Raw genomic sequence first — 72,089 nt, 5'->3', positions numbered from 1 at the left:
TACTTACTATATAAACCTACCACTAATCTGAGTCCTTTTGCATACAGCCGAGTTTCTCTGGGATGCCTGGGCAGATCCGTGGTCTATTGTCTTAAACTTAAGTTTCCAATTCACTGAGTGATTGCAAAATCACAATAACAGTAGTAATATTAGCTATATATTGGTAGAATTCTTTAGAGTATTTCAAAACAATTCCACACATATGAGTGACCTGAGCTGGGCCTCAGAAAACAGAGGACTTTAGTTGTGCATAACTTAGGAGATGACCAGGTACAACTCCCCTATATTAAAATTATAGAAAATGAAAGAAAAAAATTAAATGATTTTCTTTACTTCATGTCCACAGGTCTTTTTATCACACCAGATTTTACCTTAAAAAGACTACTAGTAAATATGTAAAATACTCAACAGTGATAAATTAATAGATTATAGTGTGCACACAGAATGGAATTCTCTTTTTTAAAAATTAAATTGTAAATATGATGGATGATAGAATACATAGATACATGGACAGATAGGATAGAAAATATCTATATTATAGTAGGTGAAGGAAAAGCAAGTTACTTTGCAAAAGTAAGCAGGATTATGATCACTTTTTTGTAAAATCAAAAATAATTACATGTGGGGTGTACATGAAAAGACAAAAGAGAGAGAAGTACAAAAGTTTAAAGTTTATTTGCTATAGCAGAAGCACAGGTATGCAATCATAAAGGTCATACAAAATGTTTTTAGCTATATGTTTAAAAAACATTACAGCCAGAATGGAGATCTATCTTATAGACTTACGTCTATATAAAAACTAATTTTTAATAATGATTATTTCAGAGTTGGGACCAGCATAATGAGGGAATTAATTATTACCTTATATATTTCTGAAATGTTTGAACAAAACCCATTACATACATACATACATACATACATACACACACTTACCTCCCCCCCCACACACACACACAATGGTTAAAGTGCAACTCTCTCTAAAAGAAAATTTTCAGATTTGCCTCAAAGAGAAAATTAGTGACATTTTTTTGAATTTATACAACAAAAATATTAAGGATTAAAATTAAGAACAATAGACTCTTTTTTCTTTATGACTACTCTTAATCTTTTCAATTGTGTTCAAAATGAGTCCATCTTTTACGCATATCTATTTCAATTTTTTTTATTGATTTATTTGTCATAATGTCCAACCTATAAACATATATCAGATTTTCTGGGATCTATGACACTACCCAACATATTTAAATTCCAGCTTGTCAATATTCTCCTTTACATAATTCAATAATAATCTGATTTGAGATGACATCAATGATGTGAGCATTTGATATAAGAAAGAAAGAAATATCCTTGGGTCAAAATACTAAATAGGACAAAACTTACACTCTGAAATAACTTTGTATCTAATTTATCATTAGTATACATTATAAACTTTTTTGTTACTAGTTTATACTCTATCCACATAAGAATGCAAACAGAAGAGAAGAAAGGAAGTTCATCTCTTATTGGATTAGTTTTGAGGTGATTATGGAACATCGAAGTGAAAAATATGGATAGGTATCTGCCAGGAGAAAGCTCTAGTTCAAAGGTTTAAGTTTGGGACCTGAAGATACTTGTGAAGATGGCAGAGTAGGACTCCAATCTCACCTTGTCCCATGTTTATAAATAGATGTCACTCACACCTGAGTAAACAAACTGGAGAGTGATCTGAAGACTGATAGAACAAACTCCACAACTAAATGTAAAGAAGAAGCTGCCTCAGAGAGGTTAGGATGGGCAGAAACAGTGGGTGGGAGCTGCCTAAAGGAGGGCGAGAACTGCAGTCACAAAGAGAGGAAAGCACCAGGGAGCCCACATTGGGAAAAATGAGTCTCCATAATGCCTGGCCTTGAAAACCACAGGGGCTGAATTCTGTGAGTTCATATAACCAGCTGGACTTGGAGCTTGGAGCTTTAAAAGTCAGCTGACTCAGCGCTGGGTGAACCTGGAGGACAAATGATAGCTGGGTCCCCACCCTTAAAGAGACAACAGCCCAAGGAGAGGCAACATAGAAGTGACAACTTGCACAACAGAAGGGAGATCTGTTTACACTGACTTCAGAGCACACTGGGGAATTCTCCAGGAACAAAGGAGTTGGCAGGTGCCATTTTCCTCCCCCTACCCCAAGCATAAACACAGGGCCACCTTCTGAGAGGCATCACTGCACAGATACTTGCTAACTGACCCATTAGCAGTGCGCCCCACCCAGGAGTTCTTCTACTGGCCCTGGGCTCAGCATACATTTTGTTAACTCTGTACACACACCCTGTACCCACCATGATTCAGGGGATCCTGCCAAGGACTAGTGGCTCAGTGCAAATTTGGCTAATACCACTATCCCACTCATGAGTTCTCCTTCAGTCATGTCCCCTCAGAGCCAGCTGGCCTGGGTCTCACTAACATCACAGAGAGCAAACACAGCCCACAACAGGCAGAAAGTCCATGCAAGTGTCTAGACTAAAAGGAAAAGTGACTCAGACATAATAGCAAATGAAAACAACACACATAGGAGACTTCCCTAAAGTGCCAGGTTCTGATGAACAGGGGACACTGCACTGCAGAGCACTACAGAACATCTTCTTTATAATGCCATTATGTTAAAGAGCAGAAGATGTAATTGACTTCCTTAACACACAAATAGACACAGAGAGGTAGAAAAAAATGAGAAGACAGAGATATATGTCCCAAATGAAAGAACAAGAAAAAATCACAGCAGGAGATCTAAGTGAAACAGAAATGAGTAATATACCTGATAGAGGTTTAAAGTAATGATCATAAAAATACTCACTGGACTTCAGAAAAGGTTGGAGGGCATCAGTGAGATCCTTGACAAAGAGATAAAAAATAACATATCAGAGATGCAGAACTTGATAAATGAAATTAAAAATACAATGGATGGAATAAAGAGTAGGCTACAGGAATCAGAGGAACATATCAGTGACCTGAAGGATAAAGTAATGGAAAGAAATTAAGTTGAACAGGTGAGAAACAAATACTGCATAAGGAGAATAGACATGGAGAACTCAGTGACTCCATCAAGCACAATAACATTCACATTATAGGGATCCCAGAAGGAGAAAAGAGAGAAATAGGGGCAGAAAATATATTTTAAGAAATAATAGCTGAAAGCTTCTTGAATCTGGAGAGGGAAACAGAGATCCAGATTTATGAGGCACAGAGATCCCCCAACAAATTCAACCCAAGGAGGTCCACACCAAGACACATAGTAATTATAATAGCAAAAATAAATAAATAAATAAATAAATAAAATAACAACAAATAGTGATTTTAAAAATTTATAAATAAAATCTTTAAAAAAAAGGGGAGGGCGCCTGGGTGGCTCAGTCATTAAGCATCTGCCTTCGGCTCAGGTCACGATCCCAGGGTTCTGGGATCAAGCCTCGCATCAGGCTCCCTGCTCTGCGGGAAGCCTGCTTCTCCCTCTCCCACTCCCCCTGCTTGTGTTCCCTCTCTCGCTGTGTCTCTCTCTGTTAAATAAATAAATAAAATCTTTAAAAATAAATAAATAAATAAATAAATAAATAAAAATTTAAAAATAAAAAAAATATAAAGGTTACAAGAGAAAAAAAGACAGATACATAAAGGAAACCCCAAAAGGCTATCAACTAATTTTTCAGCAGAAACTTTGTAGGCCAGAAGGGAGTGCCACAATATATTCAAAGTGGTGAAAGGGAAAAATCTGTAGCCAAGAATACTCTATCCAGCAAGGCTATTATTCAGAATAGAAGGGGAGTAAGAGTCCCCAGGCAAACAGATGTTAAAAGAATTCATGACCACTAAACCAGATCTACAAGAAATGTTAAGGGGGACTCTGTGAGTGAAAAACAGAAACCATAAGTAGAAGTAAGAAAAATAGGAAGCATGAAAGCAAAACAAAATTAAGTATATCTATAAAAATCAGTCCAAAGAAGCACAAAATAAAAGGATGTAAAATAGAATAACCAAATATCTGAAACATGGAGGGGTGAAGAGTAAAGAATGAGTTCAAAATTAAGTGACCATCAGCTTAATATAGACTGCTATATGCATAAGATGTTATATATAAACTCAATAGTAACCACAAATCAAAAAACAGTAATAAATATGCAAAAAATAAAGAGTAAGGATCCAAGTATATCACTAAAGAAAACCAGGAAACCATGAAAGAGAGAAAGAAAAGAGAGGATCAGAGAAAAACTACAAAAACAACTACAAAACAAGTAACAAAATGGCAATAAATAAATATCTATCAATAATTACCTTGAATGTAAATGGACTAAATGCTCAATCAAAAGACATAGGGTGACAGAGTGTATAAAAAAAAAATAAGACGCGGGGCACCTGGGTGGCTCAGTTGGTTAAGTGTCTTGACTTTGGCTCAGGTCATGATCTCGGGGTCCTGAGATTGAGCCCCATGTCAGGCTCTGCACTCAGTGGGAAATCTGCTTCTCCCTCTTCTTTCTGCCCCTTCCTCTGTTCATGCTCTCTCTCTCTCTCTCTCTGTCAAATAAACAAAATCTTTAAAGAGAAAAGACCCATGTATATGCTGTCTATAAGAGACCCATTTCAGACCTAAAAATACATTCAGCTTGAAAGTGAAAAGATGGAGAAACATTTATCATGCAAATGTATGTTAAAAGAAAGCCAGAGTAGCAATACTTATATTGGACAAAATAGACTTTGAAACAAAGTCTGTGAAACAAGACAAAGAAGGACACTATATAATAATAAAGGGAACAATCAAACAAGAAGATATACTGTTGTAAATATATATGCACCCCACATGGGAGCACCAAAATACGTAAAACAGTTAATAACAAATATAAAGGAACTAAGTGATAGTAATACAATAATAGTAGGGGTCTTTACATTGATGGACAGATCATCCAAACAGAAAATCAAGAAAACAGTGGCTTTGAATGACACACTGGGCCAGATGTACTTAACATATATTCAGAACATTCTATCCTAAAACAGCAGAATACACATTAATTTCAAGTGTACATGGAACATTTTACAGAATAGATCACATATTAGGTCACAAAATAAGCCTCAACAAATTCAAAAAAAGCAGTCATGTCATGTATATTTTCTGACCACAACGCTATGAAACTAGAAATCAACCACAAGAAAAAAATCTGGAAAGACCACAAAAAATGAAAGATAACAACATGCTACTCAACAATGGATGGGTCAACCAATAAGTCAAAGAAAAAATCAAAAGTACATGGAAACAAACAAAAATGAAAACGCAACAGTTTAAAACCTTTGGGATGCAGCAAAAGTGGTTCAAAGAGGGAAGTTAATAGCAATACAGGCCTATCTCAAGAAGCAAGAAAAATATCAAATAAATATCCTAATCATACACCTAAAGGAGCTAGAGAAAGAACAACAAGCAAAACCCCAAACCAGCAGAAGAAAGGAAATAATCAGGATTAGAACAGAAATAAATGACATAGAAACCTTCTAAAACTGAAGCAGGAAGAAATAGAAAATCTGAACAGACCGATGACCGTCAAGGAGATTGTAACAGTAATCAAAGAACTCCCAACAAACACAAGTCTAGGACCAGATGACTTCACAGGCAAATTCTACCAAACATTTAAAGAAGAGTTAATACCTATTCTTCTCAAACTATTCCAAAAATAGAAGAAGGAAAACTTCCAAATTTGTTCTATGAGGTCAGTATCACCCTGATACCAAAACAAATAAAGACATCACACACAAAAAAAGAGAACTACAGGCCAATATCTCTGAGGAACATATATGCATAAATTTTCAACAAAATACTAACAAACAGAACTCAACAATACATTTAAGAAATCATTCATCATGACTGGGTGGGATTTACTCCTGGGATGCAAGAGTGGTTAGCTATATGCAAATCAATCAAAATGATATATCACATCAATGGAAAAAAAATAAAAACTATAAAATCATTTCAATAGATGCAGAAAAAGCATTTGTCAAATTATTCATTCATGATAAAAGCCCTCATCAAAGTAGATTTAAAGGGAGTGTACCTCAACATAATAAAGGCCATTATGAAAAACCCACAGTGGGACATCATACTCAATGGGAAAAAATTGAGAGCTTTCCCCTAAGATCAGGAACAAGAAAAGGATATTCACTCTCACCACTTTTATTCAACATCATACTGGAAGTCCTAGCCATGGCAATTAGAAAAGAAAAAGAAATAAAAGGTATCCAAATTGGTAAGGAAGAAGTAATACTGGCACTATTTGTAGATGACATGATACTATATATAGAAAACTCAAAAGGCTCCACCAAAAAAACTCTAGAACTGATGAATGAATATACTACTAGAGTCATAATATACAAAATCAACACACAGAAATCTGTTGTATTTCTATACACCAATAGTGAAGTAGTAGAAAGAGAATTAAGGAATCAACCCCATTTACAATTGTACCAAAAACCATAAGATACCCAGGAATAAACTTAACCAAAGAGATGTATGACCTGTACTCTAAAAACTATAAAACACTGATGAAAGAAACTGAAGACAACACAAAGAAATGGAAACACATTCCATGCTCATGGATTAGAAGAACAAATATTGTTAAAATGTCCATACTACCCAAGGCAATCTACATGTTTAATGAAATACCTATCAAAATACCAACAGCAATTTTCACAGAGCTAGAACAAAAAATCCTAAAATTTATGGGGAACTACAAAAGACCCCAAATAGCCAAAGCAATATTGAAAAAGAAAAGTAAAGCCAGAGGTATCATAATTCCAGACTTCAAGTTCTATTACAAAGCTGTAGTCATGAAGACAGTATGGTACTGGCACAAAAATAGACACATGGATCAATGGAACAGAATAGAAAACCCAGAAATAAATCCAAGTATATGGGCAATTAATTTTTAACAAAGCAGGAAGGAATATTAAATGGGAAAAGATAGTCTCTTCAACAAATGGTGTTGGGAAAACTGGTCAGCTATATGCAAAAGAATGAAACTGGACCACTTTCTTACACCATGCAAAAAAATAAACTCAAAATGGATTAAAGACCTAAATGCGAGACCTGAAACCATAAAACTCCTAGAAGAGAGAACAGGCAGTAATCTCTCTGACATCAGCTATAGCAACATTATTCCAGATATGTCTCCTGAAGCAAGGGAAATAAAAGCAAAAATAAACTATTGGGACTACATCAAAATAAAAAGCTTCTGCATAGTGATGGAAATAATCAACAAAACTAAAAGAGAACCTACAGAATGGGAGAAGATTTTTGCAAATGACATATCTAATAAAGGGTTAGTATCCAAAATACATAAAGAGCTTATACAACTCAACACCCCAAAAACAAATAATCCAGTTAAAAAATGGCAGAAGACATTAAAACACATTTCTCCAAAGAAGACCCACAGATTCCTTCCAAATTTTTTCTTGTGATTGAGTTCCAGTTTCAAAGCATTGTGTTCTGAAAATATGCAGGGAATAATCTCAATCTTTTGGTATCGGTTGAGACCTGACTTGTGACCCAGTATGTGGTCTATCTGGAGAAAGTTCCATGTGCACTCGAGAAGAATGAGTATTCTGTTGTTTTAGGGTGGAATGTTCTGTATATATCTACTAAGTTCATCTGGTCCAATGTGTCATTCAAAGCTCTTGTTTCTTTGTTAATCTTCTGCTTAGATTATCTGTACATTGCTGAGAGTGGAGAGTTGAGATCTAACATAACATAATAAAAAAAGAAGAAGAAGACACACAGATGGCCAACAGACATGAAAGATGTTCAACATCACTCATCATCAGGGAAATGCAAATCAAAACTACAATGAGATACTACCTCACACCTGTCAAAATGGCTAAAATCATAAACACAAGAAACAACAAGTGTTGGTGAGGATGTGGAGAGAAAAGGAACTCTCTTGCACAGTTGGTGGGAATGCAAACTGGTGCAACTACTATGGAAAACAGTATGAAGTTTCCTCAAAAATTTAAAAATAGAACTACCCTATGATCCAGCAATTGCACTACAGGGTATCCACCCAAAAAATACAAAAACATTAATTTAAAGGAATACATGCACCCCTATGTTTGTAGCAGCATTATTTACAATAGCCAACTGTTCTTTTGGAAAAATGTCTATTCATGTCTTCTGCCCATTGCAAACTGGTGCAGCAACTCTGGAAAATAGTATGGAGGTTCCTCAAAAAGTTAAAAATAGAACTACCCTGCAATCCAGCAATTGTACTACTAGGTATTTACCCAAAGGATACAAAAATATTGATTCAAAGGGATACATGCACCCCAATGTTTATAGCAGCATTATCTACAATAGCCAAATTATGGAAACAGCCAAAGGGTCTATTGACTGATGAATGGATAAAGAAGATGTGGTATATATACAATGGAATATTACTCAGCCATCAAAAAGAATGAAATCTTGCCATTTGCAACAACATGGATGAGCTAGAGAGTGTTATGCTAAGCAAAATCAGTCAGAGAAAGACAAATACTATATGACTTCACTCCTGTATGGAATTTAAGAAACAAATGAATGGGGGGGAAGAGGCAAACAAAGAAATAGACTCATAACTATTGAGAACAAACTGATGGTTGCTGGAGGAGAGGTGGGAGGAGGGATGGGTTAAATAGGTGATGGGTATTAAGAAGGGCACTTGTGATGAGCCCTGGATATTGTATGTAAGTGATGAAATCATTAATTTCTACACCTGAAACTAATATTGTACGGTATGCTAACTAGAATTTAAAAACTTGGGGAAAAAATGCAAGAGCCAAATTATGAAAGCAGCCCAAGTGTCCACTGATAAATGAATGGATAAAAAGGATGTGGTATGTGTATCTAATGGAATATTATTCAGCCATAAAAAGGAATCAAATCTTGCCATTTGCAAAGACATGGATGAAGCTAGAGTATAATGCTAAGTGAAATCAGCCAGTCAGAGAAAGACAAATACCGTATGATTTCACTCTTATGTGGAATTTAAGAAAAAAACAAACAAGCAAAGGGGGAAAAAAGAGAGAGACAAACCAACAAGCCAACTCTTAATGACAGAGAACAAACTGATGGTTACGAGTGGAGGTGGGTGGGAGAATAGGTGAAATAAGTGATGGGGATTAAGGAGGGCACTTGTGATGAGCACTGGATGATGTATGAAAGTGTTGAATCACTATATTGTACATATAAAATTAATGTAACACTGTATGTTAACCATACTGGAATTAAAACAAAATAAAATAAAATAAAATAAAATAAAATAAAATAGAAACATTATATAATATGCACAGTCTAAGATTAAACCTCCAATGTTTAACTCTTAAAAAAGTAAATAAATAAATTTGGGGACTGAAGCCATGAGTGCATGACTTAACCCATGGAAACTCTATTGCATAAAGAGAAGAGTGTTAAAAGTGGAAGAAAGCACACTACATCTAAAACTAATGATGTAATGTATGGGGATTAACATAAGAATAAAAAAATTTTAAAAAAATGAATAAAACAAACATTGAAAAGTCAAAAAAAAAAAAAAGTGGAAGAAAGCCTTGGGACGCCATACTTCAAAACTGCAAAGAGAAAGAAGGGTCCACAATGGACAGAGTGGAACTGCCTAGAGAGCAGCAGGAAAAAAGAGTGTGATGCTATAAAAATTAAGAGAAAAAAAGATTCCTATGAGGTGAGTAGTGATTGAGCATGCTCGATGCTATAGTGAGTTACCAAAAAAAAAACCCCAAAAAAAACAAAACAAAAAAACCCCCACATGTTTAGTTATTTTCTTTGAATCTAGTTCTTCAAATATTATCAGCTCTTAAAGTAGGTAGTATTAAATGAATTTTGTTAAGGGTCCTAAATTAGTGCATTTGGGCATAATGAAAATAAAGGAAACAGAGAAAATAAATGAAGAATTTTTTAATGCAACAGAGGTAACTTGGAAATAATACAGAGAGCAAATATCAGCAACCATGAGGATCTGGAAGAGGGTGACAATGTCAGGTCTGTTAGGGAGGTCTTATTATCCTGCAGAAGCATTATGGAAAGTAACAATGTAAGCAAAGCCCATAGAATAATACACCAAAAATAATACACCAAAAACAGGGGGATAAACTTCTTATTCTGAAAAGAGTGAGGTAGTTCTTCCAGAATCAAAACCATAAATGTTTGATTAATATGAGTTAAAAGGTTGAGCCCCAGATATTATTTTATAAAATTATAGAAAGAAGATGAGGAACAGTGAAAAATTAGAAGAGGACTTCCTGCTTTTCAATGAATTGCTCCATACCCTTTACATGTAAATCCAAACATCTTGGCTCCATATTAGATTACAGAAAATATAATGTATCAATTAAAGTCAGTAGATCAAGTTTTAATTACTTAGAATCTAATTTTGTATACAGTTAGAAAATAATTCTGGAGAGACATGTAGCCTGGAGATCTACATACCATTTTTATTTGAAAATTATGTCTACTGGTCATGCAAAAGGAAGAAATTATTTTTCCGGTGTATTCACAATAGCCAGTGACAAGCTGAAATGCAATGCTACAAATTCTATCTTCTTTTTACCTCTTCCTTCTCTTCATCTCCATTTCTATTGTCACTATGTTTTTTCTGAACCCACTTATGTCCTTGGCATCAGCCTTTCCTTCCTACAATCCATTCTCCATATTATGGATACAATGATTTTTTTTTTTTTTAAGTGTCTCAAAATGTCTCTTCCAGTTCAAAATAATTAAAAATAAGAACTTATTTCCTCTTTCTCCTAAGTGTCTCATAAAATTACAGCAAATGAAGATATTGGTTGAAAATAGAATAAACAAAAGGCATGAACAGTCTATAATGGAGAAAAGGCCATATCCCATGGAGGTACCTGGCTCAAAGAGCAGTGTCATGCAAGGTGGAAGTAGAAACCCCTTAAAAACAGAGTTAATTGAAAGTCTACTGAAATATTACACTAGTCAGGTGCCCCACGCTCACTTCACTTCTAACCCATCCCTTTCCCCTATGCTTACTGAGCATGCAGCCCAGTATCATATTTTCAGGTGTCCAAAAATAGCACTTGAATAATTTTAATTAATGCATAACATAAGCATATGATTTCTAATATTTCTGAGATGGCTTCTAGTGCCACAAAGTAAACCTTTCCTCATTTTAGCACTCAAAGTAGTTTCCCCATCAGCTCACTCTAAGGGTGACGGCATTATCTAGTTCTGAGCTTCTTTTCTTTTTTTTTTTTTAAGATTTTATTTATTTATTTGAGAGAGAGAGTATGAGAGAGAGCAAGCACATGAGAGGGGGAGGGTCAGAGGCAGAAGCAGGCTCCCTGCCGAGCAGGGAGCCCGATGCAAGACTTGATCCAGGGACTCCAGGATCATGACCTGAGCCGAAGGCAGTTGCTTAACCAACTGAGCCACCCAGGCGCCCTAGTTCTGAGCTTCTAATCCTAGTCCTACAGGTGGGAGAGAGCTAGCAGAGAAATAAGCATACAAGAGAAGGGGAAAATGAAAACAGTTAGCCATCTTCCTTTCTTAAATATGAATAAACTCAGACTACCAGATATATGACAAAACAGAAGACTAAGATATATAAAAATTGCTGAACAAAGAAGAAACAAATATATGCCAGAAAACAAAAGAGAATTCTAAAACAAAACACCAGTGTATATTGAGGAATTGGAAAAAATAATATATCCACTAAAGAATAGCAGGCTATGAAAACAAATGAATGTTTAGAATTATTGGAAAGTAACATTACTATATTCCTGGGACCCCTGTGATTTAGTATCATAATCTAAAGAAAATCTGAATTTTTCTATTTGAACTAAGAGTTTTAGCTCCTTTTCCAGAAAATATTTACTATAAGTTTTAATTAGGAGCATAATTAGCAAATTTTAAATATTAACTCTTAACTCTCAGATAAAGGTAAATAACAGCAATAAATATATCATTAGCCAAAAGGAGAAAAGGTAAGCAAAACCATATAATAACTTGTTGAATTTTTGGTTTACATATACTTAATAAATGTACCATTCACTGTGCACTTTGCCACAAGACTTAGGAGCCACATTTGTGTATTTACAAAAGAAAGAAAGGCTTAATTCTTTTTCTGTATTATTTCATAGTATTAGAAAAGAAGAAAATTATAAATATAATATGAATTATCCATATAAATAATTAACAATCTGCTAGTTCTTTTCTTAGATTTTAGCATTTCTATTTCTGAAAAAAAGAAAAATTCTAACAAATATATTATAAATTTTTTTTGCCTACAGAAAAATAATAATTTCTCTCTTTACCTACTTTTAATAACCATTATGAATGAACTAACTATGCAACTATTACATAAGTCAAATGTGTAAAAACATTATTATATTGCCTTTTATTATAATTAACATACATTTTTACAACAATGAATACCAGGAATAAAGTATAATGGATCAAAATTGTGCATTAAATAATTTTAAAAAAGGGATATGGTGATTGACTCTCAAAGTAATACTACAAAGTCTTATGACTCTATTGTGGGAAGTAAAACATATTTTTATTCTTAATATATATGTTATAGTTCTATCCCCTTATTCTAATAAAATAGGTTTACTATGTGCATTTATGAATGCAGAAACCATCTGCATGCATGCATCACTCACTGGTTTATGCCTAGTTGTAGCTTCCAGGGGATGCCAAAATGTTGATCCTTTTGCAGAATGGAATATTTTATTTCAATTTCTCAAACAGCAAATGGGACAGTAGTGAAGGCAGGGAAGGCATCAAGAGTCACCACATTGGTGGCAGACTTTGATTCCTGCACTTGATATGATTGTGGACAATTACAAAAACAAAAACAAACTTACACATCTATTAGCTTCACAAGGGAGGAAGGCAGTGAAATCTCACTGTTAAGAAGTTAAAATACCATTATGAAATTTTTCAAATTTAATTTTAAAGCAAAAAGAATGAAAATATCTAGATTTTACATAATCTTAGGCTGATGTCCTTTATTCAAATTTAGCTATGCCTGAGGCACTTCTATTTCCCTACATTTATTTATACTTTTCCCTCACCATGGCGCATTTTTGTATTTCTCTGTCTGTCCAGTTGCTCTTCATTTTTGAATGCCAAAATCATTTCTGTCTCAAAATAGCTGTCTAATTTTTGTTCAGTCTGATTTACTTTCTCCATTCTCTTCATGTCAAGATATAATGGTAATATTATTATGCAAATTAGCACATTGTACTATACATATTAGGTATTTGTCTTCCGTTTATGATTCATATTATTTACTAGACTATAAGCTCCTTCATGGCAGGCTCTGCCTTTGAACCATTTTTTGTATCTATCTTCAATGACACAAAAAACACTGTGCCTTGTATATAATTAATTTCAATAAATATTTTCTTATTGTGGGATAAGTGAAAATTTTGAACAGATACATGTAACGTGTCAGATTGACTAAAAATTATCTTCAAGAATTCAAAGTGGAGGTTGTGTTAACATTTCATATAATAGAATAATAAGGATCTTATTTAAATATAAGCTCAAGTAACTATCAAAAAACCAAAGTTTTATTAAGGTGAATTGATAGAAATATAATGTCCATAACAAAAGTGGTAGCTATGGCATTATGTGGGTCATAATCCTCTATCCTGGGTTCTATAAACATTATACTAACAGTTTCCAAACTTTAAGAACACTGGCAATTTGGAGGACATCTGGAGAAGAATGATTATAAAGATTAAGATTGAGGGGTTATGGTTCAAGACGACCACATAGGAGGCTCCTAAATTCACTTCTGCCTACAAACGCCAAATCTACAATTATATAAGAATCCAGAAGATCACTGAGTGACTCCTACACATGAGGTGAATGAGAAACACACACACACACACACACACACTGAAACAGGTAAGAGAGGCTGAGACACAATCTTACCGTAAATCCCATTCCTAGTGCAGGGACAAAAAACCAAGAGAGAACTCACAACTCCCAGCTTTTCCCTGAGGAGTGAAGAGTTTGGACCCTACATCTAGCACCAAAACTTTTAATACTCCTACCTGAGAGATGGACTCCCAAAACATCCAGCTTTAACAGCCAGTAGGAGGGGCTCCAGGTGGTGTAGTGAGTTAAGCGTCCAAGTCTTGGTTTTAGCTGAGGTCATGATCTCAGGGTTGTGAGGTCAAGCCCAGCGTCTGGCTCTGTGCTCAGCACAGAGTCTGCTTAAGACTCTCTCTCCCTCTCCCTCTGCTTCTCTTTCTCTCTGAAATAATCTTTAAAAAAATAAAAATAAAAGCCAGTAGGGCTTGTAGCCATGAGACACACAAGGCTATACTGAACTCAGAGACAGTTGTTAAAGGGCTCATGTGACTCACCGTGGCTAACTCCCAGGGTACAATGAAGAAAAAACAGACTGAAACTTGCCCAGTCTTTCCATGAAAGAGGACTATTAGTTTAACATAATAGCTGGGACCTGAGGAGTAGGCTTCTATTTTAACACACATCAAGAGGCAAACTGCAATACTTTCCAGAGACAGGCAGCAGGCACCTCTTTAGGCTCTCCCTCTGCCTCACTCCAAGTCACCAGCATCGCAGAAAGGAGTTTGTATACATGTCTGGCACCCCAGTTTTTGCCAATGCCCACATCAGACAAAATAGACTCTAAGACAAAGACTGCAATAAGAGACAAAAAAAAAGTTATTATAAAATGACAAAGGAGTCAATCCAACAAAATAAAAAATTTGGAAATATTTATGCATCCAACAAAGAAGCAACTAAATATAGAAAGCAATGTTAATAGACATAAAGGGAAAAACAACAACATAATAATAGTGGGGGACTTCAATACCCCACTTTCATCAATGGATAGACCATCAAGACAGAAAATCAATGAGGAAATGTTGGACTGAAATTTTACATTAAACAAGATTAATAGACCTTTACAGAATATTCCATCCAAAAGCAGCAGAATAAACATTCTTCTCAAGGGCAAGTGGAATATTCTCCAGGACAGAGTATACATTAGACCACAAAACAACCATTAATGAATTTAAGAAAGCAGAAATCATACCAAGCATCTTTTCAGACCACAGTGGCATGAAATAGAAATCAATTACAAGAAGAAAATTGGAAAATTCACAAATATGTAAACATTAAACAATATGCTACTGAACAACCAATGGATTAAAGAAGAAATCAAAAGAGAAATTAAAAAAAAAAAAACGTGAAACAAATGAAAATAGAAATACAACAGATCTTATACATCGTGAAAGAAAAAACATACCAAAACTTATTGGATGCAGCAAAACAGTTCAAAGAGGAAATGTCATAGCAACAAATGCCTACACTCAGAAATAAGAAAGAACTCAAACAACCTAAGTTTACATCTCAAGGAACTGGAAAAAGAAAAATAAATTCATCCCAATGTTGTTAGTATAAGGAAAGAAATAACAAAGATCAGTGTGGAAATAAATGAAACAGGAACTACAAAAACAATAGAAAAGATCAATGAAACTAAGAGCTGGTTCTTTGAAAATATAAACGAAATTGACAAGTCTTTAGCTAAACTCACCAAGAAAAAAAGAGAGAGGACTTAAATAAAATCGGAAATGAAAGATGAGACATTACAACTGACAGCACAGAAATACAAAGGGTCATAAGAGACTACTGTGAACAATTATATGCCAACAAGTTAAACAACCTAGAAGAAATGGATAAATACCTAGAAAGATACAACCTACCAATATTGAATCATGATGAAATAGGAAATCTAAATGGACCAATTACTAGTAAGGAGATTGAATCAGTACGCAAAACCTCCCAAAAAACAAAAGCCCAGGATAGGATGGCTTCTCTGGTAAATTCTACGAAACATCAATCAATCAATCAATCAATCAATCAATGGATAAAGAAATTGTGCTATATATATATATATATGTACAAGGCAATATTATTCAGCCATAAAAAGAATGAAACCCTGACATGTACAGCAACATGGACAGACCTCAAAGGGATTATGGTAAGTGAAATAAGTCAGATATAGAAAGACAAATCACAGAGGAACAGAGAGGTTGAGTAACCTCCTTAATGTCACATGACAGAGCCAGGTAGCCTGGATCCGGAATGGAGGCTCTTAGGCACCTCAATATGTAGGTATCTGTTATATTATTCTCTGTACTTTTCCTATGTTTGAAATAGTTTATAATTGTTTTTTGAAGGGTCTGAAGTAAATATGGCAAAATGTTTTAAAAAAAAGATTATCAAAGTATAATTGCTCACAAATGTTAAATATTTAACATATCTGTACCTGTAATTAATCCTGATTAAATACATTACATGATGCATGATTCATAATGCTCATATATATGAACATATACAATACGCAGTATATCATAAAAAGAATAGAATTTAAAAAAGACTACAAAGATTCCAGATCCAGGTAATATGGATTAAGTACAATGCATCCCGTCTTTCCCATTTAATATCGCTATAAAACCTGGATTGGACATAGAGCAGCTATTTAAGGCCTCTGAAAAACGTAACAGTAGAAGCCAGATTCATTGAAGATCTCAAAGAGCTCCTGATTACATGGGTTTTATCTAGTGACATTTACCAGAATTAGAACTTAAAACAGAAACTGTTAAAGAAAAAAAAAATACAAGTTCACATTCCATTAGCTGTCAGAGTGTTGATGTTATCACCACATATCATAAACCTCTGGAAATTTCCACTGTATAATCATATGGGAGTGGAAGAGGCAAATAACATCTTTGTGATGGAGGAAACAGTTTTGATCACATTTTGAGAACTGCTGCCCAAGTGCAAAGAAAAAAAGAATAAATATTGTTTTGAAGCGCACATGAAATATTCACCAAATTATAACAAAGAGAATGAATCTTTGGACAAATATTTTAAAGACTAATTTCATACTGAACATAACATAAAAACGGGGGGTGGGGGATGGGAATACTCTAACAAAAAGTTAGAAAAAATGTTTAGAATTGAAAAAGACATTTCTAGGTAATAGAGACACATGATTTTTAATGTCTCTTCCCCAGTCCTGGTTCCCAGCATTTACTTGCTTAAGGTTCTCCATTCACATAGAATCATGGCAGAGTTAAGAAGGATAGCAAATTCATGCTCTACCACTACTTTTTACACTTGGGCTTACGTTGCCATTGAGAAAGAACTCATTTTAATATGTTAGGTTTTTATATTTAAGAGACCCTCTACATCAAGCTCTCCTAATTTTTGGACCAAATTCAATACTAGCAATGCCGTATCTGGGGTGGTGGAGTTGACCAATATCAGTACTCAAATATCCTTGAACAGTCTCAATTCTTCCAGTGTTCCAGAGAGAAAGCCTCACCATTAAATCTCTTATTATCGAAGAAATACTATGAATAAGGTAAATGGCTCAGCATTCACCAAAGAACATCTATGAGAAGCTATCAGATATTATGCTTATTAGAAATGTTAAACTTAGGATGACCTATCTAAATATTTTTGAAATCTGTAGGAAAAAATATTATGTAGATTACTTTTGATTTTATAAGGTAGCACAAATTTCTGATATTTAAGAGACTTTCAGTAAAAATAATTTTCCTTACTTGGCTTTAAGAATGTCAGGGGCTAGGAACAAGCTTTATTTTTTCAAAAAAATTTTTATTTCAATAGAAAAATATTTAAACTCTGGTTTTAGAATTTTAGAACATATAAACTAATATAACACATGATAAACATAAAATGAGATTGGACAATATTAAATGTGAGTTTTAAGTGTGACTTAAAAATATCTTAAGATATTTTAGGCCTAGCCGTGGATGCTGACACCAAGGGATAAGATAGGAAGCAACCTAAATGTCCATTGATGGATGACATTGATAAAGAAAATGTGACTTATGCATGCAATGGAAAATTATTCAGCCTTAAATTATTTTTAGTAAGTAAAGTTGGGAAAACTAAACAGCTATATGCAAAACAATGAAGTTGGACCTTTTTCTTGTACCATATACAAAAATCAAGTCAAAATTGATAAAAGAGTTAAACATAAGACCTGAAACCACAAACCTGCTAGAGGAAAACATAGTGGAAAATCTTCCTGAGGTTAGTCTTAGGAATGATTTCTTAGATATGGCATCAAAATCAGAGGAAACAAAAGCAAAAATATATAAGTGGGACAATGCTTCTGTACAGCAAAGGAAACTATCAACAAAATGAAAAGGCAGCCTATAGAATAGAAGAAAATATTTGCAAAACATATATCTGATAAGAGGTTGATATCCAAAATATATAAAGAACACATACAACCAGAAGGAAAAAAAATCCAATTTAAAAATGAGTAGAGAAACTAAATAGACATTTCTCCAAAGAAGACATACAAATGGCCAACATATACATGAAAAGATGTTCAAAGTCACTCATCATCAGGGAGATGCAAATCAAAACCACAATGAGATATCACCTCATACCAGTCAAGATGGCTACTATCAAAAAGGAAAAACAAAACAAAACAAAAAACAGCAAATGTTGGCCAGGATGTGGAGACAATAGAACCCTTTTACATTGTTGGTGGGAATGTAAATTGGTGCAGCCACTCTGGAAAACAGTATATAGTATCCTCAGGAAAAAAAAAAAAAAAAATCATGTGACCCAGCAATCCCATTTCTGAAATATACCTGAAGGAGTTGAAATCAGGATCTCAAAGATGTATCCGTACTCCCATGTTCAATGCAGCATTTACCACAATAGATAAGACATGGAAGCAACCTAAATGTCCACTGATGGATGAAATTGATAAAGAAAATGTGGCTTAGGCATGCAATGGAAAATTATTCAGCCTTAAAGAGAAGGAATTCCTGTTATTAGTGACTGTGGATGAACCTACAGGGCATTATGGTAAGTGAAATAGGCCAGACACAGATGGATAAATACTATGTAATACCACTTATATGAGAAATCTAAAGTGGTACAACTCATAGAAGCAGAAAGTAGAATGATGGTTGCCAGAGGCTGAAAAGGGGAAAATGGGGAGTTATTAGTCAAAGGGTACAAGTTTCAGTTATGCAAGATGAATAAAGATCTACTGTACAATATAGTACCTATAGTTAACAATACTATATTGTATACTAAAAAATTGCTAAAGGAGTAGAACTTACATTATGTGTTATTATAAACAATAATGATAAATAAAGGCAGGAGGAAACTTCTGGAGGAGATAGACTTGTTTATGGCATTGATTGTGGTGATGGTTTCATGGATGTACACTTATGCCCAAACTCATCCAGCTAAATAAACATTAAATATGTACAGCTTTTTGTATTTCAATTATACCTCAATATATCACTTCTTTAAAAAATCTATTTTAACTACTCAATGTTGTTTCTACTCTAGCAGATATGTTTTTGGTACACTGTCATATGAAAGAACTAAATGATATGTGATGTGAGAAACAAAGGTAGAAGAAAAATGATTAAATTTCCTTACTACCTACAGCCCATTGCCAAGTCCTTGAAACAGGCAGAGAGACATTCCTCTAGGAACTCAGCTGCATCCGTGTTAATACTTTGTTAAGGGCAAAAGGAAATCTTAGCCTGACCCCCAGGATCCTGTAAGTCTACTTTAACATAGAACAATTCATTCGGAAACTTTCTTTATCTCTACCCCCAAAATACATGTTGGCAATCATCATCCAAGCATATGACCCACCAATATACATCTGAAGAGCTTCATGACTGAGTTTTTACTAAACAGTAATAAATGACCTTTTCCTCACAATAGCTAACCCCCTCAGGATCCTGGAAACCTTGTTTCCAAAATACATGGGAGGCTTACTCTATCCCCCAGCCCCCTCCCAACTTGAAAGTATAAAATGGGCCACTCCTCATGACCCCAGCGTTGCTCTTTCTGTCCATAGGTCCTATCCCTGTGCTTTAATAAAGCCACCTTTTTGCACCAAAGAATCTCAAGAATTCTTTCTTGGCCATTGGCTTCAAACCCTAATGTCTTTCCACATCAATATATACTCACTAATTTGATGATATTTCCAAACGACAACAAAAAAAATCTGGTAATATGACTAGGGTCCTATTCTGACAAGTAAATAATAGAAGGAAAGAAAAGAACGGAAGCTCACCTACTTTTCTTATCTTTGTTATCTTCACTGTCCTCAGTAAAGTGAGTCACATCACTTTGGTAACTTTTCTCCAATTTGCTACTAACAATTGCCATAAAGCCAAAAAGCCAAATGCAGATAACCCCAACATAATCTATTTTGAGATAAACGATTTTAATTTGAATAGGGACCAAGACTGTCATGAGAAGCTCTTTGGTCCGTAATTTTTTATTCTCAGTAATATGATAAAATGATGACATTTCTAATTTCATTGTATGTAATTAAGATAGAGCCTGTGGACTCCTGGGCACCTGGATGGTTCAGTCAGTTAAGTGTCTGCTTTCAGCTCAGGTCATGATCCCAGGGTCCTGTTTGAGCCCCACATCGGGCTCCCTGCTCAGGGGGGAGCCTGCTTCTCCCTCTCCCTCTGCTGCTCTCCCTGCTTATACTCTCTCTCTCTGTGTCAAATAAATAAATAAAATCTTAAAAAAAAAAAAAAAGGGGGTGCCTGGGTGGCTCAGTCATTAAGCGTCTGCCTTCAGCTCAGGTCATGATCCCAGGGTCCTGGGATCGAGCCCCACATCGGGCTCCCTGCTCAGCGGGAAGCCTGTTTCTCTCTCTCCCCCTCCCCCTGCTTGTGTTCCCTCTCTCGCTATGTCTCTCTCTGTCAAATAAATAAAATCTTAAAAAAAAAAAAGGAACCTCTGGATTCCTATTAAAACCAGTTAGCAGTAGTGGAAGTAGTCATAATAAAAATAGCAGCAGCAGAAACAGGAGTCTTAATAGAAATAGTAGTTTAATTGTTGCCCTTCCACAAATCTACAAATTTGGATCATTATCTCTTTCACTCTCCAGTTAGCTGTGTTAAGCATTGGTGTCTGAGGCAGTTCTTTTAAAGGGAGAAGAGAAGCATATGTTTTGCTTATGCTCAGAGTAAAGTTTGTTGGGAATATGCAGGACAGAGTGAAGGTATTTGTGGAGTGACAGCTCTCTCAAAATCCTACTGTGCCAGCCAGATGTTGGAGAGAGGGTCTATGGCTGTTTCCATGTTTAGATAACCCTGGACCTAGTAAATGGCTGATAAAGGCTCGTACTGGAGATACTTACCTGTCTTAGAAACTGGGAGAATTTCATTCAGTTGTGGCTGCCCGTTCAGGATGAAGCACTGTGTGACTGAGGGTGTGTTCCTTGGTGGCTTTGTTTGGCCATGATTTCAATGATCAGAACCTACAGAGAAGTTACTTTTTAGCCACATTTAACTGTTGCCTACAGAAAGAGGTTAGTACCCTCCGAATTAGGTAGCCTAGTCTGTCGGTGAGTCCAAACTCACTGGCTGCAATGGTTACTTCTTCTTTTAATGAACAAGGTAAACCTGTGGTCCTCTCCGAACGCGATATCCAAATTCACTTTTCTCTTTCATTTCCCTTCTTTCTTCCTCTCTCAGACTCTCTCTCCCTTGTATGGTACATAAATTGAACCTTCTAATTACTCTTTCTCATCCAGGATGCAAGAAAGCTATAATAGTTTCACAATATGCAGGTGGTCACAAAATTGTCAAAGGGTCAAAGTAATTGAAGGGTCAAAGAAAAAGAAATTAGATTGGGGGGGCACCTGAAAGAAAAAAAAATTGCAGCTTTCTACTCATTTACCATACAGTGAAGCAAAGCAGTCAACAAGGCCTGCTGCTGAAATTTATTAATTTACTCCCTCTGGCATCTTTATAAGTGGGTTATCTAAATATCACCAGATACTTGAGGAAGGCCTCAACAAGAGAGATAAAAACAAACAAAAGGAAAAGCAAAACTTGGAAAAAACAGATACATTGCTGAAGAAAATAGCCAAAAAACCCCTCACTCCAAATCCCATAATTAATATCCTCTCAGACATAAAAAACAATCTACAAAACAAGAATAGAAAACTATAAGGAAAGACATTTGGGGGGGTGGGGAATGTTAGCAGTTGAAAACACAATAACAAAATTTTAACTTAGGGTATAAAAGATCAATTGAGAAAAATCTCAGAAATTTTAACAAACAAAAAATAAGAAGGAAAATAGGGAAGAAGAGGCAGAGAAGATGAAGAGAAAGAAAGAGAGAATGCAAATGAGAAAAAGGTGAATTCGAATATCCTATTAGGAAAGGAACATGGGTGTACCTTGACCATTAAAAAGAGAAGTAACATTTGTAACTGGTTTTGGACTCACAGAAAAAAACCAGGCTACTCTTGTCCAGAGGAAAGTAATCTGGGTAGTTGTTTTTTTGCAAGAATGGAAGAAGGGTAGAGGGCAGAAATAACTGAAGCCTGTTTCCTGAACCTATGTGTTCCGTTTCACATCTCATGAGTACTCTTTTTTGAATAAGATGATCCATCTCTTCTGCGAAGGGTAATTCGAGACAATTTGTGAGAGAGTTCTTGAAGTATTACTTGTAAAGAATGGTTCAGCTCTAATTATAAATGGAGAGGAGTGCCTGGGGGTCCAAGTGGGTTAAGCATCCAACTCTTGATTTCAGCTCAGGTCATGATCTCAGTGTTGTGAGATGGAGCCAGAGTTGGGCTCTGCGCTCAGCGAGGAGTCTGCTTAAGATTCTCTCTGTGCCTTCTCCCTGCCCTTCTCTTTCTTTCTCTCCCTCTCTAAAAACAAACAAACAAACAAACAAAAATTAGAATTAAATTAGAATTAGGAGAAGAAAAAGAAGGAGAATCCTCTTATTTTCAGAGAGCTCTCTGTATCCCAGATCCACTGAGCCAATTCTACAATTGCTGAAGACTCAAACTTCTCTGAAGAATGGATTCTGAGTTTTCACTCTAATCAAAAATAGGTCTTTCCATAGCACATCATACTGAGATCTATTGCTGTCTCATTTGGAGCTAAAGAGACCTATGTTTTTTTATTATCTATGAGCCCAAGGATAAGTACCAAATAAACAAGCAGCTTTTCCCCAAACCTCAAAGCTTAAACTATTTTTATAGGCACAACAGATGGTAAAGTTTAACTTGATTTATCCCTGAGAGGCTGTCCCCTTGGAAAGGGAGTCTGCTTTGCAGAACCCGGGTAGAGTGCCAAGGGGAAATCAGGACTGGTCCACATGATAAAACAGCTGTAACTGCAGGGTTTGGACCCCAATATACAGTCATGCAGGGGAATAACTGGTGCTCCCTCAACCAGTAATAGTGAGTAGAGGAATAAGGCTGACAGCCAAGGTTCTGACATAGCTCACTGCTATCAGCATTATATTCAGGAATTAAAATCGAAGGTATACTGGAATGGCGTGGGACCCAGGCAATCAGAATAGGTCCTGGGGTGGATAGAATTATAAAGATTTTTCCATCTTTCCATCTTGAACAAGGTAAACCTGTGGTTCTCTCCTAACGCGACATCCAAATTCACTTTTCTCTTTCATCTTCCGGTTATTTGATTAAACAGTAGTCTGGTATTGCTGTGAAATTTATTAAGGTTACTGATCAGCTGACCTTAAAATGGGGATAGTCTCCTCGATCATCTGGGTGGGTTCAATGTAATCACATGAGGCCTAAAAAGCACAAGAGGAAGACAGAAGAGGCAGTAAGAAGGTGCAGCAGAGATGGAGGTCAGACAGATTCCAAGCATACGGAGAATTCAACCGACAGTCACTAGCTCTGAGGTATGGGATCCTTGTGGGCAGGCCCCCAGCTGACAGCCAACAAGAAAACTAAAATCTGTCTACAACCATAATGGATTCTTCCAACAATCTGAATGGATTTGAAAGTGGATTATTTCCAGAGCTTCCATTTATGAACCCAGTTGGCAAAGACTTTGATTCAACCTTGTGAGACCCAGATCAGAGAACTCAGACAAGCCAACCCAGACTGCTGACCTGCACAACCGTGAGATGACAAAGTTATGTTATTTTAAGCTGATAAATTTGTGGCTCTTTGTTGCAGCAGCAATAAAAATCTAATACAAATGCCCAACCTATCAGTACAACTTGCATGCAATCAACCGCCAACTATCAGCCCTGGCTATGCCATGTAGTGTTTTACCTGAAACTAGCGTTACCGCCCAACTAACTGCTGAAATACAGAAAGTTGGGTGGTGCATATTTCCTCCTACACTGTATCTACAATTAAATAATGTAAAACTAAATGCCTGAATATTTTTTCTCTATGCAGACCATTCCCATTTTGTACACACATTTATTACCAAGGACAAATAGCACTGACACCTAATAATTTCATATTTAGGACTGTAACCCACTCAAAGCATTCTAGAGGCTCACATGTTTAATGTAGGAGATTGTTCACAGCATTATGTATATAAATAATAAATTATGGCACAATTGTTACATGAAATATTATGCAACCCTTCCATAAATTTTTGAAGGAAAGGATTACTATATATTAAACGAAAGAAGGATACTAAATTGTATCAACTCAGTCTAATTTTATTATAAGTACAAAATACTTGCACATACAAAGAAGACTGGAAACAAATACATTGTATGATAGCGGTCATTAATAGATGGTTGTTATTAGTAATTTTTACATGTTTTTATATATTTTATAAAATGTCTATATTGGGGCGCCTGGGTGGCTCAGTCGGTTAAGCATCTGCCTTCGGCTCAGGTCGTGATCCCAGGGTCCTGGGATCGAGCCCCGCATCAGGCTCTGTGCTCAGCAGGGAGCCTGCTTCTCCCTCTCCCTCTGCCTGCCTGCCTGTCTGCCTACTAGTGATCTCTCTCTCTCTCTCTCTGTCAGATAAATAAATAAAATCTTTAAAAAATAAATAAAATAAATACAATGTCTATATTATTTATAATTTGATTTTTTTAAAGCAAAAAGTCTGTAGAATTGGTTTGCTATGCCACTAATTCTATATATTACTTGCCAAATTAAACTTTTAGCACTTTGGTTTCCTCATTTTCCAAAATAAATGGAAATCATTATTTTAATGATTATATAGAGAGGCTACATTTATCAAAACTATTTTTTTCTTTATTTTTTAAAAGATTTTATTTATTTGAGAGAGAGAGAGCATGAACTGAGGGAGGGGCAGAGGGATAAGCAGACTGCTGAGTAGAGAACCCAACGTGGGGTTGGATCCCAGGACCCTGATATCATGATCTGAGCCGAGATCATGACCTGAGCAGAAATCAAGGGTCAGATGCTTAACCAACTGAGCTACCCAGGTGCCCCTATCAAACTATTTTATATCATTAAAATTATATTTTTGCATCGAACTTAAGGCTTAATAAACTCTATGCATAGAAGTTTTAACTTAGAAATTCTATTCTTTTTTAAAAAAATACTTCATTCTGTAAGTAGAAATATAAATAAATGTTTGGGTGGAAGCAAATTTGGTACAATCCTTTTGGAAAGCTTTTTAGCAAGATATGTAAAAAGAATTAAAATGATCAAGCACGTTGATCTTGAAATTTACCTGGTAATTTAGCCTCATAAAATGATTCAAAAGAAAAAAAGGGATAAATGAATATTTAACTCCATTTAAAAGATTTTCTGCCAATATTAGCTTTAAAAAATATAGCATCTATCCTAGATGGTTTGAATTACTCACCTACACACCCCAGATTAAACCTAACTGCTTAATGCTTCAATGCGCATTAACCCTATAAGTCTAAAGAATGAATGAAATAGAAATTCAATACTCAATGAAGGAACGGTTTGGAATCTCTCTTTTTTATTTATTTATTTATTTATTTATTTATTTATTTATTTATTTTATTTTTTTTTTATTTATTTTTTTTTTTTAAAGATTTTATTTATTTATTTGACACAGAGAGAGAGACAGTGTGTCAATTCCAGGCCTGGCCCATAAAAACTTCCCATGTACGACCAACTTCTCCTTTCTTCTCTCTGCAGACTCAATGTCAAAGCCCAGGAGAAGCTTGGAAGCCATATCCTAAGGATGCTGGGGGTATAGCTCAGTGGTAGAGCATTTGACTGCATATCCTAAAGATGCCAGTGCTGCCATTAGCCTGGGTCCTTCAGTCATGCTGTAAAGCAGAGCCCCCACCCCACCAAAGGGGAACACTTCCATTTGGTTGGTCCATCATGTAAAAAGAAAAAAGAAAAAAAAAAAAAAAAAGCTTTTGGTTGTGTCATTGAAGTTTGGAGGTGGAGGTTGATAATGCCACCAGCATTATCCCAAATAATATGGCTCAATGTTGACAACTAAAGAATTTGTGCTTGGTAATCTAACTGGAAAATTAAAAATCTTTGCTCAGGTTAATATTTCAACACAGAAAGTTTTGTCCTAATACAAATAAACTTGAAGCACCCAGATGTCAGGACCTTCTCTTGCTGCTTCCACTGTATCAATTGTCCTTGGGGCTGTGGGACTCATGGAGCTAATGTCTATAGCACTTAGCCTAGACAAGAAAACAGAGCTAAGAGCAATGTGGAGAATTTTAGAAAGAATACATTTAAGATCCTCAGTGGTACAATGCTTCTGACTAAAAATATCCTTAAATAGCTTAAGTAAAAAGCCTGAATCACAAAGAGCTACAACCGAGGTGTAAAATTGAAAAATCCTACACACCACCATGCAGAAGAGGACAGCAATAAAGAAGCTTGCTTATTTAGAGTACAAAACTGGTAGAAAACAAAAATAAATATCCTTGGCGTGTCCATAACCACAAGCCAACCTTCACAGAATAAGTCATCTGGGACTATATAAGTCCAGGATCAGTGCTGCAGGTCATCAGTGTCATCAAGTTCTTGAGCTCTTTCCACAGAGGAAATAAGATTTTAACAAATTTGAGAAAATGGAAATAAGAGTCAAATGTACTAACTATTTTGTAAGACATAGGAAGTTATAAAATGTGTAAAGAAGGATGTAAGAATAAGGAGATTCAATTTACCTCCACAGAATCCCAGAGAGACTGAGCACTTAGTGATGCCAAATAAAGGGGAGGATAAAGTTGAAAATTATAAATTAAAGTGAGGAATGCTTGAAAGCCTATATTCAGAAGCCTATTCACCCGTCTTCATTCACTACCCCATTGAGAGAATATGGAAATGGTATGTACCACCCTAAGCAAGGTGTAGAAGACTTCTGTTTAAAACAGAATGGAAATATCTAGGGACTCAAGAACAATATTCATCAAGGCAGAAAGGTTGAAAAATAACATTGGAAATGGAATCTATTGGATCTCTACAGTTTTACTGCCCCACCTACAGCAGAAGTTCAGCAGTCAGGAAGCTAAACCGTAAACAGAAGCTTCTGCAAGCACTGAAGACTCTGGGCATCTACTCTGACTACCATAAAAGTGTTAAAACCAAAGATAAGTTTCAGGCCCACCAAGAAGGAAAAACTAAGAGAAGACCCCCACTAAAAGCTGGGTTCATTGAATTACTACCTTGTAACATGAAAGAGAAGTAAACCCCACCATGTAGGAAGGAAGAGCACAGAGAAAACTTACTATCTTGACCTTGGTGCCCGATATTAGAAAGATGGATGTATCTGTCAATGTAAAATCTTTAAGTTATCAATAACAGCATGATTTCAGACAAAATGGACTTTGAAGGAAAAGCATTACTAGAAATAAAGAGAAACCTCATTATTTATAAAGGTTCAATTCACCAGGATAATATAACTACTTTTAGTTTTTGCCTAATTATGTAACCACAAAGTATAAGGAAAAAAGTCAAAACAAGAAGAAATAGACAGGGGCACCTGGGTGGCCCAGTTGGTTAAGCCTCTGCCTTCAGCTCAGGTCACAATTCCGGGGTCCTGGGATCAAGCCCCACACATCAGGCTCCCTGCTCAGCGGGGAGCCTGCTTCTCCCTCTCCCTCTGCCCCTCCCCATCATTTGTGCTCTCTCTCTCTCTGTCTGAAGTAAATAAATAAAATCATTAAAAAAAAGAAGAAATAGACAAATCTATCATTATACTGGGAGATATCGATATTCCTCTGAATAATTAGTAGAATAAGCAAAGTACCAGCTAAAGTAACAGCATAATTAAGAAATTGACCTAATACAAAAAACACAATATCATATTCAACAATTGAAGAGTACACTTATTTTTCAAGTATATATAAAATATGTACAAAAAATGGCTGTGTGCAAAAGGGCCATAATGCCAGTCTCAAAAAATTTCAAATGGTTGAAACCATTCACAGCATGTTCTTAGACCACAATACACTATAAATAACAAGAAGATAACTAGAAAACTCTAACTTCTTCACAATTAGGAATAAGCAAATATCAAGATGGAATCATATTGGATGTCCTGATATACAGTAGGCTTTCTAAAATAAGATACAAAACCCAGAGGTCAAAAGTGAAAAACCCAGGTGCTTGCTTTGGCGACATATAAACTAAAATTGGAATGATACAGAGAAGATTAGCATGGCCGCTGCACAAGGATGACAAACAAATTCGTGAAGCGTTCCATATTTTTTAAAAAGTGAAAAATACAGTAAAAGATGATTAAAACGAAAGGGTTGTGAAAGCAACTGTAAATAAGATATAATCCAGAGACCCACTAGGCAAAAAAAATCCCTTGTTTTAACAAATGAGGGATTCAATCCCCAAACATAAAGAGCACAACAAATCAGAAAGTGGAAAAATATCCCAATCCAACAGAAAATTCTGTATTAAATATCAGCCATATCATAGAACAAAATGGTAAAATGTTCAGAAATCCTATGAAAGATTACTCAATGTCACTAACAATTAGAATTAACAAAAACAATAATAAGGTCATACTTACCAATCAGAATAGCAAACATTTAGAATTGATATTCAAGAAGAGGAGAAATGTGGTAAAACAAGCATTTTCATACTTTATTGGCAGAAGAACAGAATGATGGGTTTTCTATAGTGTATACACAAGGATATGTGCAAGGATGATGACTACAGCATAATTTCTAATTATAAAAAAGGAAATAAACTACACGCAGATGATTAGATCAATGAGACCATTCTGTATTAGAGGCAAGGAGATTTCTAAGATGCATCCTAAAGGAGAAAAAAAATGCACCAGAGAACAGTCTGCATGAAACAATCCTCTTTATGGAAAGAAACACTATGTACAGTGTATATCACTCTAAACTTTTCGCATATTTTAACTTCTTTAATCCTCAGAAAAAATTTATGAGATAGATACTACTAACATACCCTCATTTGACAGATTAAAAAAGAGGCACAGAGATTGTAATTTGCACAAAGTCGCAGAGATGAGAAGGGATTCAAACCTAAGTGGCTGGTTTCTTCCTTTGTACTTCTTTTCTCAAATTTCATTTCCTAGTCTCCTCCCTTCTCACCCCCTCTTCCTTCCTCCCACGTATTTCTTCTCTTACTAAATCTTCAAGTGTCTGTCGCCTGAATCATGGGAAGAAAAGGGGAGGGAAGGTGCAGAAAGTACGTTTTGCTTTTCTCCATATTCAGCTTTATTGTTTGGAAGATCCTGTGTTACTTTCGTAAATAAGATATTCTAAAGAAAAAAAAAATCAATGCATCCTTCAGTTCAGTTTAACAAATACTGGTTTATTGCGCCGGTTTGCCAGTCGGGGGGGGAGGGTGGATGTGAGAAAAATTAAATATTCTAAACACATCTAGTCAGTTTGACTCTTAAAAGTTGTTGGGGCGTCTGGGTGGCTCAGTTGTTAAGCGTCTGCCTTCGGCTCAGGTCATGGTCCCGGGGTCCTGGGATCGAGCCCCGCATCGGGCTCCCTGCTTGGCGGGAAGCCTGCTTCTCCCTCTCCCACTCCCCCTGCTTGTGTTCCCTCTCTCGCTGTGTCTCTCTCTGTCAAATAAACAAATAAAATCTTTTTAAAAATAAAATAAAATGCTCTTTGGGATGCCTGGGTGGCTCAGTCATTAAGCGTCTGCCTTCGGCTCAGGTCATGATCCCAGGGTCCTGGGATCGAGTCCCACATCGGGCTCCCTGCTCGGCAGGAAGCCTGCTCCTCCCTCTCCCACTCCCCCTGCTTGTGTTCCCTCTCTCGCTGTGTCTTTCTGTGAAGCAAATAAATAAAATCTTAAAAAAAAAAAAAAAGTTGTTAGCAGCGTTTGGGGGAGAATGAGGGATAGGGGGAGAGGAAGAGACAGAGGGAAAGACAGAGAATGAGAGAGTGAGAGAGAATGATGGAGACAGAAACAGGGCGGCAAAGACTGAGAGAGCTAAAGAGAAAAAGCACCATGAAGAAAAACAAGCTTGACCCCTCCTCGTTTGTACTCTGAACCGCCACTGCCCTCAAACTTTGAAAGCAACAGAAATCTAAGGTGTGTAGATTAAGGACAGAAAAACGGAAGTCCCCGATAACTTAGCGCCTACAACCCCACCCCGGCGGCGGCCACGCCCACGTTAATGACTTTCAAGTTCTAGCTGGCGTCGACCTCCCCGTTCACCGTTGCCCTTCGCCACAGAACTGTCTTTGAAGTCCCGCTGGGAGCAAGAAAGGGGGGCAAGGGCGGCATTTCCGCCGCAGCCGGGCGCCCGCAGCAGTCGCGCCCTCCAGCAGGGACGCAGGCGCTCGGCGGCCACAAGCGGCCACCGGGAAGCGAAACCCGGAGAGTTTCGCGGTGCCGAGGTCGTTCGGAGGTTCCCGGTCCTCGCCTCGAGGCCGCATCCGCACCGCGGCAGCCACAGGTGAGTGTGCGCGCGGCGCGGGAGCCGCGTGGCTTCCCAGGCAGGGGGCGCGGCGCTGGGGGCGACTGGCGGGGGCCGGGGGGCGGCGCGCGAGGGCCGGCAGGCTGTGCTTGCGCTGGGTGGGTGAGTAGAGGGTGGCGGCCGGAGTCCCGGCAGCCCCAGGGAGCGACCCCGGAAGCAGAGCGGCGACTCGCGCGGGGCCCCCTCTGCTCCGGCAGGTGTTTCCTGCGCGAAACCTCCTTGCAGGCTCGGTGCCCCCTTAGTACTGTGCACCTTTCCGGCCGCGCTGAAGAACCCGGCAAGAACCTGATCCGTGGGAGTCCGCCAGCTTACTGGGGCGGGGGGATTAGAAGGGATGATTAATAGACCCTTTTAGCTGCCATTTAACAGTAAGTATTAATGAGGTGTATGGGTGGACCCCAAAACTGTGCTAGCCGCTCTGGAGCACCAGATGAATTGGAAAGATGGAGGTGGTTTATGGCTTAGAGGCTAAATCCATTAGTTCGGGAGTCCACCTGCCTGATTTGAATCCTGCCTCTACTACTTAATTTCTGTGGACTCAGAACCAGTTTCTTCATCTGTCTTCCTTGCCTCGTCTTTGAAATTGTGTAAAGATCAAAAAGGAGTCACAAGAGTTAGAGTATGGTATATATGAGTGTAAAGCTATTGGAGCTGTGTCCAGCACTGCCCCAAGTACTCAGTAAGGTTAGCTTTTAATATTTTTAATAGTAAAATCCCTGCTTCTCCAAGATTATTATCTGCTTCCCATGTGGTTTTATTTATACAACTATTCCTGGAAGTCCTAGAATGTCTACTCCCCAGTTCCAAGAACAGGCAGGCATTGTTTCTCCTAGTTTAGCATTGTGAGAAACATTAGTACAAGTGTCACTTAGTGGGAATTGTCAAGGGATTCATGATTTCCTTTTTCTTTCTTTTTTTTTTTTTTAAAGATTTTATTTATTTATTTGACAGAGAGAGAGATAGTGAGAGAGGGAACACAAGCAGGGAGAGCTGGAGAGGGAGAAGCAGGCTTCCCACCGAGCAGGGAGCCCAATGCGGGGCTCCATCCCAGGACCCTGGGATCATGACCTGAGCTGAAGGCACATGCTTAACTGACTCAGCCACGCAGGCACCCCATGATTTCCTTTTTCATCGTTGAACTTTCTTAACACCGGAAGTTTCTCTTAATATCATGCACGCAAGTATGACAACTGCAAGGCTTTGAACACTGAATAGACGCAAGGAATGAAGAATACATGAAAAGGGAAATGAGTGGATTTCTGCAGTTGGATAGAAAAGTGACATGTAAAATAAGTGGTTGGATCAGAGACTAAGCAATTTCACATTTGTAAGGGAGCTGTTCCTTGTGACCGAAAGGAGTGAAATAATACTGTACAGATCTTGTTCAGTCAACAAGCACCCATTAAGTGCCTTGTCCTGGACAAGACAGGCCATATTCTGGCCCTTAAGATCATAGAATGCAGGTAGAGAGACATTAAATGAGTAAGAACTGTCCCTGTACACTTCTCTATCCTCATGTCTGTTGATCTCTCCTTCTTTTTTTTCTGTAATCCACAAACCTCTCGTTTCCTTAAGTGAGTCAAGCTCCCTCTAGCCACAGGCCTTCTACCTGTTTCCTCTGTCTATAATTCCTCACTTCCCCAACCCCCACCCATGGCCTGGCTGATTTTAGACTTCCTTTGGCTCTCAGATTCAGTGGAAGTTAGGGACATAGAATTCTGTCATTGTCTTTAGAGCAGTAACATTTTGCTAAAATAATTCAGAACATATATCCACATCTTGGGACTCAGAAAAATGTTAACTGGTTTGTTCTTAAACAATTAAGAAGTAAATGTGGATAAATAATTCAAATCTAGTTTGTGCCTAGTTTATAGGCATAGTAGTCTTAGGATCTTCCAAAATTAGGGATGCTTCCTTTGGGTTCCAGATTGTACATTAATATTTTTTAAAGCAATAAGATAGAAATTTCAGGTCCCCAAGAGATGGGTCTAGGATTTCACTGTAATATGAGTTGTGGAGCCATGACTGATGTCACTTGCAATATTTCTCTTCCCTGATGGAAGAGGTTTATAATTTTCAAATAGCCCAGAGCAACAATGGGCCTGTGGTGTCCGATAGAATAATTTTACCAGAGATACACATAAATGAATATAGTATATGATGCGCTAATCTCCTCAGAAGCTCTCATTTAACAGAATTAGGAAGAAGTGTGTGGTAATCAGATTATAATTTGAAGTTATGTATTTGTCCTGAGGTAATTAAGATTCCAGTGGTACAATATGTTTGACTTCCTTAGAGACTTTTTTTCTTTTAGTAGAGGATAAATATGATGTTCTCTTTCTTGGAAGTTTTTCTAGGATTTGTTTCTTAGTAAGAGTAGTGGGGGCATTATTTAAAAGTTACTGTGTTAATTAATTAATTAATTAATTCACCCAGGACTCAGCCTAGTCATTTCCAAAACTGAGAGACATTACCTCTTGTTAATAGACCCTTAAGTTTGAGAAAATCAAAAGATCTTTAAAACAGCAAACAAGAGTGGACAGGGTGACATGGTGAGTATCATCCTCACTCCACAAGTGCTTTATTTTACTTGGCACACATACAGGTACAACTGTCACTTAACATTTTATACCTGAACTTATACCATTTTTCATGCTTGAGATACTGTGTAATTGCAAAAATTCTAAAACCTACAGCACAATGAGGACCCAGATTTTGTTTTGTAGTAGTTTTGCCATCAGGGATTTATTCTCACAACTCTGTAATTTAAGACTCAAAATAATGTAACCAAATAGGAAAGAAAAGAACAAATACGGACAAATAAGCTCTGCTTTAGTCTGTTTAGTTTCCTTTCCTTGGATCTCTGTACAAGAGGTTTTGCCTTATGTGTTAATTGTAATTAGTAGGCAGAAAGGGGGTTGGGATTTTAAGTGGAGAGATCAGGGGAAAAGGGTTCAACGAACTGGAAGGTCGAAGCACTGAATGCAATGTTTTTATTATTGTTGTTGTTGTTGTTATTGTTATTATTTTCTGTAGAAATAGCCAAACACAAACTTGTAGTCCAATTGTCATGATGCTGCAGCTATGACAACCCCTGAGAGTGGGCTCTCTGGCTAAAGTGTGTCTTGAAACATAGAACAAAGGGTCAGGCCTTTTCAGATTTACTGTTCAAGTTGGGCAGAACATATCCACAGAACTTGGAATCCACAGGTATTTGCAGTAGTGTGATCCGATAGCTAAACCGTCTGTCCTGGTGAACCATGTCTAGAGCCCAGACCTAAGGCTGAATGCTGGATCACACACTCCTTTTGTATAGATTGGAAGGTTCCAGTTTTGGAGTTTAATTTGGTTGCAATGTGGAGTCTTGAGATCACAGTGTTTTCTTTTTGGCTTTCTGCCTCATAGGACCCTCTCTCCGCAAAGGTTTGTAGAAAATGTCCACCATCCTTGGGTTACCCACAACTTCTTAAGTTGTACTCAGAACCACATCAACGGGGAATGGGATCAAGACCAAAGGGTTTAAATGACCATTCTGGTAGATGAAATGAATAGAAGAATATCCTATGTGTATGTATAGTTTCAGAATATCTTATTTCAATAGTCATATTTGGCCTATAAATTTGTAGACAATGTAGTAATATCAGGTCTTCTTTTTCAGAGCTCTTTAAATCATGGAAAAACAAAGTAAGTGTTTACTTTCGTTTTATAATGTTAAATCTGTTGTTAATATATTCTTTGTCATAGTGTTTTACTCAGTTTCTGAAAAGATATAATTTCCTTTGTTTTGTTTATGCTTCAGAACTCAGAGTCTAGTTCATTGTTTTGACTGTAGAGACAATCTACACATATATCCACTAAGTTTTCCTCTAAAAATAATAATAAAAAAAAAACTTAGATAAGCCTAAGGAATTTTAGTCTTACTGGGAAATATGTTATATAATTTATACTATATTCCATCTAGATCAGTTTTTCCCTTTTAATGTGCACTTTATATACATAAACATTATTTAACTCAAATTAACAGATAATAAATTTAATATGTCAGTCCATTGTAATAAAATCTTCAGATATATCCTTGCTATATATTTTATAACATTCACATGTGAACAGGTTTAAATAAATACCAATCGTATGTTATGGCTTTTTACTATCAAGAAAATTCTAGGGGTGCCTGGGTGGCTCAGTCAGTTAAGCGGCCAACTCTGGATTTCAACTCAGGTCATGATCTCAGAATCATGGGATCAAGCCCCTCATTGGGCTCCATGCTTAGCATGGAATCTGCTTTCCCTCTCCCTCTGCTCTTCCCCTTTCTCTCTCTCTCTTTTTATCTCTCTTGTTCTATCTCTAAAATAAATAAATAAATAAATAAATAAATAAATAAATAAATAATTCTATCTTAAAAAAAAGGAAAATTCTAAATAAGATGGGTATTGACCAAACATATGATAAAAGACTTTGTCTTTTTTTAAAATCTAAACTTCTGAAGAGAAAAACAATATATATGGGGGAAAGTGTGAAAAACAAAATCCTGTTTTGTGAGAAGATTTATATTCTGTTTATTTTTGTTTAGATACCAAAGAGACATTTATCTCTCACCACAATGTCAGCCTTGCTAGATACATTAGATACTCTGTAGGACTAGAAACCTCAGCTTTCCTTCATGAAGTTTCATGATCTTCTCTTAATGTTTGCTATATTAATTTAATTTTACTTACAAAACTTTTTAAATGTACATTGTTACAGTATTACACTGCTAGGTCTGCTGCAGCATTAGGATGCTTCAGATCACTTTAGAAACATTCTTTTGGCCAAGGTCATAGTCACCTTTTAACTCTTCATCTTCATATATATAATTGTGTGTGTGTGTAAATATGCATAAATAGGAATAAAATGTATATAAGTATGTAAATATATAGAGAAGTAAAAATTAAATTTCTTTATAACATGACATTCCTATGATATCTGTAAATTATTTTAAGTTCCATTTCACAAATGCAGAAATCCATTCATCATTCATATGCTCTTTGGTCTATTTAACCACTTCCCCATTTGCTTGTTTTCCCTTTATATGAATTTCTGCTGAAATTCCTAAAACTGGGATAAACACTCTGGAGCCAAAACCGCAGAGATTATGAGCTTCTAATTTCTTGAATCTATCAGCTCCTAGATATGCATATGTCTTTACCATTGTTCAAATAATGGTACCTATTAAGAGGTGCCAAAATGTGACATATCATTCAAGAGTAGATCTGTTAGTTAGACTTGCAGTGTGTTTTCTTGAGATCTGGTAAGTGTGATCCCACTCAGGTTGGGAGTGGGAGCTGTGGACAGGGCCTTGAGAGCTAGAGAGCAAAGAGGTAGGCCACCCACTTGAAGCCAACAAACAAGGGAATGGTTGGGATGGAATGACCTGTGGTAATTCAGAGATCTGTAATAAATCAGGGTATGTTGCACTATCTGTTCAGGGAAAAGCCCAGATGGAAGTAGAGGATTCTTTGTTACCTGAATTTGCACAGTCTTCATGGACTCCATTCTGCTGAATGTATTATGAGACCAATTGAATGGAGGAAGAGGGTCGCTCACAATCCAGCTTTCCTACTGAAACCACATGAGTTGAGTGGTCTTTGAAGGCCTATGGTAAAGAAGTACATAGAAAATATATCAGATTGAAAGTTTGACTTACTTTTTCTTCTGTATTAATGCCATGCCTTCATCATTCAGTAAGAAACTCTTGAATTTATAGTTAGCAAGCCGTAATGAAACATGGTTTAAGTGTAGGGTCCACTAGATCATAAGTTGCATGAAGACAGAGGCAGTATAGCCTCAGAGCTCAACTCAGAGGCAAGATAGGAGGTGTTCAACAAATATTTATTGTCTGACTGGGATGGCTACTAAATAAGTGACTAGAAAACATATATGTTCGTTTTTTGTAATTCAGTCAGTTATGATTTTTGTAGGTCAAAATCAGTCAAATATTAGGAATTTCCTATGGTTCAACCTTATTGGGATAGTTGCAGAGTAAGCATTAAAAGGATATTTAAATACTGAAGTGTATGCATTATTTTACATATTTTTAAAATAATTTTTGCAGCAGTAATTATAGATATCTTTGAAATCATCCATAATCTTTCCATAACGATCCCTACATCTTTCTTCATTGTATGTGGTTTTAAACCACTGTTTTCCTAATGCCAACAGAATCAAAATATGGAAGTGAACATTCATCAGGCATATTTGAAAACTAGAAATTCAGCTTCAGCCACTCAGCTGTCTCATTTTATCCAAAACGGAATTTGTTTGAAACAGGATTCTACTGCAAATTAAGTCTGATAGCAAGCATTGCTTTTGTTGAGTGAAGAATTCACCTTACCAATTTTAGTACAGCACAAGATCATATAAATGAAAATTATTTAAATTTAAATTATTTAAATTATTTAAATTGTTTAATGTATTTTTCTTTCTGACATATATTTTATTAAAGTAGATATATGTTTACCTCTCCCTGAATTGCAGATGGACAAATGAATGCTCCTCATCCAGGAACAAATTTACCGCCTGGACATCTCCCTGTATATCCTTCAGCAGCATTCCAAGGTAAAACATTTGTTTAAAGAATAAAAACTCCCAATTTTTCAATTATTGATATTCCCCAAAGAGCGTATGTGTCTGCCTGTCTGTGTGTGTATATTTTAGTAGTGTCTTTGACTAAAAGTGCAATGATGAAATTGGCAGCCTAGTTCTTGGTTTTTTTGCTTGACTGTGTATTCTCATAAATAACATAAATGTAATTTTTACTTATACAGGATAATAAAGATGTAGAGTTAATAAAAACAGTAGTGAGTTTACATTTAGCAAATAAAGTTTGACATAAATTAAACCCCCAAATACACATTTTAAGTAAAAAATTTAATTGATTCTTCATCTCTGAAAATTGTCATCATGTAATCACATTTAGGAGATTTATCCCTGAGTATTTTTGAGTCAGATATTAGCTGAGGGTAATTGTGTACAGTGAGGGTCACAGAAAAGAGGTGACTGCTTAAAACTGGAAGCTGTAAGTAATAAAAATGCAGCTGCCTGGGGATAATTCTCATTTTCATTTTGTATTTGCTTTTGTATACATCCTGAATCATGCCTTACATCTAAGAAAAGCAGTTGAATCATATCACTCCATACTAGGGAATACATTTTTCCCTTTGAACCAATGAATAGAAGACTTATTATATGAAAAGAGATTTTCATTTAGACAAATGCAGTTATCAAAATTACTAGAACTTTACTAAGTGGCAAAGTTCATGGTGCACCCAGATTTACAATTAGTCTGGCTACTACCATCTTGAGAGACCATCCTGGGGATTTAGGGTCAAAAGGAATCAGGTTTGGACAGAAGGGTATATCTGGTTTGTTTTCTCCTCTGAGCAAATAAATCTGCTTGGGAACTAATTGGCCTGTTTAATTGTCTAGCCAAAAACTTCCCAGTAGGGCCTGGATCTCAGTCAGATGTTTGCAGTTAGAAGAATGAGCTAGAAAATCTCTAAGGTTATAGTTCTCAAGAGTGCCTGCACTTAAGTAGTACTTGGAAGCTCTTAAAAACACTATACCAGGGCACTAGCCCAGGAAAATTAAAGCAGAAGCTCAGGTAGTGGGACCCAGGGGTTAGTAATTTTTTTAATTTCCCAGGTAATTCTAATGTACTGCCAGGGCTGAGGATCGCTGCTCTGAATTCTTATATGATGACTGTTTGAAGAATTATTAGCAAGCTGTAATATTCATCCAAGGCACTTGGAGAATGATTTAATCCACCCCACAGATAATTAAAAATGGTTGATACATAATTAAATTTAGTTATAATCAGACTTGAGAGTTTGTGAGAAAAATAGCTTAATTTTATTTCTCAAGTCCAAGGCCACATATAGTTCAGGTCTTAATATGACAATGATGCTAACAGTAGTGATAGTTTAAAATTGAGAGCTCACTGTGCATAATGTAGATTAACTCATTTAATTCTCAATCTTATGAGGTAAATACTATTAATTGTCCCCATTATGCAGGTGGGAAAAAGGCATAGAGAGGATATATCAGGCTTTAAGTTCTGGCTTCTATACTTAATAGTTGTGTGGTGGTTCAAAAAACTTGCTCTATACCTCTAAGCCTCAGTTCTTTTTTTTTTTTTTTAAGATTTTATTTATTTTATTATTATTATTTTTTAAAGATTTTATTTATTTATTTGAGACAGAGAGAATGAGAGACAGAGAGCACATGAGAGTGGGGAGGGTCAGAGGGAGAAGCAGACTCCCTGCCGAGCAGGGAGCCCGATGCGGGACTCGATCCAGGGACTCCAGGATCATGACCTGAGCCGAAGGCAGTCGCTTAACCAACTGAGCCACCCAGGCGCCCTTAAGATTTTATTTATTTATTTGAGAGAGTGAGAGAGAGAGAGCATGAGCAGCGGCAGAGGGAGAGGGAGGGGGAGGGAGAAGCAGACTCCCCGCTGAGCAGGGACCCCCAATGTGGGGCCTATCCCTGGACCCTGGGATCACTACCTGAGCTGAAAGCAGATGCCCAACCGACTGAGCCATCCAGGTGCCCTAAAGCCTCAGTTCTTATCCATAAAATGGGGCTAATATTTTCCAATTCAGTTTTGTTTGGAGATTGAATGAGAGTATATGTAAAACACCTAGTACAATGATTTACAAATAATAAGTGACAAATATTTGTTGACTATTATACTAATAATATATTAAATCAATTGGACTTTATACAAATGAAAATATTATCCAAATTTCAGGTAATTCTGTATGCTTAATTCATTGATTTGTGAAATAATCAACTACGCTCTCCAAGAGTCTTGAGAAGATTGGAAATATGCTAATAATGTAACCTATGAACTCATATATCCCCATTTGGTTTGCCTGTGATCTGATCTTTGCACTGTAGCCAGTGATCTTTAAAAATGCTTATCTGTTCATATTACAGACAATATTCAATGTGTACTTCATTGTTTTTTTGTTGCTTTTATGATAAAGGCCAAAATGCTTAATTTGGTTCACCAGACCTGAGGGCTCCCCTGCATTCTCTTTAACTGTCTCTTAAGCCTGACTCTCTGCTATTCAAGTCGATGTGCCTTTTTACAGATGAGTAGAAACCCTGTATGTGTTGCTGTCCCAGGGCTTCTCTGTGAAACCTTTTTCCCTATGACCCTAGTTTACTCAACTCCTTTGTATCCTTTAGATCTCAGCTGAAAGGTGGTCCTCAGGGAAGCTGTCCCAACTCCTTCCTTTTCTCTCTCCCCATCCCAACACTTTCTTTTGGCATATATAGTCATAAAAATCTGGTCCCTTCTTTCAAAGAGCTTGTCTTCGACTCTCGTTAATCAACTGATCATACTGGTGTTGTGGATCCCTAGAGTGAAGAATAAATATAAAGTTATCTTCCCCATTAGGCAGTGAGGGAAGGGATTGCATCTGCATTTCTCATTTTAAATCCCAGTGCTCAGCACTCTTAAAAACTTTGTAAGATATAAATCGGATTATGGAATTCACTTGTCTACTTAAAATCCTCAAAGGCCTGTCAATCACACTTGGAATAAAATCTAAACTCCTTATGAATGGGCTCCCTAGATGAACTGCTCCTATTTCTTCACTGATAGCAGTTTCTACTCTTCCTCTCCTTTATGATGTTTCTTTCTCAAACATGCCAAATTCATTCCTAAAGTCGAAGATTTTTGCGTTTGGTTTTCCTTCCTCTTAAACATTTCTCACCAGATCTTCACACAAAGCTTTTCCTTCCTCATATTCTAGATCTCAACAGAGTTTTTTTTTTTCTATCTAAAGTAACTAGTTGATACCTTTCCCTCTCCACCATGCATTTTCTCTATGAGTTCAATCTGAAATCTTTTTTTTTTTAAAGATTTTATTTATTTGTTAGAAAGTGAGAGCGTGGGCGAGGGAGAATGAGCGAGAGTACAAGCAGGAGTAGCTGCAGGCAGAGGGAGAAGCAGGCTCCCTGCTGAGCAAGGAGCCCGATGCGGGACTCGATCCCAGAGCACTGGGATCATGACCTGAGCTGAAGGCAGCCGCTTAACTGACTGAGCCACCCAGGCATCCCTATCTGAAATCTTTTAAAAAGAATTTATTTACTTTTTCCCAAAAGTTGCCCTATAAGCATCCTGAGGACAGATTACCTTGTTGATAGCTGTGTCCTCTGATTCTAGACCAGAACCAGTCACATTGTACAACATTGGTGTAAATATTTATTTATTCTAAGAAGGAATGAATTATAAAAACTATATTTAAAAGGTATTAGTATGAGATTTAGTCTCTCTTCTAAATCTTTTTATAATGATGTATGCATTTTGCCATCAATGATTTTTTTTAAAGTATTTATAAATTATATAATCTAAGAATAAATTTTACATAGCCTTTCCTGTTAAAATATTATGGAACACATTCCTTTGAAATTATATTCCATTCCTGTGGGATTGCTACTCTGTGCACTATTCATGTAAGCTTATGAAGCTTCATTGTAATCACAGATTCATGTGGAATACAGAATATACACCTATTAAATTTCTTCCTCTCCTGTGCTTATTAAATACCTAAGACAAGTTTGCCTATTGTAACTTTTTCCCCTCCTTGGTTCTCAAATTGTATTTTTCAGAGTGCTGAGAGCAGTAAATTATGAAATTTAAATTTGTAACCTAACTATCATAATGGCTTTTTTTTTTTTTTTCTTGTAGGATGTCTTAGGACAGGAATGTACCATGGGTTAAAAGTTCAGGCCAATTGTTAACCCAGATAAGCACCTGGACAATACTGGAAGTAACAACATGCTTTTACCTCTCTACCAGAGTTTCTCAACAGCAGCACTATGATATTTTGGGATGTATAATTCTTTCTTTTCAGGGAACTGTTCGGCATTTCAGGAAATATTTAGCAGCATTACTGGGCCTCTATCTACCAGATGCCAGTATCATCCTCTGTTCCAGCTGAAACAACCAAAAATGTCTCCAGACCTTGCCAGATATTTCTTGAGGGGGTAAAACCACCCATAGTTCTTTACATAAGGGAGGTACTGTTTCCTACCATTCCAGAATTATCATATTTTTATAGAGTGCTTTGGTTTTAGAAATGCTGACCCAAAGCCTTTGTTTTGGGCCTTTGACACAATGACATCTCTCTTTTCTATTAAAGTATTCCAGACTCTTTATGTAGGTGACTCTAGATCATTGTTGATTTTCTGTCACTTTCTTAGGTTTCAAGAGTATTTTCAACTGAGTTTTGAGCAATGGATAAGGCTTGGGCCAACTCTATTCACAGCCCCAAGCCCTATAGGAGTGGATATGAAACCACAGATATTTCATTGAAAAATTGCTGAAAGATAAAAACACAATGTTTAAGCTTCATAGAAACAGGATTTCTGAGCTGAAATTTCAGTTTGCAGAGTTTTAGGAGTAATCCCAAAAGAATTCATGTTTCATTTTCTGTGTGGTTACAAATTATTTCACCTGTTTGTATTTCAGGACCTCCAGAACATACTGACTACTCTGGCCCCCAGGTTGGCTATCCTGGCCCTCAGGCTGGCTATCTTGGCCCTCAGGCTGGCTACCCTGGCCCTCAGGCTGGCTATCCTGGCCCTCAGGCTGGCTACTCAATTCCACCAGCTGGTTATTCAGGTGCTGGCCCAGTAGGCTTTCCTGTCCAACACCAGCCAGGGTATAATCTGCCAGGTGGACCTGCAGGGGTACCATGCATGCCAGCACCACCACCTCCATTAGACTGTCCACCTGGATTGGAATATTTAAGTCAGGTAATTTCAAATAAATGAAACACTCATAAAAAATAAAATTGTCCTTATAGTTCACTTAATGAAATCAACAAATGACTAATTCACAAAAGTCTGAAATGATTAAACAACATTTAATGCTGACAAATTACTATACTTCTAGGTGAAGTTTACTTTTAAAGCAAAATACAAATATCTTAGGAAATTGTGTTTTTTATGATTTTTGAATATAATCTGTGGTAATGGCCAATAACAAATCTTTATTAAGCACTATTTTCCAGACTTTGTTCCTAAGTATAACACATGTATTAACTTATTTAATCCTTTTAGAAGTGCTATGATATATAGGTGCTAATATTATCATCATTTTACAGAAGAGGAAACTGAGGTCCAGAGAAGTTGTATAATTGACTCAGAGCCAAAACACTAAGGAAGTGGGAATGGCTTCTTACTTCTAGAACCTTGGTTCTGGATCTCACTGTCTTTAATCCCAACACCAAATAACTTCCTGGAAGGTGAAAAGAAACATTAAACTAAATTTGGTGTTGAGTGTCAATAAGTGGTACCAAAAACAAAGAGTTAATATTTTGTGTATAACATGATACACTTTTTATTATAATTAATAGAACTGCATTTTATGATGCTTTGTTCTTTGGAAGAACCAATTTTATTAACGCCACCAGTAAGAAAAAAAAAAAAAAATCCTGGATTTTAGTGTACTGCATGATACCATATCCTCGCAATGTGAGTGTTAGTATTGCCCAGTGTTGGAAATCTGGTAGGTAGAGTAGGAATATGAAATTCTATTTGTCTGATCAATAAACAAATAAATATATTCCTGTGGTAACCAACCAGTTTTCAGTAAATGAATTGGCTCTCTTGTACTCTGTGTACTAATTCAATTTCCCACAGTGCACTTGGGCAGCATGTATTGTAAGAACTTTTCATAGTTCATATATTCTCCGACAATTTTCTTTTTAAAATCAAGGCCTTACAGAATGTATCGGGGAAGTTATTACCTGCTCCTAAAGATGATATCAAGCACACTTCAAATTTTTTTTTTTTAGATTTGGAAAGAATCTCTTCAAATGGATAAAGAGTATTAATATTTCTTAAGTCTTTTCAAGAAGGAACTTTAAAAAAAAAAATTTAGAGGGATTCCAGTGTAAATCAATTTTATTTGACCTGAATTTGCCCACATTAATAGTGAACACATTCAATAGATTGTTTTTCAGTTAAAGATATAGTAACTTTAATTTTATACTTTTTTAGGTATAAAAGTTTAGAAGTAAGATATGCTATTATTAAATATTGATAAATATTGATAATTGATTATATGCATTCCTTAAAATATAAAAGCACTAATATTAATTTGGTTGGTGTAGAAAGCATGGAAATATACTTATAGCTTAATTTTTTTTTTTTTACTGTAATAGATAGATCAGATACTGATTCATCAGCAAATTGAGCTTCTGGAAGGTATGTATTCATTGTATTGATCATATTTCTAGAAAGAGAAGACGTTTTTACAGATAAAGGCATATCAGCAACCACAAATGTAACACTTTCACTGATTATTTATAAATGTCTCTCTTCATGATAATGAAATGATGGTAATTATCAGTAGCTCATTTCTGGAAATTAGGAGTCAACTGGTAAAATACTATTTTTCTGAGCATCTGTTCTCATGCTACAGACCCTAACTTACAAGGAAACCAATCAAAACTTACTTTTTCTCCCACTTCTCTCTAGAAATCATTTCAGCTGTTTTCTCCCCAGCCTATGATGATCTTGATATTGACACAGAACCAAATGCACTAGTTCAGATACCTTAGTACATTTCTAAAGCAAGTAAACTTCTTCAGTTTGGATGGGTATGTTTTGGAAAATTGTATTCTTGCCCACAATTTTTTTTAAAGATTTTATTTATTTGAGAGAGAAGGAGAGACAGTGAAAGAGGACAAGCTGGGAGGAGAGGGAGAAGCAGGCTCCCCGCTGATCAGGGAGCCCGATGCAGGGCTCAATCCCAGGACTCTGGGATCATGACCTGAGCCAAAAGCAGACACCCAACCGAGTGAGCCACCCAGGCACCCCTCTTGCCCACAAATTTTATTAGGAGTTCATATGAACCCTGTAAGACCTCTGTTCTGTGGGCTGTGGATTATCACCTTGGGTACAGGGCTAATGCAGTGTTGGAGGATGCTGACCAACAGACTTGGAGGCCTGGCTTCTTAGAACAGCACTCCTGCTCATGTGAATGGCCAATAAATATTTCCTTGGATACATCACTCCTGAGATGCAAGGTAAACTTAGGAAGCCACTAGATATTTCAGGATTCTTGCCAGGGAAAAGAGAACCTGGATAGATTCATGAACTGTGGTGTCTTTCTTCTAGATATAAAGAGTTTAATGAACATTCATCTAGTTTTTAGAATATATCTGTTAAGTCCTTCTTCACCTCTCTGCAAAGTCCCTTTCCACTGGTAGAAATTGTAACATGAATTATAAGAGTAGAGCAATAGATGTGGTTAGAATGTATAGTTGTTGCCTATTTTATTTAAATTGCTTATCCTGTTCACTGTTAGATATTTATAATGTTCTTGTTTTTGTTAGTTTGTTTATACTAACTTTTCTCTGGAAAGGTGTTCTTTGTTGTTTGATAATTTGTACTTTGAATTTTTTAATATTTTAAGAAATTTATTTTTGACATTATAAAATCAAACCAAACCAAAACAGACACTGTACATTATACAGCATTCCATTTATAGTTTTTAAATGTATGATTTTTATATATATTTATGAAATATGTATGTATTAATCATGAAAGGTAAATTCCAAATTTAGTAGTTCTTAATTCTGCAGTTTTCTAAAAGCGGTATTTTTAATTTTCTTGTTTTCTTTTCATCTCAATGAAAGTGTGTATTGTAAGATTATGATAGTATAAAGAGATGAAGATTACTCCATTTATTTTCAGCATCTGAGTGTACAACAGACACTTACACACTTACCAAGTTAAAACTTTATAGACAGTAATGATAACCATAGAGATCTTTTGTTTTAGTCTCATTTTTTGAGTAACTAGAAGGTAACTTAGATTAACATAATAATAATAAAAAAACAAAAATAAAAAGCAATGTTGGTAATAATAATAAAAAAAGAAGGTAACTTAGAGATTGTGTAAACCCATTGATCTCATTTTACAGATAAACTATCCGAAGAATTTTGAGATTAAACTACTTAATGAAACACTTAGATAATAGATTTCATGTTATGAATCAGCTTAATTTTTTTCTCACAAAACATGTGACTGTCAAATGTTGAGGTCAAGCGTGGTTCTTTTAAAGAAAGAGTCCAAAGCCTATCTGAGCCAGAGCAAAGGCACTTAAGGGAGGTCATGATGATAGAATTTATGAAGCACATCTCTATCTGACTAAAAGCATCCACACAGACATTAGAGAGTGTTTTTTGTCCCATATATATCTTTTAATCATTATTTTGGTGGCTCTGACATCCCATGACCCACGTCAACGAGGACTATGGACTAGTGGGACCATTAATTGTTCCTTTCTGGCTCTAAGCAAGGAGAGATTTGCAATGTATGATTCAGTATGGGAAGCCCATTGGTAAGATATCACATGGGCATCAGCATCCCTGTGAAGAGATTAGCCCCCTCCAGAGTACAGAGCTTACTTAGGTTGCCAGTGGTCTACATAGCCTATGAGTTGCAGCCTTGGTTGCCAAGCACCTCTTCCGTTGTCTAATACCCATCTCCCACTTCTGAGTAACTACTGCTGAGCTAAACAAGGGTATTCTGGGTCCAATGTGATGTTCTAATTCACCTTCCATTTTCACCCTCTCCCTTTCTACATGTGTGCATTAGGAGCAAGCCCTATCATTACCTTCCCTCCATTGCAAAAACATAAGCCATGAATATGGTATATAAAAAAAATGTATTTAATAGAATATTTCGTAAGAGTGTAAACATAGCAACCATCCCCTACATAATTGAATATATGAAAACTATACCAAGCAAGTGGATATGTTCTGCATACACCTAGCACAACTAAGACCATTGTACCATCCCTCAGCAGCAGTCTGACTTTCTGACATTTCTTTGGAATTAGGAAGATATGAGTTGTTTTCTGTTCCATGTGTCACATAGGGACTCTTCATTTCTCTATGCCTTAACACCCTCTCCTTTCCCTTTCCCTTTTATCCTCCGTCTAGATCATCTCTAAACACCTTTCCTTTTCTTTCTCCCTGTGTTACTTGAAGTATCATCTGAAAGTGGCATAACTACATATTATAGTATCTTAGGACAGATTCAGTATTTTCTTAGCATAATGGTCATAATGATTTCCTCTTTTATGTTTGTAGTCTTAACAGGTTTTGAAACTAATAACAGATATGAAATTAAGAACAGCTTTGGACAGAGGATTTACTTTGCAGCAGAGGATACGGATTTCTGTACCCGAAATTGCTGTGGGGCTTCTAGGCCTTTTACCATGAGGATTCTTGATAATATGGGCCAAGAAGTTATAACTCTGGAGAGACCACTAAAGTGTGACAGCTGTTGTTTCCCTTGCTGCCTTCAGGAGGTCAGTGAGCAATTACCAGGGTCATTTGTAAAGTAGGTCAGCAAGGATTTTTACCCTTTCATTGAATTATGTAATCAAATGAGATTTAAAGGAAAATTGGTCCATAAGCTCTTAGTTTATACTTGAGAGTAAATTGTCCAAGAAGAAAGGCAGTGGAAAACGATGAACAGTTAGCCCCATGGCCATGAGTAGTGTGTCTCGTGAAGTTGAGATCAGAGATCTCAGGGATGAGGCTTCTTGATCTTTATGGAAAGCTAAGAAGGTAGGGCAAGTCCCTAACCTACAAGGAACATGAAAAGCCTGGCCAAAGCCAGAGCAGTGACACCATAGAGAATATCCTAGAATATCCTACATGTGTTCATCCCACAGTTTGGGCCAACCTCGCAGAGGGGCCCTCTCTGAAAAATTTCAGTGCCTGTTTTTTTATATATCCATAGAAATTATGAATGTATTTGAGCCCCCTATAAGAGGTATACACTAGTTGTGAGTACCTTTAGCTCCATAAAGACCAGGTGTCTATTTCATTTACTTGGCAGCCCACTAATAGGGAATGTGGATCTCAGGGGAGATGCTGGGGCACAGAGAGTTTATAGGGAAGTTGATTTTTGCCTGTCTCTCCACTGGCCTGAGACCAGCCCTGCCGGGGCCACTCAGTCATTCCACAGAGGGAGCTGTGCTAGCCTGACAGACACAGTTACAAGCACATGAATATTTGAAATCTAATACTGTACATATTTTAAAAGGTTAACTGAAGTTATTCATGCTGAATTATTTATTTTCCATATCATTTAGGTTAGATATAGTAATATTTATCCAGGAATATCTGAGGAAAAACTGGGAGTTTGATGTAATATGCTCTACAATATAAAGTGTACATTAACATATATTACACTGTTGTAAAAAACGGAGCTAGGAAGTCATTTACTGATGAGCACACTGAGGTACTTTCAAGGTCACCTAGCTAAGTGGCAGAGCCAAAATTCCAGGCTTCATTTTCTTTCCATTTTGGCACCATTGCTACTCATATTTAGTAACTGCACCATGACCAGAGCTGTGTTCCTACATCTAAACCACTGTTTTTAAAAAAAGTTAAGAAAAGAGTTCCTTAACAATTTAGACATTTTTCGTAAATATGGAGATTAAAAAATGTACAAAGGCCAGTGGAGCAAAGCTTTAGTGGAGACGATGCATGCAGCCTGCCCAGGTTTGTACCTCATCTTTCCTTCTTTGTAGTTGGGAATCTGATACAAGTTAATTCACTTCTTTGCTCCTCAGTTACTTTATAAATAGGGATAATAGTACCAACCTTTTAGAGATGTGTTATGAATTAAGGTGCTTAAAACAGTGTCTGACACTTCAAAAGTATTCAATAAATGAGTTATTACTAGACATTATAATTATTATGATTTATATATATTCTCTTGCTTTTATAGATAGCAATCTATGCTCCTCCTGGTGTACCTATAGGTTATGTTATTCAGATCTGGCATCCATGCATGCCAAGGTTTACAATTCAAAATGAGAGGAGAGAGGATGTACTAAAATTTATTGCTCCATGTCTTCTATGCAGCTGTTGTGCAGATGTTGATTTTGAGGTAAGAGACGTGGTGATGTTTACAGGTCTTGCTTTCCTCGTAAGGGGTAATATAATTTGGGAGGATGTTACAAATAAATTTGTGTGTCCTGATATTTCAAGAGGAAGACAGTGTGCTTTTATATTTAACTTTGGTCAGAGAGGTGATTAATGCTCTGATGAAGCATCAGTGTTGATTATACTAAATGGAATAAAAGAGAAGCAGAGTCTTGTGGTCAAATAAATAGATATAAGCAAAACATCCAACATTTGAACATGGTGGTGTCTATATGGACGCTCTGTATATTAACCATTTTAAATAAAATGTGAACCTCGTCATCTAAGTCTGATTGCCAAGGCATATGAATCCTTCCCTAGGCTGAAATACAGGCTGCCAGTGCTCTGGATTCTCTTCAGAAGTTCTGACATCTTCGAGTTCCTACAAAAAGCTCACTTATGCAAAGATAGTTTTAAGAAAGAGAGTAAGATATACTTCCCAATTATGCCTCTTTTTATCCTTGTGTTAAATTTGGTCACTGTAAACCACAATTTATCTGTGTATTTACTACATGGAGGAATTTCATTATAGCAGTTTTTCCATAGATGGCCTAGCCTCGTAGCTCAAATTATTTAGTTGCAAATGTATAAAAATAGGGAGATTTTATAACTTAATCTTGATCTCATGATTCTCTTGGAAAATCACAAAACATGTTAAGCTGGACCAACATTTCCACAAAAAGGGGCAAAAATCTAAAACTGAGCAGGGCTGCCCCCTTACGATAAGATGTGTGAAATCTGACACTGTCCCCTGACTTCCTACAGTTTTCCACTGTCCAGCTCCATTCTTGGTATTATCTGCCTGGCTTCTTTAATCATATGATTTCTAATTCCTCTGTTAGACCCTGGTTATATAAAAATGAATCCTTCCCCTCAGTGACTTCAGAGTCGAATGAGAGAGACAGGCAATTCTAAGAAAACACGTGATAGAGACTTTATAAAGACTCTTACAAAGTCATATACATAGTGTAAGGGGGGAATTGAGGGGATGTATACTATGCATGTGTAAAGACTTTATAGTTTTTGTTTTTGTTTTTTGTTTTTTTTTGACAGAGAGAGAGCACAAGTAGGCAGAGAGGCAGGCAGAGGGAGAGGGAGAAGCAGGCCTCTCGCTGAGCAGGGAGCCCGATGCGGGGCTCGATCCCAGGACCCCGGGATCATGACCTGAGCCGAAGGCAGCCACTTAACTGACTGAGCCACCCACGTGCCCCAAGACTTTATAGTTTTTGTATAATAAAAGTTCTCTATGTAGGAGTTATCATTCCTATGAAAGAGCCAGAGGACTGAGAGGTAATTGTTCTTTCAGCGAATATTAATAGAATTTTTGCTGACATATACTTTATTTGTAGAAAATAAGTGAAAATACTCATGGAACAAGTGAAATTGGATTGTGAAACTTTTATATTTAATGCTAAGGAATTTAGAAATCTCCCAGCAACCCTTCTCAGTGGATGCCTTAAAGCATCCATTGTATATAATGAATTAACTACTCTCCTGTGCATCTAGAATGGTGCTAACTGGGTAACATCTTTGAGGGAGCTGAGAAAGTGGTCCCTTGAATCATTTTCTGTAGGCTAGGTAATGAAAAGTTTGGAAGCAGGAATTATCAGTACGAGGAGCCACTATGGAACATGGACTCCGTCATAGTGTCCATGGTATGGAAACAGAATAGAAAAGAGACAATGGCCTGAACAAAACAGGAGCAGGAACCATCCTAAAGGGAGAAATAATTCGGAGACATTTCATAAGTATACCAAGTGGGACTGATTCATGGCTTTGATGTCAGCTGAGCATGAAAGAAAATTTGGAGATGATTCTGATTCATATTGTTCTAATATCTGATGTTTAAGAAGCTCAATGAGGGGCGCCTGGGTGGCTCAGTCGGTTAAGCATCCAACTCTTGATTTCTGCTCAGGTCATGATCTCAGGGTCGTGAGACTGAGCCCTGCAATGGGCTCCATACTGGGCATGGAGCCTGCTTAAGATTCTCTCTCCCCCTCTCCCTGCCCCCTCCCCTGCCCCTGCTCTCTCAATCCCTCCCTCTCTCTCTCTCAAAAAAAAAAAAAAAAGAAGAAGAAGAAGAAGCTGAATGGATAATGATGCCATTAGCCAGGTTAACAAACTTGGAGAAGAAACAGTTGATTTGTGAGAACCTCATAATTTGTATTTGAGTTATGTTGGATTTTTGGTATGTAGAGAAAAAGTTTGGGATATGTTCAGCATATAGATGGTAGTTGAAGCCATGAGATTGTCCCAAGGGTGAGTAGAAGAAAGACAACTAGACTTTTTATCCCATGGAGGCAATAAGGGAATCTGTCTCCTTCCAGGACTTTTGGTAGGGGAAAAAAAAAAAACAACTATGAAACTGCTAATACATTATAGTCCCCTCTATGAGTCTGAAGTCTGAATTCATACCACTGTTATGAATGAGGAATGTCATAACATAGAAATTGATCCTGAGTGGTGATGACAGATGACAGAATTAAATGCAAAAGCACACTAGAAAGAGATCACCAAAGATTGATTACCAAAACACTCTCTGTTCCTATAGAAAAAGCTGATATTCACAAGAACAGATCAAAAATTACATAATGTTCTAAGAATTAATTCACCACCAACAAACTGCATATAATACAACAGTCTGCAATCAATCATATAAGAAATATCTAAATAAACATTAAAGAGGCTAAAGAAGAAACAAAAAAAGGTCATAAGGGGAAAATGAGACTATTTGAAAAAGGACCGGAGGATCTGAAAACAAGCCAAATAGAAATTCCAGAAATAAGGAACACTCATTGATGAAATCTCATTGGAAGGGTTGAGCTGAAAATTAGATACAGGTGAAGAGGGAATTAATGAACTGGATGATCTATATGAGGAAAATAAATAGGAGGGTGGGAAAAGATAAATTTGAAGGGACCAAAAAAATGTAAAGGATTGTGAAAGCTAGAAGAAACTACTCTCGCATGTGCCAAAGAGAAGTCACAGAAAAAGAGAATACAGAGAATGTGCCAAGATAATATTCAAAGAGATAAATGGATAAAATCATGCAGACTTAATGGCATGGTTTCTCAGATTCAAAAAGTACAAGGAGTTTTGAGTTAGAAGAAGAAATGACACCCAGATACAACTTGAACTGCAAACTTCAAACTAAAAAGGGAAATTGAAAATCAGCAAGTGGGAGGGGGGAAGGTTATCTCTAATATGTAATTCCCTGACCATTAGGGATTATGAACATTTTACTCTAACTTGACTGGCTACTTGTGTTTGCTCTCTTTGAATTGTCTATTCATATCCATTGCCTGTATTTTTATTGGGTTGTTTACTTTTTTCTTGTCAATTTATAAATGTAATTTATATGTTGAAGACATTGACCCTGCATCTGTCCTCTGATCTGCAAATAGTTTCCACAAATCTACCCTTTCTTTGTGGAACTTATATATATGTATTTATTTATATTTTTATATTTATATACAAATATGTGTCATATATAGTCGCATATATCTATTTTAATATATTCTCATTCTCCTGTCTTTATTATGAAGTTATCCCCAACTTTATATTTTATTTACTCCTTTTTTAATCTTTTTATATTTAAATCTTTAACTTACCAGGAATTTTATTTGTAGAAGATAGGATCAAACATTGTTTTCCTTCAGATGGCTAGACAGCTGTGTCATCACAATTTATTAAGTATTCATTCCTTGCTGAATTGAAATACTGTACATTAAATTCCCATAAATAATGGAATCTATTTCTAGATTCTCCTCTGTTTCATTGATCTAATTATCTGTTCTTACAACAGTGCCTTATGATTCAATTATGGCAACTTAATGATGTATTCTATATCTGGTCATAGCCAAACAGCCACTTATATTCTTCTTTATCATATTTTTTGCTACTATCATATTTTTCCTTTCCTGTGAATATTAAGGCAATTTTTCAAAAGTTAGAATCCTGGGGCGCCTGGGTGGCTCAGTTGGTTAGGCGACTGCCTTCGGCTCAGGTCATGATCCCGGAGTCCCGGGATCGAGTCCCACATCGGGCTCCCTGCTCAGCAGGGAGTCTGCTTCTCCCTCTAACCCTCCTCCCTCTCATGCTGTCTCTCATTCTCTCTCTCTCAAATAAATAAATAAAATCTTTAAAAAAAAAAAAGTTAGAATCCTATTAGTATTGTATTAAATCTGTATACTATTTTTTAAAAATTAGCATTTTTATGATGCTAAATCTGTCTCATCCCAGAAATGTTATGTCTTTTTATTCATTCATATCTAATTTTATATTCTTCATAAGATCAAATGGGTTTCTTTATATAGAACCTCTATCTTTTTTGTTAAAAATTTCCTAAGTAATTTATAGGCATTATCACTATTAAGAAGGAATATAGATGTATTAGGTACTTATTCTTAATATTGAAAAAGGCTATTTTTTTACCTTTTATCCAGTCTTCTGACTAGATTCTAGTATTTAACTTAAGAAACATTTTTGCTTATTTATACTTGTTTTTTCTAGTTAAAAATTACAGAGCAAAGAGAAATCATTTTAACTTCTCATGTTTATTTACCAATTAGCTCATTTTCTTTTCTAGTCTACTTCAGTGGCAAAACTGAATAGTAATGCCAATTGTGAGAATACCTGCCAAGTTGATGCCTTCAATTGAAATGTTTCACAATTTAAAAAGACATTGACTATTATTTTTCATATTGTTTTTCTAGTCCTATTTTACCTAGAGTAGGAATTAGCAAAAAAAAAAAAGATGAGATAGAAAACATTTTAGACTTTATGGGTCATATGGTCATTGTGTGCAACTATTCAAGTCTGTCATTGTAGCATGAAAATAGTTACAGACAATATATAAACACTGCATATAACTGTGTCCTATTATGACTTTTTTACAAAAAAGGTGGCTAAGCTAGATTTGGCCCACTGATCATTGTTTGCTGACCCCTGACCTAGATTTTTATTAAGAATTGATACCTAAGTATCTAAAAGCAGGGTATCAGGGCGCCTGGGTGGCTCAGTTGGTTAAGCGACTGCCTTCTGCTCAGGTCATGATCCTGGAGTCCCGGGATTGAGTCCCGCATCGGGCTCCCTGCTCAGCAGGGAGTCTGCTTCTCCCTCTGACCTTCCTCCCTTTCATGCTCTCTGTCTCTCATTCTCTCTCTCAAATAAATAAATAAAATCTTTAAAAAAATAAAAATTAAAAAAAAAATAAAAGCAGGGTATCAAAGTGGTCATGTTTATAGATTCTGGAACAGAGTGCCTGGGTTTGAAATCCTCCCCACGACTCCTTAAATGTGAACTTAGACAAATTATTTAACCTCTACTTGCCTCAGTTTTTCCATATGAAAACTGTGTTTAATAATAGTACATATTTTGTAAAGATATTGTGAGGGGGGAAAAATCACCTGATACTTATAAAGCATTTATATGTTACACATATGCTAAATGTTATATAAATGCTTAATTAGCTAATAAATAAAATATTTTTTCAGCATCTGATATACCAATATGTTTTGAATTATATGATGTCCTAGCATTATACAATTTATTACACTATATTCTTCTGATACTTACCTAGGTTCTATGTACTAATGTTCTATTTGAATTTTTTTTCATTTATATTTATAAGATGAGCCTATAGATTTATTTTTAGAATACCACTATCAATTATCAGTACAAATGTATAGGTATATAATATTAGTTTATTATTTCTAGAAGTTGCAATCATTTTATTGTATAAATTTTCCATTTTTAAATACCTAGAATTTAGCTAAAAATTACCTAATCCTATTTACTTTCCAGTTATAAATCATTATTCACATTTCTGAGCCTTTTCATAAAAAATTACATGTTCTACTTACATAAATTTTGGTAAATTTTTAAATTTCTTACTATAGGAATAAAAAGGAGAAAAGTCAATATTGGTTAAATCTAGTGGTAGGATTATGGTGGCTTATAAATTATCTTTTGTATATTTCATTTTAAAAATACTTCAGAAATTAAAAATGACTAAATTTAAAAATAAATATAAGATTTTATTACTAGTTTCAAATGCTGAGGACAGCTATTAATGTATAAAACACAGGGGCGCCTGGGTGGTGCAGTTGGTTAAGTATCTGACTCTTGGTTTCAGCTCAGGTCATGATCTCAGGGTCCTGGGATCCAGCCCCGTGTCAGGCTCTGTGCTCAGTGTGGAGTCTGCTTGAGATTCTCTCTCCCTCTCCTTCTACCCCTCCCACTTATGCTCTCTCTTTCAAATAAATAAATAAATCTTTAAAAGCAAACAAACAAAAAACACAGGTATGCAAGAGGAATTTGTATTAGTCTGTTCAGCCACAATAATGTTGCATAACAAATAACCCCTAAAGCTCAGTGGCTTAAAACTACAGGTATTTATTCTCATGCTAATGGATATGCAGGTCAGTTGTGTCTCAGGGAATATACCCAGGCACAAGCTAGATGGCTCTGATTTGGGCTGTAAGTTGGCCTCAGGTCTACTCCAGGTTATTCATTCTGGAGCTGTAGCAAATGCAGCTACCTGGATCATGTATTTCTAGTGGCTGATCACTGGAGAGCAAGAGCCAGGCCAAACTACTTAACCATGTTTGAGGCCTCTGCTCATGTCACATCTACTAACATTCCATTAGTCAAGCAAGTCATATGGCCAACCCTAAATATCAGTGTACAGGGACATATACTGGGCCTTCAATTGGTGGGGGAGGGTAGTGCATGAATATTTGCTGAACAGTAATCTATGCTATCACAGTCAAGTTAGAAGTTTATTTCAGATTTGTAAAGAACCCATCCACCCATGCCAAAATAAAATGAGTCAGCTCTTTTTAATTTCCCCGCATTTTTTTAAAGATTTTATTTATTTGTCAGAGAGAGAGAGAGCACAAGCAGGGGGAGCAACAGAGGGAGAGGGAGAAGTAGGTTCCCGCTGAGAATGGAGCCCGATGTGGGACTCAATCCCAGGACTCTGGGATTGTGACCTGAGCCAAAGGCAGACACTTAACTGAGCCACCCAGGTGCCCCTAGTTTCCCCACATTTATTTTGCTGTTCTCAACCTGAGCTAGGGCTTCTGTGGGTGTTGCTAGCACTTGTGGTACCTTGTGCACATTTGAAAAGGACACTTCTCTTCCTGGTTTGACATAACTCTGCATGCACATACCATGATAAGTGTGGGATAGCCCACACTTAAGATGGCCCTGGGCTTTCCTCAGGCAGAATTGTAAAATTAGAAAATTTTACTTTGGAGCTCTTTTTATCATCTGTCCTTTTTTTTTTTTTTTTTTTTTTTTTAAGATTTTATTTATTTGAGACAGAGAGAATGAGAGACAGAGAGCATGAGAGGGGGGAGGGTCAGAGGGAGAAGCAGACTCCCTGCCGAGCAGGGAGCCTGATGCGGGACTTGATCCAGGGACTCCAGGTTCATGACCTGAGCCGAAAGCAGTCGCTTAACCAACTGAGCCACCCAGGCGCCCCTATCATCTGTCCTTTTTGTTGTTCACTGTCCATCCACCCCACTGTTCAGTCTTACCCCAACTCTTGACCTGTGGCATCCCATCAAGTTACTTATTGGTTATTTTCCTTTACTCAAAACTGCCAGTCTTCTTTTCCAGGCTCTTTGCATTTCATATTTTCCTACTGATGGTGGTAATGACTCCCATCACATTTAAACACTCAACTTATGTAAACTCTCTGTGCTTCTCTTACAGCATGGGAGATTAATTTAATACCTTCCTGATGGCTTCTAGAAATTTCACCAAAGAAACGTTTTATATTTGTATCTTTTTCTGCTTAAATTTTGTTTTAGATCAACTCAATTCATCAATTACTGTCTTAATGTAGAATAGAAAATGTTAAATATTTAAGCAAAACTACTTTCATGTTAAGTTCTCTGAAACAAAGAAACAGGTTTCTTTTTTCATGCATCTAAAAGTAGATACAAGAATCTATATGCATTTAACGAGTGATATAATGTTCATAGTTAAGTATTGCACATAATTTTGATAGAGTGATATTTCACTTTATTTCAACTTTTAGTTTGTTACTAGTTTTCTAGAATTCATTAAGAATTTTTTTTTTTTCATTTTAGATTAAATCTCTTGATGAAGAAAATGTGGTTGGAAAGATTTCCAAGCAGTGGACTGGTTTCATGAGAGAAGCATTTACAGATGCTGATAACTTTGGCATCCAGTTCCCTTTAGACCTTGATGTGAAAATGAAAGCTGTGATGCTCGGTGCATGTTTCCTCATTGTGAGTCTATTCTTGCTAATCTTGGGTTTAGATGGTTTTTCTAGTATCATTCTGAAATGATTTAGTAAGTTGTACATTTTTAAATGACCTTGTTAAATTTATAGGTTTTATTCCAAGGGGGCCCCTTTTAATTCTAGCTCTGAAATTTCATTATCTCCTGGTATTCTGGGTTTGCAGGTGACTAGTTTCTCTGGAGAGTCTATGCAGTTTCATTTGGTAACAGGAGGACCTCATGTGTTAAGGAGGGGCCCTGGTCTTTGGGGTTTTTATTTAAAAATTGAACTCAGTACTGTGAAAAAGAGTTTGAATTTGGGCTTACATGGAATAGACTCAGTAAAACAAGATTTTGTCCTGATTCATTATTAAATTAAATCATCTAATACAGGAGTGCAAACTGCAATAAGAGTAAACATCCAATCAAGCCATTAAGTAGAACTGCCATTTGAAAGGAATTATGTGGGATAGAGCTGTGATTCTGAACTTATCTTCACATTTAATCAGCCAGGGAACTTTAAAAAAACCGCAAGGATCAGGATGTACCCCAGTTTAACTAAATTAGAGGCTCAGAATTAGAAGTTTGTATAGTTCCCCAGGTGACTCCATATGCAGCCAAAATCAAGGACTCCTGGGACAGAGCAAGAGTATCCAACCCTAGCTGCTCAGTAGAAACACCTGGATAGCTATCACATTCCCTTTGTCAAGACTGCATCCAGATAGTAAATCAAAATACCTGAAGTGGGACCAAGCCTGCAAGCTGTTTAGAGCATCAGGTGATTCCAATATGCAAGGAAGGTTGGAGCCACTAGATGAACATCTTAAACACTGACATGGGGATGCAATGCCAAAAACACTAAAAAGTGAGAAAATATACAGAAAAAGAATCCAGTTACTTCAACAAATAAGTGTCAGTAAAATGAAAAGATAAAAATTATATAAAAAGAGGGGCGCCTGGGTGGCTCAGTTGGTTAAGCGACTGCCTTCGGCTCAGGTCATGATCCTGGAGTCCCGGGATCGAGTCCCGCATCGGGCTCCCTGCTCGGCAGGGAGCCTGCTTCTGCCTCTGACCCTCCCCCCTCTCATGTGCTCTCTCTCTCTCATTCTCTCTCTCAAATAAAATAAAATCTTTTAAAAAAATTATATAAAAAGAGAGAGAAACTTAAGCAATCTCAACTTAATGCAATTTATAGACGGTATTTAGATACTGATTTGAACAAATGAATACAAAAAGACATTTAGAAGGAATTCAGAGAAATTTGAACATTGGCTATTTGATGATATTAATAGAGTATTATTTTTTAAAAATATGCTAATGATATTGAGCTTATATAAAAACAAGAGTCCAAATTTTTAGGGGCACACACTAAAGTTGAATTTCAGCATAAAATGGTATGATATCACAGATTTGCTTTTAAATAATGAGGGTCAGGGCAGGGGGATTTAGGAGATAGAGTAATTAATGAACCAAGATTGGTCATGTTAATAATTATTAAAACTTGGTGAGTGGCCATTAGGATTTTATTTTGCTACTCTATCTAATTTGGGATAAGCTCGATGTTTTCTGTATAAAGTTTTAAATATAACCACAATTCGGTTTAAAATCTGTGTTTTCACTGTTTATTTCACGTGAAAAGTAAAATTAAATTTAACCTTAGGAAACTGTTTGACCAGAGGTACACACACAATAACCAAAGATATGGTGTATAAAGGGAAGAGAGGACAGTCTGGGGTGTTTGGATAGATGAGAAATGGGGTTGGGAGTTGTGGTGGGGTTATTAGGAAATGACTGTGGTGTACATTGGGCCTCTTCTAAAGGACTTTTAAAGATTGGACAACTTCTTGTAGATGTGGGGAAGATAGTGAAAATTGTTTAGTTAATTGGTTGGTTTTAAACTAGGTATAAATAAAAAGCTATAAATCCAAATCTCAGAAAGATAAATCCTGGTGACTATGTAAGAAATGGATTGATGAGAGGTAAAATTAACAACAGTGCACTTGCAAGTGAATGATGATAAGGATTAAATTATTTCTGTATGAAAAGATAAAGGAAAATGATAGATGTGAGAGAAAATCCATAGGATTTGATGAAAGTCATAGGGAAGGGGGTCTGATTAGACACTGATGTAGTGAGACAAGTTGGGGAACACAGTGGACAAGTTTGCGAGAGAAATCATAAAACTGGGCCAAAAAAATCTAAGATGCATGCTACCTCTAAGATGGCTGTCATTCTCCTGAGAAAATCTGAAAGTTGTACATTGAATTCCAGTCTTAAGAAAAGTTGTATTACTAGAGAAGGAGTACAAAAAGTTAAGGAAGAAAGATCAAAAATAGGAATATTCTGAGTGGCATGAGAAAAAGTGAAATTTAGAAAAATTACCAGAGAATAAATTAAATTCATGCAGGTTATCAGTAAGTGAATAGAATTACAGGATTTACATGTTATTATATTTGAAAGCTATCAACTTTTCCCAGATGTTCCCTGCTTTGTTGCTGAAAACTCATTTCTGTATTTTTGTTTTTATCTAGGACTTCATGTTTTTTGAAAAGGGTGGAGACGGAAAATAAAAGGAGTGTGGTAGTGGATTAATGAAAGTCTCCTCAGAAAGTTTGAAGTCTGTGTATTGATTGGGACTATGTAAAAGAAAAGCTCACTGTTTTTTTTTTCTTTATTGAAATGACTTATAGCATATGTGAATTATATGTGAAAATGACTTTTCAAATTATGAGTTTATTTTCTATATCACTTACTTAAAAAACGTTTTTATGCATTTCTTTTATGTCATACATCTTCTTTTTCTTTATGTATTTTGGAGAAAGGACATGGGAATTTTTACATTCAATCATGAAACTTCCCATGGTAAATTGTTTTGAACTGTAATCTCTTTTATTTTCAATTTTTAGAGAAAATTATTTAAAGCCTTATCAAAGTAATTTTAATATAAAAAGTTACATTTTATTAAATATAGTTCCAATTTACTTCACATGTGTAACAACTGTTACTTTGCAAATACCATATATTCACATAAGTTAAAAATCAATATAATTTCAGTCTCCTTTACAATGTCAAAATAATACTTAATATTCATATTACCAAGGAACATAAAATGTGTATTTTTTTGTTCAGCAAATTACAGTATATTTAATTTCTTTTATAAGCTAATCTGCTACTATAAAAAGATTTTTGTATTGACAAGACAATATTATTGATGTTTTAATGATTTCCAATGAAAAAGATATGTCCTAAAGAAGAACACATTTAAAGACTCACTATGAAACTGGAACATTGTTGTAATTTTTGAAGGAATTATTTACACATGGAATGAATGGTTAGCTCCTGTATTCATTTTATCATTCATAGAGCATAATAGTTATGAGGTCACTCAGGTATTAAATAGAACATATATATTCATCTGAGTAGAAACTTCAGTAATGGTCTGCTGGATTATTTACACCAACAATCAAATAACTGATTTAAAAATTATTCATACATTTCTTTGCATATTTGATTTTTATTTTTAAATAAACTGTGAATAGTCAATTTAGATGGTATTCTGAACATTACACATTTACCACCTGTTCCCTTTCAGATCTCCTTTAAAAGTAGCAAACGCATATGATGATCTTTATTAAAATCCATACCAGTGCTGTAAAGTAATATTTCTGTCAGAAATTTAAAGGAATTTTTATACTCTATTTTATAGGAAAGAGTATACGTCTAACTCACAATTTAACTAATGCAAAGAAAAAGTGTGTTTAGGAAATAAGGACTTGGGGGCAGAGACTCCCGTTCATCTTTAGCAGAACTCCAGCAACACCACTAGCTCCTAGTGTTGAGAACATTGGGATGGCAGGGGAGCTACAGGGAAAGTGACAACCTTTCATTAGCCCAGACAGCCGGCCCCCCATGCCAGATTCCAATAATGAGGTGTAACTGAGACACTCGTGTTGAGTTTACAGTTGGTACAGACAGCATGCCAGATAAAATGAAGGTATATTCATTGCTGTTTCTTAGTGGCTACATCTTACTTTCATTTTCCCTCTGCTCTCCTACTCCTCCTCCCCGTTCTTTGCATAAGATTCAGGAACTCTAGTTAAGCAAAATAAAACTACAACTGATCTAGGGGGGTGGAGCAAGATGGTGGAGGAGTAGGAGACTTGGATTTCGTCTGGTCTCAGGAATTCAGCTGGATAGGGATCAAACCATTCTGAACACCTACAAACTCAAAAGGAGATCAAAGAAAAGAATAGCAACAACTCTCTGAACAGAAAAGCAACCACTTTCTGGAAGGTAGGATGTGCGGAGAAGTGAATCCGAGGCGTTATTCGGGAGGATAGCGGGGGACGGGGCCTCAGTCAGCCACTTCTGGCAAGTGATAGAGCCGTGGAGCACAAAATCGGAACTTGTAGAAGTCTGCTCCGCTGAGGGACGTTGCTCCAGTGGCTAAGCAGGGAGTGGAACCCTCGTGGGACAGTGTGGTCTCAGGACCCTTGGGGTCACAGAAAGACCGGGGATGCCTGAGTGCGGCAGAGCTCCCAGGGATTGGAGCGGGGAAGCCGGCTGCAGAGACGGAGCCGAGGAGTAGACTCTCAGCTCGGGGTTGCCATAAACCATGATCCGTGGCACAATCGGGCCACTGCTCCTCCAGCAGGGACTCAACAAGCGGCAGATCCGGGGAGACTCCCCATCCTCCCCCGCAAGGAGCGGCATGGGAGCACACCACAGGGATCTCAGTTGGAGACTCCACACTGAGTCGGGTGCCAGAGATAGAAATGCTTGGTCACAGGCCAGGTGAACACAGAGTGCAGCAGGAGACTGGGGAGACGGGAGTGACTGACTGCTTTTCTCTGGGGGCTCACTGAGGAGCAGGGCCCCAAGTTCTTGGCTCCTCTGGGGCAGAGATTGGGAGGCCACCATTTTCACTCTCGGTGTCCAAAGCTGTACGGAAAGCTTGCAGGGAACAAAAGCTCCTGAGAGCAAACCCAAGCAGATTACTTAGCCTGGAGCCAGGCAAGGGCGGGGCAATTCCGCCTCTGGCAAAGACATTTGGGAACCATGGCAACAGGCCCCTCCCACAGAAGATAAGGGAGAACAGCCAGCCAAGACCAAGTTTCCCGATCAATGAGAATGGCAGAACTCCAGCACTAGGGCAATAATGCACATAGAATCTCATGGCTTTTTTACCATGATTCTTTAGTCTTTCAAAGTTAATTTTTTTAACTTTTTTTTTTTTTGAATTTTTCTTTTTCCCTTTGTCAACCAACATCTTATCAATCCCTTTTTTTAAAAACATTTTTATTTTTCATTTTTAGAGTCATATTCTATCCCTTCATAGTAGTTACCCTTATTTTTGGCATATATATATATATACATGTATATATATAAGTTGTTCTCTCTTTAAAATTTTGAGATAGTTTCTTCTAACAGATCAAAATATGCCCTAAATTTCTAGTGTATGGTTTTGTTCTACTCTCCTGTCTGATCACATTCTCTGCCTTTTTTTTTGTTTCTTTTTTTTTTCTTAAATCCTCTTCTTTCTTTTTTCAAACAACTTCTTATCAATTCCTTTTATAAAATTTTTTATAATTTTCATCTTTACAGTCATATTCCATCCCTTCATCATATCAACCCTTATTTTTGCACATATGTAAGTTTTTCTTTAAAATTTTGGGAGGCACTTTCTTCTAACAGACCAAAATACACACAAAATCTAGTGTGTGGCACTGATCTATGCACCAGCCTGAGCATATTTGATCATATTCTGTTTTTTTTGTTTTGTTTTGTTCTGTTTTTGTTTGTTTCTATCTTTTTCTTTTTCTTTTTTTTTTTTTTCCATTTTCTTTTTTCTTTCTTTCCCTTTCTTTTCCCCCACTTCAAGTCTTTTCTGATTTGTTTAGAGTATATTTTCTGGGGATGTTGTTACCCTGTTAGCATTCTTTTCTCTCATTAATCTATTCTCCTCTGGACAAAATGACAAGACAGAAAAAATCACCTCAACAAAAAAGAACAAGAGGTAGTACCGACTGCCAGGGACCTACTCAATATGGACATTAGTACAATGTTGGATCTAGAGTTCAGAATCATCACTTTAAAGATACTAGCTGGGCTTGAAAAAAGCATGGAAGTTATTAGAGAAACCCTTTCTGGAGAAATAAAAGAACTAAAATCTAACCAAGTCGAAATCAAAAAGGCTATTAATGAGGTGTAATAAAAAATGGGGGCACTAACTCCTAGGATAAATGAGGCAGAGGAGAGAATCAGTGATATAGAAGACCAAATGATGGAAAATAAAGAAGCTGAGAAAAAGATAAACAACTACTGGATCACGAGGGCAGAATTCGAGAGATAAGCAATACCATAAGACGAAACAACATTAGAGTAATTGGGATCAGAGAAGAAGAAGAAAGAGAGGGTCAGAAGGTATATTGGAGCAAATTATAACAGAGAACTTCCCTAATTTGGGGAAGGAAACAGGCATCACAATCCAGGAGGCACAGAGAACCCCTCTCAAAATCAATAAAAATAGGTCAACACCCCGACATCTAATAGTAAAACTTACAAGTCTCAGAGACAAAGAGAAAATCCTGAAAGCAGCTTGGGAGAAGAGATATGTAAACTACAATGGTAGAAACATTAGATTGGCAACAGACCTATCCACAGAGACCTGGCAGGTCAGAAAGGACTGGCATGATATATTCAGAGCACTAAATGAGAAAAATATGCAGCCAAGAATACTCTATCCAGCTAGGCTGTCATTGAAAATAGAAGGAGAGATAAAAAGCTTCCAGGACAAACAAAAACTAAAGGAATTTGCAAACATGAAACCAGCCCTACAAGAAATCTTGAAAGGGGTCCTCTAAGCAAAGAGAGAGCCTAAAAGCAACATAGACCAGAAAGGAACACAGACCATATACAGTAACAGTCACCTTACAGGCAGTACAATGGCCCTAAATTCCTATCTTTCAATAGTTACTCTGAATGTAAATGGGCTAAATGCCCCAATCAAAAGACACAGGCTATCAGATTGGATAAAAAAACAAGACCCATCGATATGCTGTCTGCAAAAGACTCATTTTAGATGCAAAGACACCCCCAGATTGAAAGTGAGGGGGTGGAAAACCATTTACCATGCTAATGGACACCAAAAGAAAGCTGGGGTGGCAATCCTTATATCAGACAAATTAGATTTTAAACCCAAGACTGTAATAAGAGATGAGGAAGGACACTATATCTTACTTAAAGGGTCTATCCAACAAGAAGATCTAACAATTGTAAATATCTATGCCCCTAACATGGGAGCAGCCAATTATATAAGGCAATTAATAACAAAAGCAAAGAAACACATTGACAACAATACAATAATAGTGGGGGACTTTAACATCACATCCCCCTCAGTGAAATGGACAGATCATCTAAGCAAAAGATCTACAAGGAAATAAAGACTTTAAATGACACACTGGACCAAATGGACTTCACAGACATATTCAGAACATTCCATCCCAAAGAAACGGAATACACATTCTTCTCTAGTGCCCATGGAAAATTCTCCAGAATCGATCACATCCCAGGTCATAAATCCGATCTCAACTGGTACCAAAAGATTGGGACCATTCCCTGCCTATTTTCAGACCACAGTGCTTTGAAACTAGAACTCAATCACAAGAGGAAAGTCGGAAAGAACTCAAATACATGGAGGCTAAAGAGCATCCTACTAAAGAATGAATGGGTCAACCAGGAAATTAAAGAAGAATTTAAAAAATTCATGGAAACAAATGAAAATGAAAACACAACTGTTCAAAATCTTTGGGATGCAGCAAAGGCAGTCCTAAGAGGAATGTATATAGCAATACAAGCCTTTCTCAAGAAACAAGAAAGGTCTCAAGTACACAACCTAACCCTACCCCTAAAGGAGCTGGAGAAAGAACAGCAAATAAAGCCTAAACCCAGCAGGAGAAGAGAAATAATAAAGATCAGAACAGAAATCAATGAAATAGAAACCACAAGAACAGTAGAACAGATCAAACGAAACTAGGAGCTGGTTCTTTGAAAGTATTAACAAGATTGATAAACCCCTGGCCAGATTTATCAAAAAGAAAAGAGAAATGACCCAAATCAACAAAATCATGAATGAAAGAGGAGAGATCACAACCAACACCAAAGAAATACAAACAATTATAAGAACATATTATGAGCAACTCTATGCCAGCAAATTCGATAATCTGGAAGAAATGGATGCATTCCTAGAGATGTACCAACTACCAAAACTGAACCAGGAAGAAATAGAAAACCTGCACAGACCTATAACCACTAAGGAAATTGAAGCAGTCATCAAAAATCTCCCAACAACAAAAACCCAGGGCCAGATGGCTTCCCAGGGGAATTCTACCAAACATTTCAAGAAGAATTAATACCTATTCTTCTGAAACTGTTCCAAAAAATAGAAATGGAAGGAAAACTTCCAAACTCGTTTTATGAGGCCAGCATTACCTTGATCCCAAAACCAGACAAAGACCCCATCAAAAAGGAGAATTACAGACCAATATCCTTGATGAACATGGATGCAAGAATTCTTACCAAAATACTAGCCAATAGGATCCAACAGTACATTGAAAGGATTATTCATCACGACCAAGTGGGATTTATCCCTGGGCTGCAAGGTTGGTTCAACATCCGCAAATCAATCAACGTGATACAATACATTAACAAAAGAAAGAACAAGAATCATACGATCCTCTCAATAGAGGCAGAAAAACCATTTGACAAAGTACAGCATCCTTTCTTGATCAAAGCTCTTCAGAGTATAAGGATAGAGGGTATATTCCTCAGCATCATAAAAGCCATCTATGAAAACCCTACAGCAAATAGCATTCTCAACGGGGAAAAACTGAGAGCTTTCCCCCTAAGGTCAGGAACACGGCAGGGATGTTCACTATCACCACTGCTGTTCAACATAGTATTAGAAGTCCTAGCCACAGCAATCAGACAACAAAAAGAAATAAAAGGCATCCAAATCGGCAAAGAAGTCAAACTCTCACTGTTTGCAGATGATATGATACTTTATGTGGAAAACCCCAAAGACTCCTCCCCGAAACTGCTAGAACTCATACAGGAATTCAGTAGAGTGGCAGGATATAAAATCGATGCACAGAAATCAGTGGCATTCCTATACACCAACAAGACAGAAGAAAGAGAAATTAAGGAGTTGATCCCATTTACAATTGCACCCAAAACCATAAGATCTCTAGGAATAGACCTAAACAAAGAGGCAAAGGATCTGTACTCAGAAAACTAAAGAACACTCATGAAAGAAATTGAGGAAGACACACAAAAAAATGGAAAAACGTTCCATGCTCATGGATTGGAAGAACAAATATTACGAAGATGTCAATGCTACCTAGAGCAATCTACACATTCAATGCAATCCCCATCAAAATACCATCCACTTTTTTCAAAGAAATGGAACAAATAATCCTAAAATTTGTATGGAACCAGAAAAGACCTCAAATAGCCAGAGGAATGTTGAAAAAGAAAAGCAAAGCTGGCAGCATCACAATTCCGGACTTCCAGCTCTATTACAAAGCTGTCATCATCAAGACAATATGGTACTGGCACAAAAACAGGCACATAGATCAATGGAACAGAATAGAGAGCTGAGAAATGGACCCTCAACTCTATGGTCAACTCATCTTTGACAAAGCAGGAAAGAATGTCCAATGGAAAAAAGACAATCTCTTCAACAAATGGTGTTGGGAAAATTGGACAGCCACGTGCAGAAGAATGAAACTGAACCATTTTCTTACACCACACACAAAAAATAGACTCCAAATGGTTGAAAGACCTCAATGTGAGACAGGAGTCCATCAAAATCCTAAAGGAGAACACAGTCAGCAATCTCTTCGACCTCAGCCACAGCAACTTCTTCCTAGAAACATCACCAAAGGCAAGGGAAGCAAGGGCAAAAATGAACTATTTGGACTTCATCAAGATAAAAAGCTTTTGCACAGCAAAAGAAACAGTCAACAAAACCAAAAGACAACTGACAGAATGGGAGAAGATATTTGCAAATGACATATCAGATAAAGGGCTAGTATCCAAATCTATAAAGAACTTATCAAACTCAACACCCAAAGAACAAATGATCCAATCAAGAAATGGGCAGAAGACATGAACAGACATTTTTCCAAAGAAGACATCCAAATGGCCAACAGACACATGAAAAAGTGCTCAACATCTCTCGGCATCAGGGAAATCCAAATCAAAACCTCAGTGAGATACCACCTCACACCAGTCAGAATGGCTAAAATTAACAAGTCAGGAAATGACAGATGTTGGCAGGGACGCGGAGAAAGGGGAGCCCTCGTACACTGTTGGTGGGAATGCAAGCTGGTGCAACCACTCTGGAAAACAGTATGGAGGTTCCTCAAAAAGTTGAAAATAGAGCTACCATACGATCCAGCAATTGCACTACTGGGTATTTACCCCAAAGATACAAATGTAGGGATCTAAAGGGGTACGTGCACCCCGATGTTTATAGCAGCAATGTCCACAATAGCCAAACTGTGGAAAGAGCCAAGATGTCCATTGACAGATGAATGGATAAAGAAGATGTGGTATATATATACAATGGAATATTATGTACCCATCAAAAGGAATGAGATCTTGCCATTTTCAATGATGTGGATGGAACTGGAGGGTGTTATGCTGAGCGAAATAAGTCAATCAGAAAAAGACACATATCATATGACCTCACTGATTCTTAATCTCAGGAAACAAACTGAGGGTTGCTGGAGTGGGTGGTGGGGTGGGAGGGATGGTGTGACTGGGTGATAGACACTGGGGAGGGTATGTGCTATGGTGAGTGCTGTGAATCGTGCAAGACTGTTGAATCATAGATCTGTACCTCTGAAACAAATAATGCAATATATGTTAAGAAAAAAAAAAGAAGAAGATAGCAGGAGGGGAAGAATGAAGCGGGGGAAATCAGAGGGGTAGACGAACTATGAGAGACGATGGACTCTGAAAAACAAACAGGGTTCTAGAGGGGAGGGAGGTTGGAGGATGGGTTAGCATGGTGATGGGTATTAAAGAGGGCACGTTTTGCATGGAAAAAAAAAAAACTACAACTGATGTAAACAGTTCTTTCCCTCTTCAAGGATGTGCAAGGAAGCATTGAGCAGAAACCATACACTCTGCAGAACTCATTTAAGTTCAAATACTAGAAAAATATATTATCATGAAACATTAATAAAGAGAAAAATCATCACATATGAAAAGTTAGAAATTTAAATGAGAAAATTACCAGGAATTGCAACAAATGTCCTGACATTTGTACACAAGTTTATAATTTCAATGAGATTTGAAGGAATGCTGCATATTTATTTCTGGAAAAGGCAGTAGAGAAAAAGGAACATTCTGGTGAGACAAAATTTTAATGTTGAAAAATTTGATGGAGACACTGGAACAGTAGATTGCATAAAGTAGAAGGATAACACAATAAAGTAAAAGGGATTTTAGAAACTCTCCAGGAATTCAGATAAACTCAAAGGGTAGAGAGAAAAGGTGATTCCTGAGGAAAAGATATATCAATTTTAATTGATACACAACAGGAATTTCAGAAGCAGAAATCAGATGGGCCCAAGAGAATACTTTAAAAATATAAGAAAATATATTTGCAACCAAAATGGACTGTAGTCTCTGGGTGAATGGATTTACTACATAGCAGACAAAATTAATCAAAATCACCTATTTATGATTATTCATAAAACAATTATCACATACCTGTCCTATGGCAAACATTGTTAAGCTGTAGTAGAAGGGTTTCTGTGGCCTAGCTTCTATGATATTCCCAGTCTGGTTCATTTTTTCTTACTTCACCAATAGGGTTCAATCAATTCAGTATTCTTTAATCACAAGCATATTTAAAGGAAAAAGGATGTGGGACTAAAAAGTAAATCCTATAAAGGTACTTGGGGCCTTGTCCCCTCATTTTCCTTTGCCTGCTTTAAAGTGGAGACCATACCATTTCAGAGATTCTTTCCCTCAGAATGATGTGACCTGTAGAGATGTAGTGTCATGGACTCATTCAAAACAGGAGTCCTCTTTGCCTGTCTTCTACCCTGAAGAGAACAAAGGAAAACATCACATCTCAGGTTGTCATTCTGTCCATCACTTTCTGAATTTTGGCTTCTAAGTACACTCTCCACTTGAACTGGGCCCTTGAAGAAATGGTTGATCCCAGAGTTGTGTCAGGGAAAAGAACAAGACAAACCTCAAACAACTTACAGAAAAGCAAGGAGGTGCTTGATGGGCCATGTCTAAAGGATGAAAGAACTATCATGAAAGGGCTACCACCAGCAAAATTAAAGACAATTTGAGCATCAAAATATTAATAACGAGGCATTATTACCTATTGAATCAAATAGGATACCACACATCCCTACAGATATACTTAGAAATAAATGTGCAAATCAAAAGTTTGATGAGAAGTAAGAGACCTATAGTATCAAATCACTACCCCACGAAATCCTTTTAATTTTAAGGGGGGAAGAGTAATTTTACGGCAAAGCCTAGCAGCTCCCACCATAATCAAGTGATTGAAGTGATCATCAGTAATGGGACAAAGTGCAATTGAGTAACACCTGATCAGAAGCAGTAAGAGGCAGCATCACAGAATCTATGTCCTGTCCTATGGGAGAGCTCACGGAATTTTTTTAATGCTCAATGAGCTCACCTTTCATTGTGGTATGCCTGTTGTTCAGTACTTGTGTTTATCTGGTTATGAAATGGGCTTAGTTTGTAGTCTGTCACTACGGTTATTCTCAGTGCACCTCAAGCTTCAAATTCTCTTAGTATTCAAGATGTGAATTAGTTTGTCAGAGGGTTTTACTAAATGTCTGCTCCTCAGAATCTGTCACTTGCAGCATTACCAGCTGTAATTCACTGTTCTTTTCACTCAGTGCTTGTTAGCCTGGGAGTGGGGAATGGGGGACAGAGTGTTCTCTAATGTTCAGTTTAAGTGGCAGTCTTAAGCAAACACTGTAAATCTTGTGAGGCCATACCCTAATTCAATGTAGTCTGAAGTCTGAGACTGTAGGGACTTGGCCAGTTTATCTCTTTAATCATGTCATCATGCAGCAGGCATTCACAGAGGGCCTAGGACTGGCTAGAAATCTCAGAGCTGTGTCTGGGTGTATTTATGGGAGGGGAGTTGATGGGTGATGGGGTGTCAGGGAGGAGGGTTGATAACATCTTTCAGTCAAAAGATACTCAACGAGGGCGCCTGGGTGGCTCAGTCGTTAAGCGTCTGCTTTTGGTTCAGGTCATGATCCCAGGGTCCTGGGATCGAGTCCCACATTGGGCTCCCTGCTAGGCAGGAGGCCTGCTTCTCCCTCTCCCACTCCCCCTGCTTGTGTTCCTGCTCTCGCTATCTCTCTCTCTGTCAAATAAATAAATAAAATCTTAAAAAAAAAAAAAAGATAATGAGTAGACAAAACTAATGATTCCAGTTAGAAACAGAGGGAATAAGGAATGTCATCCTAGTAAGTCAATTTCAATTAGTGTGTTTATCTTGATTCCCTTTGATAATTAATTACTTTGTGACAATGAAAACAATAATCACCATTACTCCAGTAGCTAGAGTAATAAGGCACTTTTTAAGTATGATTCAAGGCTCCCCAAGAACTTTTCTCCTCCAAAAAAAGAAAAGAAAGGAAGGAAAGTGAGAAAGAAGGAAGGAGAGTTATTATTTGCAGTGGAAGCCAACTAAAAAAAAAAAAAAATGTAGAAGAAATGATGGAATTAGAAAATCACCACTTGCAATTATCATCATAATTTGATTCCAGCAAGAAAACACTAATGGTTGCTAAAATCAGTGATAAAAGTTTGAGGTACTCCTATATTACCATATTCATAACACTATAGTACACTGTCTCAAAGTTGCTGCCTGTAAGATAACCTATTAATTTAAAAAGAGTAAGATAGTAAGATTCTGTTACTGCAGAATACAGTTCAGCTAAGCTTTCTGATATTATCTAACAAATATCCCCTTTCCTCTAGTTTCCAATTCATTTACATCTGAGCCCGCACCTTTGGTGCCTTTAAATCCATATTTCTACTATCAATCTATTCATGATGAGGTATGTGTTCTCTAAAATAGTACGTATTTTCTCTACCATGTTCCTCAGTTCCTTCTGAGTACTGAGAGCAGAGTCACTTATATCCATATTTCTATGAACAGTCTGCTTAAGGCAATCTTGGCTTTTTCTATCATGCTTCTCAAAATTCTTCCAGCTTCCAGCCATTCCCAAATCCCAAAACTACTTCTACATTTTTAGGTATTTGTTGCAGTAGCACCCCACTTCCAGATCCCAAAATCTGTATCAGTCTACTATTGCTGCTATAACAAACTACTACAAACTTAGTGGCTTTAAACAATACAAATTTACTATCTTAAACTTCTGGAGGCCAAAAGTATGAAATGAGTCTTACTAGACATCATTAATTGAATGTGTTTCCACAAAATTCATATGTTGAAGCCCTAACACCAATGGTAACTTAATCACTCTAAGGAACTAATTAAGTTTAAATGAGCATAAAGGATGTGGCCCTGATCTTACAGGATTAGTGTCTTCTCTTCATGCACACAAACCAAGCAAGGCCTTGTGAGGACATACAAAAGGGACATCTACAAGTCAGGAAGGGAGCTCTCATCTGAAACCAATCATGCTGGGGCCTGGATCTTGAACTTCCAACCTTGAGGACTGTAAGAAAACAAATTTCTGTTTTTAAGCCTTATAGTCTGTGATATCATCTTATGGTACCCTAAGCAGACTAATATACCAAATTAAAATCAAGACATTGAAAGAGTTTCATTCTTCCTGGAGGCACTAGGGTACAATCCTTTTCCTTGCCTTTTCCATCTTCATAGGCCACCTATATTCCTTGGCTTATAGCTTCTTTCCATCTCTAAAACTAGCAAATGCTTCCATTGTAGCATTTCTATCTCTGACTCCAATTCTGCATTCTCTCCCACATTTAAAGGACCCTGGGGATAACATTGGGCCATGCTGGATA

General features: G+C 36.7%; 1 protein-coding gene and 1 non-coding gene across 4 annotated transcripts; both read left to right on the top strand.

Annotated features, from left to right (window-relative positions):
• The first annotated feature begins 28,426 nt into the window (after positions 1 to 28,426).
• On the top strand, positions 28,427 to 28,533 carry LOC118007152. Its single transcript, XR_004678287.1, has one exon. It is a non-coding gene; the product is annotated as a U6 spliceosomal RNA (small nuclear RNA).
• A 1,940-nt stretch (positions 28,534 to 30,473) lies between these two features.
• Positions 30,474 to 60,109, top strand: PLSCR1 (phospholipid scramblase 1). 3 transcript variants are annotated; one of them, XM_034996409.1, is made up of 9 exons: positions 30,474 to 30,726; positions 34,406 to 34,431; positions 37,261 to 37,341; positions 42,269 to 42,555; positions 43,968 to 44,010; positions 46,908 to 47,128; positions 48,562 to 48,723; positions 56,861 to 57,022; positions 59,546 to 60,109. In XM_034996409.1, the coding sequence occupies exons 2-9, from the start codon at positions 34,419 to 34,421 to the stop codon at positions 59,582 to 59,584; spliced, it is 1,008 nt and encodes a 335-aa protein (XP_034852300.1). In that variant the 5' UTR covers positions 30,474 to 30,726; positions 34,406 to 34,418; the 3' UTR covers positions 59,585 to 60,109. The 3 variants fall into 3 exon arrangements, with proteins under 3 accessions (XP_034852300.1, XP_034852306.1, XP_034852316.1); XM_034996415.1 differs by lacking the exon at positions 48,562 to 48,723 and having other exon boundaries at positions 30,475 to 30,726; XM_034996425.1 differs by lacking the exons at positions 30,474 to 30,726; positions 34,406 to 34,431; positions 42,269 to 42,555 and having other exon boundaries at positions 37,273 to 37,341.
• Positions 60,110 to 72,089: the final 11,980 nt, after the last annotated feature.

The sequence above is a fragment of the Mirounga leonina genome, unplaced genomic scaffold (assembly GCF_011800145.1).
Source record: "Mirounga leonina isolate KUSES-001 unplaced genomic scaffold, KU_Mleo_1.0 Mir_115, whole genome shotgun sequence".
In the NCBI taxonomy this organism is placed as follows: domain Eukaryota; kingdom Metazoa; phylum Chordata; class Mammalia; order Carnivora; family Phocidae; genus Mirounga; species Mirounga leonina.
Note: the sequence above shows the minus strand (reverse complement) of the source record. Positions and strands in the feature narration are given on the sequence as shown.

Excerpts from the sequence above, each read along its gene's own strand:
- PLSCR1 (XM_034996409.1), top strand. Across the intron at positions 44,011-46,907 it reads GCAAATTGAGCTTCTGGAAG|TCTTAACAGGTTTTGAAACT; the intron begins GTATGTATTCAT and ends TTATGTTTGTAG. Across the intron at positions 47,129-48,561 it reads TCCCTTGCTGCCTTCAGGAG|ATAGCAATCTATGCTCCTCC; the intron begins GTCAGTGAGCAA and ends TTGCTTTTATAG.